Source organism: Crocodylus siamensis, chromosome 7 (assembly GCF_052110815.1).
Source record: "Crocodylus siamensis isolate JL-2025a chromosome 7, ASM5211081v1, whole genome shotgun sequence".
In the NCBI taxonomy this organism is placed as follows: domain Eukaryota; kingdom Metazoa; phylum Chordata; order Crocodylia; family Crocodylidae; genus Crocodylus; species Crocodylus siamensis.
This window is the reverse complement of record NC_143401.1, coordinates 63,713,171-63,776,643: the sequence shown is the minus strand read 5'-3', so window position 1 is coordinate 63,776,643 and position 63,473 is coordinate 63,713,171. Positions and strand designations below refer to the sequence as shown.

The window sequence follows — 63,473 nt, the reverse complement described above, 5'->3', positions numbered from 1 at the left end:
TTTCCTGCCATGCCTTGGTATTCTTACTAAATTTGGAAAGGGAGGCTGCGCTAGGGCCTAAGTGTGAGCCTCAGCCTGTCTTCTGGCCTGCATATCCCTCTCAGATCTGACTGATCCCTATTTATCCCTGTGTGAGGTGGGTTCTCCTATCCCAAGGGGCATGTAGGGGACACCAGATGCCTTATAGACTATTCATGACCTCTGAGCTCCCCTACAGCCATGCCCATGCCTCACAGATGCTACCAGTCAGTCACTCATCAATGAGTATTCAGCCCTAATTGCTGTTTCAGTATATTCAGGCCTCTGCCTTCTCTATCTCGGCCCCTCCTTGGGCTCAGGCCTCTTTTTTTTCCCCCACATCTGCTCCTCCTAGACTATGGACTGTTGACTCTAGTTCTCGCTTCTTGGGCTGTGGGTTTCTTGGCCCTGTTTATTCTTGCCCTACTTAGATTATGGGCCCCTGGCCCTGGTTCTTGCCTCTTTCTGGATCTAATTCTTCCCCTCTGGACTATTGGCCCCTGGGCCTGGTTCACACTCTACTCAGGCTGTGATTTCACCCCTTGGGGTATTGTGATCCAGTCTTTCTGTCTTCAAGGCTTACTTCCCCTGGCAGGAATCTATTCTGTGTCTTGAGCCCTGGCCCCTGGTGGGGCTCCCCAAAACAGCTGTGTGCCACCCAGGCACCACTGGGACCTCCATTTTCCCTAACTAGTCCCAAACCTGATCCACCACTTATAACTGTAATTGAAACAGAAGCACACTGGCTACCACTCAAACTGTAAGCCTATTGGCTGTATAAAGAACCTACCCGTGTAAGCCTTGAATCCCTTATTTGTGGTCATTACAGAAAATCTCTAGGTAACCTGTTCCTGTGCTTCACTACCCTCCTAGTGAGAGAGCTTTTTCCTGAATATCCAACCTAAACTTCCCTTGCTTCAACTTGAGACCACTGCTCCTTGTTCTGTCAGCTGCCGCTGCTGAGAATGGTCCAGCTCCACCCTCTTTGGAGCTGCCTGTCAGGTCGTTAAAAGCTGCTATCAGCCCCCCCTCAGTCTTCTCTTCTACAGACTAAATAAGCCAAACTCCCTCAGTCTCTCCTCAGAAATCATGTGTCCCAACTCCCAAACCATTTTCATTGCCATCTGCTGGACTCTTCAACATGTCCATATCCTTTCTGTATTTGAGGGCCCAAAATATGGCAGACAAGCAGAATCAAATTAAGATTCATTGGGAATTGCAGACAGGCAGCAGCTGCAGCAGGATGCGCTGCCCCCAGGCCTGGAGCAGGAGCTGCGGCCACCTCTGCCTGCAGTTTTGCTGGCGCTGAAGCAGAGACCCATGAGCCTGGACCCAGCTGGCCCATGTGTTAATCCACCTATCCAGACAAGTTCTAGTAATTCTCTCAGATATGGTTCCTTGAGAGCAGGGCTTTCCCTGGATAGTTGGCCATCCTCAGGGCAAGCAGCATCTAAGCTAATCAGCCCTGTAGAGGAGTCCTTTCAGAGCAGAACTTCTTCCCTGGCCACTTACAGGGCTGGACTCAACCCCTAGCTCAAGCCCTGGACTTTTGTACTCCCTAAGTACTGCCCCTGTAGGTCAGGTGACTCTTCCCCACCACCTGCAGGGATTGCTCATGAGGACCTGCTATCTCATTTCCAAGGGAGCTGACAATTACTGCTACTGTTGCTTTCTCATTGCCCTTCACTGAGTGGTCCTAGCCTTTGGCCTCTAATTGCCTGCCTTCTTGCAGCCAACCTCTGAGCAATATTTCCTTGGCTGGCTGCAAGTGTTTGCCTTCACCTTAATGTGCCACTCTCTACCTGGAAAAGTGCTCCCAGCTGCCTACTCCTTTATAGCTGAGCTTTTATGCTGCTGCCTGCCTTCTGTTTGCCACAATTTTTTTCTCTTAAAGTAATAGGAGCGTTAGTCTCCCTGTTACAGATAGAGTGTACTCTTTTGTAAATGTGGTTTTAATGATGGATGCCAAGTACTCTGTAATCTGGCCTTTGGTGACTTTCCCACACACTTGAACTTCTTATCAGCTACAAATCCATCATTTTAAATAGGAAGCAGGGATTTTTTTTTCCTACAAGGGTATGGGCACAGTGATCACTTTAGAAATAGACATTGCATTTTGCCTAGGAAAAAACTTTTGGCCTGGGATCCTACAGAGGAATCCCATGTGAAATACTGGTGGAGTATGCAATATAACATATGCTAATTTTGTTCCAGGGCAACACTTTAGTTGCAGCTAATTTAGGTTAATTGCCAAAGGCATTTGGTGGGGGGGCTCCTCTTTTGTCCCAAGTTTTTATCAATTAAACAACCTCAAATGAGGCATTTTGCACATCTTTAAATTCCGGGTTGCAGATTACTCCAATGAATTGCAGTTTTGAGATGCTGTGCTTTATGATGTTCCTGTAGCTGCCAGGCATTCTGGTTTGGTTGAAGGTAGCTACCTGCAGATGGACAGTTCAGACCAGAGGTATATGTCAGTATTTATTGGTGACTTAAACTCTCACGCATTTATGACTAACACTTTGTGCCACCCCAGGTTACCCAAGACGCACTGTTCTGTTTTGGTTGCTGATAACCTGGTCTCAAGTATTTGAGTCCTCATCTCTCCTGGGGAAATACATGCTATAGTTTTCTCTAGCTAGCATCTTCCCAGCCATGGGCCACAACAAGTACATCAAACTTAAATGGCTCTTTACATGATCTTGTCTCACAAAATAGAATTAAATCTAAGATCTTGGTCCTTACCGTCAAGGAACTCAGTAGCCAGTATCTGGATAGCCAAAAGAGCTTAGACTTCCAAGAAAAGGAATGAAAGTTTTGTTTCTCTTACCTGATGGATTCTATAATAGAGGTAAAGCTAACCTGTACAAGAGCCAAGCACTTCTTAAAGTTTAGACCTAGAGAATGAAATTAACTTAGACAAGTACTATGAATTGCTAAAACAGACTATACCACTTTCTCAGTGCAAGGTACACTACTTCAACCTGCTGCCTATGACACAAAGCATTATGCATGACAGGGATGGCTGCTCTGTAGCAGAGGCGGGAGGAAGCAGGCAGCCAAGCAGCATAAAGCAGTTGGGGAGGGACGAGTATCACAGTAGCACTTGGGGAGGGCATAGGGCTTAATTCTATGGCACTTCTGCCAAAAAGATTGGCTCTCTTGGTGCACAGGAAAATTTAAAGTATTAAAATACACTTCCATGGCACTACACTGGACACAAAATTCTCTGAGGAGAGAAGATGAGAAAATGTTAGCTAAATGATTTTGCTGTGCTACAGGAAGGCACTCAAATAATACAGATGAGTGTGGTATTAAAACCTGAATAAAGTGTAATCCAAGGGACCTTATTCACTTACCCTAATGGTGGTAGAAGTCAAAATCCTCCTTTCTCCTGAAGCACTCATTTCAAGAGGCAGATAATTGTTTTTACTGTTTCACTTTGTTTTTCCCTGCCAGATATGAGCACCTTTCCCTGAGCTATCAGGTAACAGGGGTTAGGGGTTAAGATCTGGCTGAATCAAATATTCTCATTTCTTTAACATCCTTTTTTGGAGTTATGGGGGGCTTTTTTTCTTAAGATGTTGACTTTTACATGGTCCGTGCGTGACTGACTTTCAGATGCAGAGGCAGAAACTTTGTTTTTACTTGAGCATGCCGTAAAGCAGCATTGAGAAGTCACAGGTGGTTCAGGTAGTAACAAGTCAGTAGGGTTTATCACTGGTATTGAGCCTGTAGGGTTTATCACTGTTTCAGTGGCTAGGTTCCTAGGTTTACTAAACCCCCATAAGCAGAAGGGAATAACAATGCTGATGGTGAGAACTGCAGGCACAAATACATGTCAAAAAGCCCCTGATCCGTCTCCCCTCTGAGCTTTCTTATTTTTTAAAGAAATTCCAAAAGTCCATGAAGTGACAAACAGGAAAGTAGGGTTGGGGTCATTTACTTGAGATGCCTGCTCAATGTAGGATCATCCCTGACTAACCATCCCAGTCAAGTGTCTGTCTAATCTGCATTTGAAAATCTTCAGGGAAAGGAGATCCCACAATTTTTCTAGGTAGTTTGTTCCATGGTTTGACTACCACATAGAAAGTTCCTCCTAATCTCCAACCTAAATTTCCTGTGCTGCTGTTTGAGGCTATTGCTTCTACTTCTGTCTCCTACAGACATGGGGAAAATCCCATCTCTATTCTTGCTACATAACCTCTATCTCCAGTCTTATCTTCTCCAGACTAAGTAACCCTAGTTCTTTCAGCTGTACCAGATAAGTCTTGCTCCCAAGCCCTTAATCATGTGTGTTGCTCTCTGCTGCACTCCTTTCAATCTGTCCACATCCATTTTGAAGTGTGGGGCCTAAACTGGACACAGGTGATGCTTTACCAGTGCTGAATTGAGTGGAAGAACTAGTTACCTTGATTTACAAGAGACACACCGGCACTGCACCTCCACCTCACCCCACAGTGCCATGAGATCACCAGTCTCCTCCATGGTTCATTTGGGGCCCCAAGTAGAGGGTGTGGGTGTGGGCAAAGGCATGGGCACAGGCCTGGGTGAGGAGGACCAGGCCATCATGGGTCCTGCATCAGCTCTGTGGGCCCCCGTGCAGCTGTCCCTGTCCTGCTAGGCCTGGGCAGCTGCCTGCAGCATCCAGCGCAGGGGCATGGCCTGGGACTGTCAGCTGTGCAACAGAGGCAATGCTCCACAGCATGTGCAGGCACAGGGCAGGCTGCCGGGGGTGAGCTGTGGGTAGCTGACCCTGCTGGCCAGAATCTGCTTGCAGCTGGGCCTGGAGGCTGACAGGCCTGGCTGGAGGCTGCAGCAGCTCACAGTGTCTTGCTGGCCTGGACGGCGCTGTCCAGGCAGCCATGTGGCACTGCAGTGCCGGCAGCAGTGCTGGGGTGCAAGCCAGCTGGCAGAGGTAGGCTGTGACCTTCCCAGAGGGACTTGGTGCCCTGTATGTGTGCCTCAGGGCTTAAAATGCTTGCAGGCTTTTAAAGCCTGAGGCAGGGGCTGCTATAGCCCAGCCCTGGGGCAGGAGAGGCTCCCAGCCCAGAGGCCAGCCCCCTAGTGGCAGGGCACATCCACACACCTACAAGTTCGTTACTGGGCAGCAGTTCATCCTGCAGTATTAAGGATTTTTACTGTGCACTGAGTATGCATATATGTAGACATACACACTTACTGTGCAGTAAACTAGGATACTGTGCACTTAGGTGTCTAGTGTATACATGCCCAGTATGCTGTTGGCTCATATTCAGCTTATGATCCCAGATCCTTCACTGCAGTGCTGCTGCCTAGCCAACCATTCCCCAGTCTATTTGTGCATGCAATCTTCTTTCATAAAACCAGTACTCAGCACTTGTCCACGCTGAATTTCATCAGATTGATTCTAGACCATGTTTCCAGTTTCTCCAGGTCAGTCTGGATCCTAGTCCTACTATCCAGTGTCTGCAATTTGCCCCAACATGGTGTCGCCCCCAAATTTGCTAAGAGTGCATTCCCATTTTCCAAACCATTAATGACTCATTAATTACTTATACATAAAAATATTTATTCATACTAAAATTGAGTGTTTAATATTAGAGTACCAAATTCAGAATATATTAAATCATGAGATGCATCAGTTAAGGCACAAATTCCAGTCTGATGTCTTTAATAAATACACTATACAATACTAGTACTGAATGTACTCTATTTTAATCAGAGGTAATCAGTTATTCTACTCATTTTAAGGGGATAATAAACATACATGTTTTGCTGTAACCATTAGGATTTACTGCATTTTCATTGGCTTGTTTGAATTCAGATTAAATGCAAAAGCATTATTTAAAATGTGAAATATTAAAATTAAAAATTGGAGTATTAATTTGTCTTTTAGGTCCCTGCCAGAGGGCCTGAATATAAAAAGCACTATTGTTAATATACTTTCAGCTACTAATGTTGCATTTGTAGTATTTATTTTCTTGAGGTATGATACAGTTTTTGGTTCCTTATTATAGATTTTTAAAAGCATAAACTACTGGAAATAATTAACTAAAAGACTTTAAGATAACATTTCCAATTTCTCCTGTAGTTTTTTTTGTACATTGCACAATGGCCACAGCAAAACAATTTCACTTAAAATACATGTTACTAAACTAAATTAGAAGCAGAAGCACATGTGTTTTCCTGTATATAGATCCATCTGTACTTAAAACTGCAATACAGAAGAGAAGCAAGCTCTTCCAAGTTCATTGATAACAACACATTGTTGTCCAGTTTTTAGATACCCATTAAGCCATTTTGACAAAGTTGTATAAATCTGCAAGGCTGATGACCAAAACAATTTACAATAGTTGGTGCAGTAGTGTGTATACTTCCCCTAGAAACTTAAAAGTACAATGTCATCGTTATAGAGGTAGTAAACTTCCAGTGAATGCTAACTAGTCTTTTATGATGCTTCTTTCTGCCTGGAAGCCCAGGGAAGTCGATGGCTTCAGGCCTTGTTTTAATAGTCAACAGATTTGGGCAAATTGGAGACAGAAGTAGAGAGTTCCAAAGACTAAGGTTTTTCATAAGAAAATCCTTCCAGTGGGTCTCTCTCCTAAACTAAGGGGGAGTACCTTTGCTGACTGAAAATATAGCAGTATAGAGCAGGGAATAGATGTTTTCTCATCTGGAAAGGTTCCAAGCTTCCCAGAGCTTTTTAGATCTAAGCCAACACCTTAAATTATCAAGAAACACACTGGCAGTTAATGCAGATAGGAGGACTTATAATGTACTCAGGAAACTCTGTTTCACCAGCAAAGGAGCAGCAGTCTACACCAGCTTCAGTTTCCAGGTGGATTTATTGTGTAGCCCTTGCTAGAGTTAATGGCAGTAATTATAAGGCAGCAAAAAAGTACTTGTCATGGTGGCAAAGTCTATGTCCAAAAGATGCTGGCTCATCTTTCTGACAAATCTGGATGGAGAACCTCCAAATCTCAGTCTAGTGGCACCTGAGGATCCTAACCACTATTCTTCAAGTAACAGAAACCAATGTATACTTCCATCATTTTAAGAAACACAGGCATTTTACCAATCTGCCATCCTCATGGTCTGTCCTCTCTAGATACAACCTCTTCCAGCTTCTCCTCACCTGTTCCCCAGTCCATTGGACCTAAAGTGTTTTTGCTGCTGTAGGGTGTGCCTAAATAAACAATTAATCCATCATTTATGTGTATGTTGAGCATGGAACTGAAAGGAATGTAACTATGACAATATCCTAACTACGTGCACCCTGAAGCAGTTAACTATGGTTAGAGCGTATCTGAGAAAAATGGTTTAAAATGTTAAAAATGTATCTGTCCTGACCTGAGCTGAGGAGAGCTGCTCAATCTTCCCCTATGGAAACTACTTCATGGTGGAAGGGAGAAAGCAAGGGAAAGGATAATAAACACCACCTTATGTTAACTGTTTTTACAGTTAACATAAGATGGCAAAGTCATTTTTCTAGAATTCTCTGGTATTCAGCTAGCATGATATCTGGTCTCCAGGGAACCCAAATGCCCTTTCAGATACACTTGATAACCCAAGTTTCAGTTTCCATTTTCTATTAGAATCTGGAAATAATATATATGCCCAAATTAGTTTTTCTGCTAGTTAAAAGTGGCTACAAAGAAGAACTAGCTTCACACACTGAGGAGGGTAAAGAGACAATTTAAAGCTATCCTGACTCTGGATATCCAGTATATTGAACAGGAATTGGATTCACAAATCTGAAATGTGAGAATTTCAAAATCAGATTCTCAAAATGATGCCAGTGTAAATTGAGAATAATGGCACTCACGTCAGAGGAAACAGTGGTGTAAACCAGTTTCATCAGAGGTATTTAGGTCAGATACAGACATTACAGTTTTACTGGTATAAGGGATTGGAAACCAGTCTATACCTGTAACAGAACAGAAGTTCAGCATGCAAAGGTTGGTTTAAAAATAGCAAAATCTGGTTTAAGATTTGGCCTCCCCCCCGGCCCCCCCACAAACAAAGGGCGAATGTGTGCTCTGTTTGCTACTGAACTAACCCACCATTTACAGAAAACAGTGTAAAGACTGTTTCTCCCTCAGGCTTTTTGAATGTCTGTACCTAGCCCTAAAATCTATATGCCCTTTCTAGTGCAGCTTGCTACAGTGAAAGCATGTTTCAGCATTTTCAGTTCTGGGCTGGGAGGAGAAATGCCAATGGAAGTTCTCAAACAAAACATCAAAGCTGAAGCACCACTTCTCCCTTCAACCTTCTTATGCCCTTCAGCTGTGGAGTTCAGATTGTATCCTTCTGTTCAAAGCTCAAATTAGAGCTGCAGTAGACAACAGTCAATTTCTAGACTGAAGAGACCATGTGGAGAAAAAATAGAAGGAACTAAAAAATAACAGAAAGATATCAGAGTAGGAAGTGGTAAAGAAGAGCAATAGGAGGCATATTAAAAACAACAACAACCTTAAATTGCCTGCATCTTGACTAAGCACTCTTGGAGTTGGGTGCACCACTGTTACCTGACCAGAAAGTTCCAACTAGCCAATCTGAATGTGGGATTGGACAATCATCAATTAGAGCCATGTTTTCCCTTTGAAGTGAAAATTTACAGTAGCTTCAGAGGGAGGAGGATTAGGCCCAAAATACTTCTAATTAGCAAAAATAATTTGACCCAGTTACAAATTGCAAAGTAACTGGTCTATAATGTAGTAAATCAACAAGACAGTGCTCACGCTTAATAGCAGTATTTTTGATGTAAAGAAGAATTATTTTTTTTCAAGTGATCTGTAGTATTCAGTCAAGACTTTCCAAGCTTTTGGAGCCATGAATCCATCAGGTGGATTTTCACCTTCCCGAGCAAGCTTTCTCATGCGTGTTCCAGAGATGAAATCAAATTCGTTGTTCCTAGCACAAAACAGACATGCATAAAATCAGTATGAATTTTATCAGCCCCCTGTACATTAAAGCCAAATTGTTCCAAGTTCACTTTATCTTCTATGCCAAAATATTTATTTGAAAATTGCTGGCACTATCTGTACACTAAGCCTGTAGGCATTGAAGGCATAAAACTTTGTTTCTATTTAAAAGCATCAGGAAGTAGCAATGGATCCCTTAAAAAGGATCTCAATTTCCAGTACTACTTTGTATCATCAAATATAGTTTCCTCAAAATTAGGGAGTGTACTTCTGTCATTTTTCCTCTGACAGATAATTTTTTTGCTAACTGTAACGTTAGTTTCAGATGTAATAAATCCTTTGTCTGGGTCCCTCGTGAGCAAATGAATGGGCTTGAGGAATGGGTCAACTGATCTCTAATTTCTATGGTTTCATCTGCCCCTTAGCAGAAATACAAAAAAGTCTTTTTCCTTTCTTTTGGCAAACCGGCAACCATAAGAAGTAATTAAATATATTAACTATGTATAGGTTAGTTTAAGTAATTAATATTGATATGCAAGGTGTTACCTTTCTGGGTCATAGAAAACCATGGCCTTTTTTACTTTATTGTATGCTGCAACTCTGAAGGGAATGATCTCCACAGATGTCAGGCCTGGTGCCATGCTAAGGACCTTTCCTCCTTGTGTCGGCTCATACAGGTCTTTCTTGGTCTCTGGATGAGGCATGCCTGCAGGGTCACGACCCACAATGTAGAAATTGGCTCCAGCAATCATTCGAGCCCTGCAGTGCCACTGAACCTGCAAAAGTTAAACACAAATAGTGCTATTTAAATGCAAACTGATGCATATAGATTTTTTTTTCTAGCTTTAATAAAAAACTAAATCGAAAGTCAGGCACCCTCTGTAGTTGGGCAAACAAGAATGACATGAATGAAATGGAAGACACTCATGAAAAGGCTATTTGTTGTTTCTGATTACTGATTTATTACCATCAACTACCAGTCTTTCCACATCCTCTGCTTAAATTAAATGAAACTTGTGGAAACTAACAGTTCTGCAAAGGATACATCTAATGGAAACTCTGAGAAGGAAACTGATTTTGTTCTATTTTTAGGGCTGTAAAAATAACAGTGCGATAGCTTGTTTTCTGTTTGTCATAACTATGTCACTGAAAAATATCTGAAAATCAAGAGACCCATACTGCAGAAAGCTGAAGAGTGAGCATTTCACCAATGCCTCTAGTTTCTAGTAGTTGAATACATGACACAGTAATGTATGCATGGTTGGCTGGACTGTCTGGGGGCTTTAGTGAATCAGGGAAGCCCAAGGTAATCTCAATCAACTTAACTTAATTTCTGTCTTTACTTGGACTTCCCAAACAAAGTGCCATACTTTTGATTCTGTATAAACCAAAGGAGTTGCCTGTATTTCTGCAGTAGGCCAGCAGCCTACTCGAGCCATCTTTGCACATCATGTCCTGATGTCCTGTGCCTCTGTGCTGTACTCGGTTTAAATTGCCTCTGCCCAGCTAGACCCCTTTCATCTTGTGTTTGTCACAACGTTGCTCACACTACAAATGTTGAAACTGCTCATTAAAAAGTACAACTCCACCTGAGCTCATCTAGTTATGTTATAGTTATGTTATATTCCTCTGTTATAATATTTATATAGGGTTGTATTTAGGTCAGAGTTATTGAATAATCATAATAAGGGAAGTGCAAACTTTTTAAAAGGCTCATAAGAAGGGAAGATACTAAATGCCCATAATGCAACCAAGTAACTCCCAGGTGGGCACTGAAGAAGCAGATGAAGCCATGAGGAAACTGAGGAATATTCTGAGCAGAAAATTATTGGGAAAAACTGAACAATTAAAGGCCCATCTCCAGGAGCCTCCACAGGGGTAGAAATTAATCAAGAATCAAAATCTGAGTCTCCAATGGGGCTCCTCCCTCATGTGCACAGGCCACTGAACACTTACTATCAATAGGGACCACCTAGCAGATAGTTTTAACTGCAGCAGCTTTGAATGAAGCATCAGGCCCAAAAGAAGTGGCAAGGGAAGGTAAAAGGAAGACAGCCTCTGCCATTTCCCTCTGCTGATGGTGCCTGAAAGTATCATAGTGACTAGGAAGCAATAAAAGACAAAAGCCAAGCAGCCTCAGACAAAAGCCAAGGTGGCACTGCAGGCTGAGGAATTTACACTAAGTGAGCAGAGAAAGCTTGAGGAAGAGTTCAAGAAGTTCAGATGGCCCAGGATTGGAGGAAAGAAAACTCTGAGTAAACTTAGAAAGATGTCAGACCCAGAATGACAAACCTTGGTAAGTCCTGTGAGATTTTGCCTTTTTAAATTTGAACCTGACTAATGTGAGGACACAACAGTTATATCCCCTGTTGAAGGGAATATGGAACAGGCTATAGAGCCCTCATTCTTTGATGCAATTTTCTTTGGAATAAGTCCCAATTAAGCTGTGTGGTTGGGCACTAGTTGGTAGTTCAGGCCCAAGCCAAGATAGCCCTGACCTTTCCTCTGAGATCTTTTTGCAGTTTTTTGCCCAGAAGAGCTGGGATTAGGATTAGCGATTTTGGCATGCAGTATGATGACAAAAACTGCAGTTAACCCCTCCAAGCCACCATGCAGAAGTGGAGGTCGGCGCTGTACCACATCTCCAGAAGCAACAGAGCCCCTTGCAGTGCAGAAGAACCCACAATCTTGAGCAGCTTCCCAGTGCAGTAAATCCAAGGAGCAGCTCATAGGACTTTCCAGTATGGGCCCCCCTCTCCAGCCCATTGCTGAAGGGCAGGTATAGGGGTGAAGGCCCCTAGAACTACCCTTTGGGGAGCCCCAAGTTTCAGACTGCCTGGGCATGGGTGAAGCCTCCCCAAGAGGGTGCCACCTATAGACTTCGCCTTGCAGTTAATAGTGTTTTAAAATTATATTTAGCGTTTTCTTTTGGGCTTTTTTTGCCTTTATTGTCTGTAATTTTTTTTTGTGTGTTTACACTGCTTGCGAGGAGGGGATTTTGTTTATGCATGACACCCCAGCAAATTAGTGTTCCCAGATTTCTGGGTGAGGGCTCAAGCCACTGGTATAATTTATGGAATACCCTGAAATAGAAACCTGGCCCTCCTTCCCGCCGACTGATGCCCAGCAGAAGGGTTACAGTTGTATTTTTAATTCCACAGAATGCAGCTAGTGTTTATATTATGAACGTGGGAAAAATGTAAGTAACTGAATAAAAAACAGTGACTTTCTGAAATACAGCTTGAGAAAATGGCTCTTTTGGGCTCTGTTTCTTGGTCACCTATATTTTTTTCAGTTACCTGTACCTGTTATATTCAGGACCAAGACTACAAAGTGCAAAATCACTATAGGAATAAAGCGCTGCCTTGCACATTCTCAACTAAACTGCTAGCTAAATTCTGATTCTCTCACATAGTTATCATTAGTGTCAGGTTTTATGCTTGACATCTGGGTATCAAATTTTGTTTTTAATCTATCAACTAGAAAATCTTGTAATGCAAGCAGAACTGATAGAGAAGCTATTGATGGAACGTGGATAGGAGTCTCACAATGGTGGGACAGTGTCTACAGTGTCTCTTCTATAATTAGAACCACACTTTATGGATTTGGGATTGGTTGTTACTCGGGAAATGCATTACCTCTGTTGGACCAGCATATAGCATGGGTGAAGGGAAGATTGCAACCACAGTTCCCTTTGGATCTAAGACATTTTCCTCAAGCACTGCTGCATGCTGCTTCATTCGCCACTCTAGTGGCACATCATCATCTTTGGTCCACCCTCCAAGAGGATGCAGGAGAAGCACAGGATGTTTGTAGCCTCTTTCTAGCAGATGGCGTTTGGTATCCTGCATGAGCAAAGCATGTCCATTGTGAACAGGGTTGCGCAGCTGAAATGCAAATATTGCATCTAAAAAGGAAAGATTCAGAAGTGTCATAAATCTGTTGAGGTGCAACTTCAAAGAAAACAAGCAATAATTAGATGTGGACATTGCATTGTTATAAGGATGAAAGTCTGTCATAAGACATCTTATAAATTGTTTGCAAAACCTATTCCACCTATTAGGTGCCAAAATGCAATCTTATTCCATTCTGTTCAAATCCATGAAACAGCTGCCAATGAAAAAGTTGAGTGGGTTCTCCTCTTTGCTACATTTTGTGACCTGGTCACAAAGCTAAAGTAATGGTGTGTTACAAAAGTAGGTGTGTTTAATGGCTTCTCAGGGGCTTGATCAGGATGGAACAGGATCATGTTTGATGTCTAATATATCTAGTATGTGACCTTTTCTCTTCACATGGAATAGACCTTAAATTATTTATATCAGTTTATAACATAATACACTCAAATATTTTCCTTTTCTCTAGTAACTGCTCTTTGAAATCTGCTTTATTTGCATATATTTCCTCTGAATATGATCTTGGCTCTATTTTCCCCTTCTGGCCAAAATTATTTTTCAGGTGTCAAGTGTACATATTTCCAATCCATGCCAAATATCACAATTGCAGTTCTAAAGTTTCTAAGTTCAACAAGATGTATAGGGAGGCTAGAAAATCTAACTAAATGAACACTGTTTAAAAAAAAAACCAAGCTGAGAGAGCATTGGAGATGGTGGGGAAGGCATGGAACATGTCCCTGGTATGGACATGTTTTGCTGAATCTTTCCAGGCATCAGCAAAATAAGATCTCATTATAAGAGCACTGTATCTGCCCAGAAGGTTCTCTTTAGTGAGTGCCAAATGTTTTGATTTCTCAATCTTTTTGTATGGAAATTTTAAAGACACAAGAACAAGGCCTTCAATTCTGTTTCCAATCTCCCATCTCATAGGTGCAGGTGGGCACTTTACCTATTGTCCAATTCCAACTGTATGTGACCTAGACAGTTCATGATTAATTCAGATAGGACAGAGATCATATACGTAGGTTTCAGGAAGCAGTTGGAGAAGGAAGACTATATTAATTACTTTTTTGCCCTTTGTTCCTCAGATTTGTAAAGTAAGCTTGTTTTGACTAACAGCTACTGATAAAGTAACATCTAGATAATGCTACTGGGAAGAGAAATGCACTATATCACAATTTGTATTCTGAAAGCTATGTCAAAGTGAGGATATTACAGTAGGGAGATAAAACATAATTAGGTTTTTACCCAGCTGAGATTAGGCAGGGTGCTTAACATAACAAATATAGCAGCTCACCAGCATTCATTTCTTTAAACTTCTGTTTCAGCTCCAAAGGTGTCAGGCGGTATTGATCCAGTCCATCATTCCACTTTATTCTCTCTAGCACAAGAAGATCTCCACCAACCAACCAATCCCCACTTTCCATCACCATCTATAAGTTACACACACACACACACATTGGTCATATGACAGCCATTAAGTGCGCAAATAACTTCACTCATTTAATCTTTAATTCCCCTACAACTCCATAATCCAACTAAAAATGACTTAACAGTGAGGGTATACACACATACACATTCAAAGAAGCACTTCCAAAATGACCCTCAAAAGGTGAGGTGCATCTTTGAAGCACTTTTTTTGAAATATTCATAGAGTGGACTCTTCTGTGCCCTCCACTGTCCTCAGGAGCCTGCAGGGACTGTATGTGGAGAGGAATGCTGCAAATTCAGCTCTCCAGTGGAGGGGAGGAGAGACCATGCTGTAGCGTGACAGATTTCGAGCAGTCTAGGATTTGCAGTGTCTGATCATGGCCTGGCTGGTTTCTTCTAATCTAATGGAAGTGATTCTCTCTTTAAATACTAACTGACCCTTCAAAAAGATTGTTTAGGCAAGATTTTTTGCATATATATTCACTTCCCTTTTTATTAGCAATAGTTATACTGATACTGCTTTTGGAATAGTTAGGATGTAAATAGTTATGATGTAAAATCTATTGTGTATAAATAAAAGAGATAAGTGCCACTCCTGGCTACATGCATGATATAGCTGCATGCATGCATGTGGCATTTATCAGTGACATTATTGGGCTATACCAGCCAAAAAAGCAGATTGCCAAAAATGTCAATTTTCCTTTTATTGCTGCCAATCCAATATGGACTGATATATCAGTGCACCTCTACCGTTCCCCACTTTGGCCCTTCTCCTCCACCAAAATCCAAATTGTTCATCGCACTAGTTGAGAAGGGATATCACTAGGGTGACCCAAAATGCTATGACTAGTATGTGGAACCTTAAGGAGAAGTACAAACTCAGCTCAGAAAACATAATATAAAATGGATGTAGTGTGTGTGTATATATATAGACATATGTTTAAATGTTGTTTCAATTATAAATGTATATTTGTGTATACGTATGTAAAGAACATCTATATAAAACTCTCCAGCTCTGTTCTGTGGTATCTTATTTTTCTTCTCATTCATTTGATTTTGAGTTCTTTATCTCACTGATGAAATAAACTGCTCCCTCGGTAAGTAATAAACATGCTGTTAATTGATTGCTTAGAATCTGCGAAACCAATGTATTCATTCTAATGAGATCATTTTTGGGTAGTGGTTCTCTGTATTTTGCTGTGAGAATGGATAGAAAATGCCATGTACTTTCCTAATATGAAATGAGCCATTCCCCACTTCCCCACTCCAAAGAGGATACATTAATTTTTAGTCCTTTGAGATATATTATTGGAAACATGGACTTCACAACCCCCCTTACTTTGACATGTGGGTGTTTTGCGCAGGTCGTTCCCCAGACACGTGCACAGCGCTCCTCTTTCCTATGTTCGTAGAACTCTGGGTTTTTGAGGATAGCCACCTTCTGCCCATTGTACTCAAGTGTGAATTCAGTGCATCCTTCCAGCCGTTTCTTATTTTCCGTTGAAATGGGCAGCACAATGGGAATGCTCAGATTAATTACACCATCTGTAAAGAAAGAACCATCTATTTTAATGTATTTTAAGATTAAAGTTTGTAAGGGGAGGGGGGAAGAAAAAGGAACATGAAAATGTTCTGAAACAGGATATCCTATTTTTGCATTATTAGGATACTTGGAAGAAGAGGGAAAGATGGCTGACTGCATGGAGAACAGCATGTAACTAACAATATTAAACAATTTTAGAAGCAGCTGCCACTAAACAAAGGGTATGTTTAATCAGGGGTTCTTGCATGCATGTAGCTACTCCAGTGAAGGCATCAAACATAGATGCACTGCACCAATGTAAGACAGGGCTTTGAACTGGTACAACCTGGTTTATATACCAACCCTGGGAACTCAATAAAAACAAAATGGTGATTCTACATGGCAGCATCTTTAAATTCTTCCTCTGAAAACAGTTCAAATACCCTCAGTATCATCAGTATGAGGGTATGCAAAAGGTATTCATAACAGGCAAATATTTAGGTATTTATTTATAAACTATATTTATTCTTTGCCCATTTTATTCCCAGATAAATAATTAATAATAAATGATGAATAATAAAGATCCTTTTACCAGTTCCAGATATACTTCATTATTAAAATGTCTTCTGAACTCTTTAGTTTCTATTATTTAACCTCCAAAAATATTTTACATATTTCCCAGAGCTAGTTTTAATTCTTTTAAAATAGTCCCTGATAAGAAGCCTTATTAAGAGTTGTTTGAAATTCTGGTAAATTAGATGGACCAAGCCAGGCCACCTTTATCTAGTATTTAATTACTATATTGACAGATTACAAATACACATTGCTCCTACAAAAATGAAAACATCCAAAAACAAAATAACAAAACCAAAACTAAAAAAACCCTTCTGGTTTGGCATTAAAGTGCAAAAGATGGAGCAGGCTCACCTCTGCTCTTACTGTCTTCAGCAGGAGCAGGAATCAGCCTGGAGAATCTAATTCAGCTCTTGCTGAATCAATGGAAGTACTTTCAATGATTTCAATAGGAGTTGGACTGGATGTATCCCTGACCATACTTCTGTTACTGAAGTGCTTCCTGCATACTCTCAGACTCAATGCAATTAGATTACAATGGGCATCTATACATGTGCTCTGGGGCGGGGCAGGGTGGGGAGGGGGGACACGATGCTTTAATTAGAGTGGCTCTGAACTGCTCTAATTAAAGTGCTCACAGTGTCATGTGTATTCAGCATCCCACGCTTCAAAATGCCAGTGGGGGTTATTTAACTAAAGCTTGTTAGATAAGCTTTAGTTAAAGCGCCCCTACTGCCATTTTGCAATGCAGGGATGCTGAATACATGTGATGTAGAGGCTGCTGAAGCCTGCTAATTAGCACACTCCAGCAGACTCAATTAATTAGCAAGCACTGGAGTAGAGCTCTGTCTTGTATAGGAGCGCAATGATTGAATACACTTCAGCTTTCTCAGGTTGCTTAGATGTCCTAACAAACTTCTATCTAATATCAATTTTCATGCACAAAATGTCCTGTTGTAGAAATTTACTAATAACATCCCATTTCCAATAATTTCTACCTTAACAAGCAATATAAAAATCTCACTGAATGTTACCACATCACCATCATTTGAATTGCCCCTTTTACTTCCCAATGCTTAAAAAAGTAGTTACACATCATTTTTTTTCCTTCTTGATATCTTTACACACTTATTCCATACCTTACCTTGAAACAGTTTGCAGATCAGTCCATTTTTTAGGTTAGTGTACAAGCAAGAATTTGATCTTTAATATTTTTTCCAGAGGTTTAATTATGTTATTCACAGTATTAATTAAAGATGTTTAATGTTCCTGTTTTTAGCCTGAGGTTAGGGTTTTCCTATTTTTGCTGGGATATATGAATATGCACTACCAATAAATAATAATATATCCCTCCTAATGGCTTACATTCATAAAAAAGAAACATTGAACAAATCAGCAAATGTGATAATAGATGTGATAGGCTGACTATGAGACACTAACGATTTTAGTCTGATTTTTACTCATGGTATTTAAAATCCTCCAGAATTTTATATTTATCTCTAATACACTAAATGTCTACCATTCATCAAAATGAATAACAAATTTAAATTCATGCATGATCAGATGCTTAAAAATGTGGTCACGTGTGATCCAATCAGGTAAGTTTTCCTTCCTTTAAATCTTCCTGTCTGATGGATTTTTATCATAATTTTGAAAATAATTTTAAAAAAATGCAATCCACATCAAATCTACTCATTAAATAGAAACATTTAATGTGTAATAGTTGGTTTGAAAAGCCAATATGGAAAAAAAATTAACATATTAAACAAATACTTTGGGGCTTAGGGATTTCCATTTTCACTTTCAACTTTCAAATACAATAAAGAAAATAGCAATAAGTTATGATATTACCATGTACAACTTACATAAGTTATACAATTAGCATTCTCACAAACCCAGTCAATATTGGGGCTTGGGGTTACTGTATAACTGGTTGGATCAACAAACTAGTGCTTATACCAGTCTTCTAATTTGGATTTCATTTTGACAGAGTATTTAACCATTTTATGATAAAATCTCTAACTATAGTAATTTCCATGCCATCTGGAAAATAATTAAATACATACCAACTACAGACATACCGCATGTACCCTTTCCTGGAGGAATACAAATACGATTAACATGCATATATAACTCTCCCCTCCCCCTGCAAAGCAACAAACCAAAACAAAAACCAAAAAAACCCAGCAACTGTATTGTTACAGTGTTAGGAATCAAATAATTAATTTTAAATCCCACACAGGTATGGCATAATTTTATTGTAGGTGTTTTCTTTTTTAACCTCTTTTTCTTTCAATGCAAATATTAAATGTACAACTGATGGTCAATATTTTCATTTGCTCTTTTAGGAACATGTACTGCATTCAGTCCAAACAAACTGAATATTCAAGAATCCATAGCAGGCAAAGTGTTGAAAGCACTATGTGCCTATTGCATATTGTGGTCTCTCACCTTCCCTGGGTCTCCACAGCCCTGACTCAAGGAGCTAGCATCCAGTTCTGCTCCTGAGAGATGGACTTTACCTCTGGTCAGACAATCTAGTGCAACCCACAGTTCGAAGCAGCAGAGTAGGCAGTATCTTCAGTGAAGGCATTTGTTGGGCAAAGACCACCCAGCAAAAGGTTGTCTGTTCTACCCTCCCTCTGAAGAGGTTAAGCAGTACCTCCATTCTCAATCCAGCTCACATAGCCCTGAGCACCCACAAAAATGCTCAGCTGTTCCCCTTCCAGTCCCTCCATCTCCCCAAAGTTCCTCTACTTCTCTCAGTCTCTAGACTCTTCTGGCCAAGAGCTGACAGGTTACTTCCTCCAACCTATTCTCCCATTACCATGTTTATCACATTTGGGGGGGGGCATAGGAAAGATGGGGAGGGAGAGAGGCATCTCACTTTCATTGCTATGTCAACAAAGCTATTCAAGGCTGTTGGTGCTTAAAGTCCATTTGGTCTTGTCCTGTACCTAGCTAGACCTGGCACTTAATCCTTCATTCTCTGCGCACAAGCGAGTGAGGTAAACTGAGTCACACAAGCCTCTGGCTGCACAGAATAGAAAGGCAGCTGGATGTATCTGTCAGAGGAGGTGTCTCTTCCAAGAGACAAGTCAAGACTTAAGTGGCCCTACAGCTGCTGCTGCCAAATTAAGGGCTTTGGATCCTCATTTGCCATATATATAAAACTGGAGTGGTTGCACAGCCAGAGAAGGATTAACCTGGCTCTTGGCAATGACACCTCATCTCTGAGCAGCACCCTGCCAGGTGCTCTGTTACATGTGGCTAGAGACTTGAGCTTCCCTGCCTCCATTCTGGCACCCTAGGTTGCAAACACTATCAGGTACACTTCTGGGGAATATAAATCAGAGTGGCAGTAGAGAAAAGGGGAGCTTAACCTGTGGCAGCCCTGCCAAAAATGTAGGCCACCACTGTTTTCAGGTTGTTTTCAAGTGTAATCATAAACAGTACATCACAGTAAAACCAGCCAGGAGGTAACAGAGGTATGGGTTATAGTGAAGACATTTGCTCTGAGGGGAAAAGTTACAGCTAGAAGGTCAGTCAAAAAGGTACTCAGGTTTATTAAGGCCACCTGGAAATCTAGAAACAAGGATTAAGACCACATGACCATTAGACTACAAAAACTATGCTTGCCATGTCCCAACCTTACATACTTAATGCTAAATTATTTTAGTCTTGTCAGTATTTACTAGACACTGAGCAGATCTACATGTGCAAATGCTGCAGGGTAGATTTTACTTTAGAGTAAATTACTCTACAGTACAGTAAACCTACCCAGGGCAGGCATCTACAGATGTAGAGATGCTGTAGAAGATCTGCTGCTCCTGGTAGCAGGCTGCTCCCTCCCTCTCTGGCCCTGCACTGAGCCCCTGCAGCCCCCCCCCTCGGTGCTAGCCCAGGGGCTGGCAGGGAGCAGAGGGCCAGGAGACAGCTGTCTCTTGGCAGGGCCTGGGAGATTGCTCTGTACTTCCAGGGGGCTGCCTGCTGCAAGGAGGCACCAGGCAGCATCTGCCTCTGGCTCCCCAGTAGGGGGCAGGGGGTGTAGAAAGTGCTGTAGGGGAGAGGCAGGCTCCACAGTGCCTGCTCTGCGATTGTGATCAGGGAGTGGAGAATGGGAGCTCTCTGCTGCCGGGGCACAGTCTCCACCTAGGCACTGGTACCCTGGCAGCAGGCAGCTCCCAGGGGCAGGGAACAATCTCCTGCCCCCTGCTGCCTGGCTGGCCAGGAGCAAAGTTGCTTCTGGTTGAGCATCCACATATGCCATAAAGTGCAGTAGGTAATCGAGAGTAAAGATGCTGCATATATTTACAGGTAGCAAATTTATACGTGATTACAGCCAATTACTGCACAGTAAGCATCAGCATGTGTAGACAGTGACACTTACTGCAAAGTAATTAGCTGTAATCTCGAGTAAAGCATCTCATATAGACGTGCCCACTGGGGACAGAAACACGATCATTATGAGTCTGATGAGCGGGATGTGTAGTTCTGAGTGGAAGCTACATACTGGTGATGCTGTAGTTCAAATGTTGACAGTCCAAACACATTGAAAAGGAATGGTACCAGCACTGAACTCATGGAAACTTTTACAGTCAAGATATACTTATCCTGTACAAGCTCTCATCACCTGATTTTACCTCTCTCACTTACTGTCAGTATCATTTTATTATGTGAGTAGACACAATCAACGAAACTGAGTTATTATTCAACTTTGAAAAATATAAAAAGCAAGAAATCATACCATTCAGCAGAGTCCCAAAATGGATCACTTGCAAGTATTCAATCTCACGCATAAATCCCTTCAGTGGTGTGGCCCAACCTTCACTCAGAACTTGGACCCACTGTAGGTCTAACTGAAAAGCAAATTCAGTTATATAATCAGACAACACCATCAAGGATGGCTTTCATCAGGCAGGGGAAAGCCTGAGCCTCTGCTTATCTGCTTATCTCCTCACACCTTGTCGCACCCTTCAAAGGATCTGGCATCACTGCAGGGCACTCTGGTTGAGAATCACTGGACAGGTTACACGAGATACTTACTGCACATCAGCCTAATAACACTGCGCAGTAGCATGTCACGGCAAAAACTATGCTAATAGCCTACTGTGCAGTATTAGGCTAATGCGCAGTAAGTGTCACTAAATAACCATGCGCTCCTGCTACTGAGCAGTAAATCTAGGTACTGAACCTTTAATTAGTACTTTATTAAGGAAGTACTAAACTAAATGTGCAGTATCTAAAGGTGCATTAATGAATGTGCAGATGGGCCCAGTGTCTTAAACACATCTTTCATCCAGATGGATTTTCAAAGTCTTTTTAAGACTGTGGATCAAAAACTGTCCTCAGTTACATTCATGCAACCTTATTTGCTTCCATGATATTGCTAACAATTGCACCTATAATTTGCTTACAATAAGAAAGGGCACAGAGGCAATTTTACAGGGAGAAAAAGCACCCATAATAAAAAGGTGGGGCTGATACCCAACTAAAATTTTTGGTCAAATTATTGAAGCTTAGTGATACTTATAAGCCTTAGCATAAGCAAAATAGGCTGTAACATACTAGAAGCTATACAAAAAATTCTGTCCATTTAGATAAGTTCTTCAGAATAAATCTTTCAACTATATCTCAGCATGAAAAGTTTTAATCACAAAGATTATTTTTCAATTATCTTTGTGAGACTCTAGTACTGGCAACAAATACTATTAAGTTGTCACTAGTCAAACTTAAGGGATGCTGTTCTTTGAAAGATTTATGTTGTAAATTTTGATCAACTTTATTTTAATCTGATTATATCATGGTAGAGAATTCTATTTTTGGATATAATGAATGCTTCTTTGGTAGATAAAATCAAGGTGGAAACAGAGGTAGTAAAACATTGTTTCTATGATGCTAATCAGAACTGATAGACTAAATCTGAATTTCAAAGTCCTGGGTTTGTAGCATTTGAAAAAGGAGTTCCACAGTTAGGAATCAGGCATCCCAAAACTAATGATATAACTGTAATAGTACAGTATCTACTAATACTAAAGAGAAACATAACACATAGAAAAAGTTATGCAAAAAATATTTTTTCCTATTTGTTTTGATTCATATCCTGTTGCTGTCATGTTACTACTTTTTTAATCAAATGCTAATCCTTTAACTGATCATATTCATATAGTACTAAAATTTATAACAACCAGAAATCAAAGGGATTATACACATATATTTGGTACTGCAACTTGTGCAGTAATTTCTTAACCTCTAAACCTAAGAGGTACAATAAATTTTAAAAATGTCATTGCAGTCACAATGCCCACCTTGGTAATCTCCAAAGCAGGCAGTGCATTAGCTTCTGCACGAGCCATGTCAATCTTATTTTCAGGTACAAACAGTTCAAGAACATCCCTAATTGCAGTATTGGGAACAATGTTCTAAAAAGAAAAAAAAAATCAGTTAACGCCTTATTTTTAAGCAGAAATTATACCAGAAAGGCAACAACTGAAAACAGACTTTAGAATCAGCCAGTAGGCAGGGTGAGTAAAACATCACCTACTTGTGCTTGTAGCAACTCTACAACCTGCTGAATACAGTCATTCACTGTAGAAATATTTGTTTTCAATACTAGATCAGGATGTTCTGGTTTCTCATATTCTGAGTCAATCCCAGTGAATCCTATGGACAAGTAAACCAAAACTAAATTGACTGATACAACACTCAGTATACTAAGTGTCAATAAAACTGTAGAAATGGCAAGGAAATAGACTGTCATGCAAGGTTTGCATGCTCAAGAATGGTCTTGACACTTCTTCTCATTCTATAAATAAAGCACTTGATAAAACCGGAGAATTATGATCTTCCATGCTACAGAAGAAACTTGTATTTGCTTACCTCTGGAGATCTGTTGAGTTCAGTACTGAAAAGACCATTTATTATATTGTCTGGAAAGCCAGAAACAAAAAAGAGGTATTTTTGAAGACAGAAGCAAGGGGTAAAGAAGTCTATTAGGGATCTGCAGGATTTAGAAGGTAGAAATTAGCTTATTTCTATTCTCCTCTTTTCCTTCATCTTCCACAGGTGGCTGACTTTCTTCCTTTAACTTGAAGAGGTAGCAACTCTGATTTTCTTTATCTTTGTCCACTATTGATGAGAAGAGAAGGGAGAGAATAAAAAGAAGATATTTTGATAGCATTAAAAATAACTAATTGATTATCGTACCTTTGATTTCTCCAGCCCTTGCTTTTTTGTAAAGACCTTTCACATCCCTGCTTTCACAGATATTTAGAGGAGCATCTATAAAGATTTCAAAGAAGGGAAGTCCAGCAATTTCATGAATTTTCCTTGCATTTCGACGATCCTGTTATTAGCAAGAGGGGAGATCATAAGTCAATTCTCACTGAAATGTTGCTAACAGTTCTATTTGGCAAATAGCATCTGCCTGGAGTTGAATTTACCTATTAAAGGTAAGGCCAAATTCATCCTCTTTATAATTTTATTTCATATGTAAAAATATATTCCAATTAAAAAAAATGTATCTTTTGAATGTTTAATAAAAATCATTAGTTTGATCTCAATTCTGTTTTTCATAGGTAATTTGGTATAGCCGAATCTTTAAATCTGAACAATTATTTGTTAAGTAACCTTTTAAAGAAAGAATGCTATAATTGGCTGCATTGACCTGACATTAGAAGACATTTGGTGTTATTATGACACATAATTAATTTTAAGTATAATAGAAATGAATTAGAATTATATCAATGTGATGTTAATATAAAAACCTAGAGTCTTTATTCCAGTTTTCCTTCTTTACAGAAACTTTTGATTATGAGTCTCTTCAGTGAGATTTTATACTTTTTTCACCTTAATAGAATCCAAGTTTTCTGTATATTTTTAAACATGAATATGTCATGCTAAATTGCTTTCTAGCAATTTGGACCTAGGAAATTTACTTTTGCATTCTTGTGAGTTTTTTTTTTTAAAGGACAGGAGGGAAAAATTAAAAGGCGTGTCTGCAACAATGTAAATTACTCTGTTTAGAATTTTTCCTTTCTTCAAAATTACAGGAATATACCAGAATATATTTCAATACATTTACCTTTGTAAAAGGGGAAATGAAACTAGTAATGCACACAAGACCAGCATCTGCAAAAAGCCTGGCAACCTCAGCAACACGGCGGATATTTTCTTCTCGGTCATCAGTTGAGAAACCCAAATTTTTATTTAGGCCATGCCGAATATTATCTCCATCCAGAGAGTAGCAAGGAATGCCATGGGACACCAGATACTCTTCCAGAGCAAAGCCAATGGTTGTCTTACCAGCACCAGAAAGACCTATTAGAGAGGACAGGCAAAGCAATATGGAGGTTCATCTTCAGCATTAAAAAGACAGAAAGCCAAAACTGTAGTCTAATCAACTTAATCAATTATGAGTAATTCAACAACAGCTTCTATACAACTATGCCTAGAGAAAACAGACTAGATGCCTGAAACAGACTGGAAAATAAGGACAGACATTAGCCAACATAAGATCATTCCTTCTCATTATAAAACCAAAAGAGGGGACTTTTTAAGGCACATTAACTCCATGAAGATTACTTCACAGAGATTCACAGCATCATCCTGTTGGGGCTAATGCAGGTTTGGCACTCTACTTACCCCATGAGTGAGATTCACTCAGACCTCTTATATCTCAAGTGCTCTGCATGATGCCAAGACAATTGGGACAGGAAATCTGTACCCACACAGAGATGTACCATGGTGAGGTGCAGAACCTAATAGTTCAATATTTTATGACACTCAAAGGTCCTATATCAGGTCCAATGCCAACCACTTCTTGTACCAAATCCATCTCTCTATACATACTTTAGACAGCACGTGAGCAGTCCCTAGTATCTGTGTTGGAGAAAGAAAGGCTGGCTTGAGACAATATGGTCCATTTGATTTTCATTAGATGGTCAACTAACAGACAAGGACTAAGTACAGAGAGTCAAAAATCCCAAGGCTGAACGGATTCAACCCTCACAGGTTGGTCTAAGCTGCATAGACTAAACTGATAAGCAAGTGACCAGACATTTACTTTTGATTCCAGAAATGTAGCCACATGCCTGCAGTGGCCCAAGGTAGAAGCTGGAGGGTGCTAGAGCGAGCCCCCACTTCCCTTCTGTAGCAGCTGCAAGGCTGGCAGGAAGCTAAGCTGGGGCAGGAGGTGTGGCAAGGCCCTGACAAGCTGCTGAGTATGACTGGGGATGGGTTTAAACCCCCACCCTGGCTGACAGAGACCCCAGCTGGGATATGCCTGGAGGGAAAAGGGGGAAGCAGCCCTTGCCAGGTTTGTCCCCAAGGGAAGGGGGCATGGCCAGACACTGGCCAGAGCAGCAGCTCAGGCAAAGAAAGGGAGAGATGGGGTTTAAACCTCCCACCTCCCTTGTCTGCTACTGGCATGGGGACTCCAGCCAGGGTTTGCCCAGCTTTTTGCCCCACTGACCGTTCATTTGTTGGGGGGCATGGCCAGAACTGGCCTGGGCAGTGCCTTAGATGAAGGGAGGAGCAGAGAGGAGGATTAAACTCCCCTGTCTCCCCTCTCTCCCACCAGCATGAGGACCCCAGGAGAGTTTAATTCCCCTGCCTGTCCTCCCTCCACCTGAGGTACTGCCCAAGCTGGCTCCAGCCATGCTTTCCACCATGTGAGTGGCCAGCAGGGTGGAAAGTCAAGAAGACCCCAGCTGGGGTCCTTGTGCCAGTAGGATAGAGGGGAAACAGGCCAGAGCCAGCCTGAGGTGCTGCCTGGGCTGGCTCTGGTCATGCCTGAGCCACTAAAGGAGCAAGCAGGGAGAAAAGCTGTGCAGACCTGAGATGGAGTCCCATGTGGGTGGGAGAGTGGAGGTAGGGGGGTTTAATCCTCCTCCCTTCCCCTGAGCCTGCTGGCCCATGCCCCATCCCCTCCACTCTAGCAGGGAAAAGTCTGGCAGGAGCTGCTCTGCCCACACTAGACAGACAGGGTGTGCCAGCTGGGTTTCCCACCCCCAACCCCATGTCAGTCAGCCCTTACTGTTCCAGCTAGGGAGCAGAGAGGTAGGGCTAACCCTGTTCTTCTTGAGCAGACAGCACAGCCCAGCCCAGGGCTGCAGATCATGCTAGGATGCTGGGGCACTGATTTAACTTGAACCAGGAAGGGGTCTGGGACAGAAGTTCCATAAACCAGTTTGACCTAAATCAGTTCAGTCTGATACTACATTCAGTCAGGTTTATCTTAAACCAGTTTTGGCCATTTTGAAACCAGTTTATGTGCACTGAATGTCTGTTCTGTTATAGGTTTAAACCAGTGTCTGATCACTTAAACTGGGTTATGTGTAACGTCTGTCCCTAGCCCTGTTGTGTTACAGGTTTGAACTTGTTTCTGATCACTTATATTAGTTTATGTGTCATTTCTGTCCCTAGCCAAGGCCTATTGTTAATCTAGGAAAGCTGTCTAAAGGGCCTCAGATATACTTACATTTTTTAGCCCATTCTTTTAATATTAAAGTAACAGACAGTCACTATTTCTTTTAGCATAAGCAGTAATCAGTAGTATAACTAGGGTGGGCTGACAGGGAAAACTGTCCCAGCACTGACTTGTGGGGGGAGGTAAAAAAAAAAAGAGCTGTTGCTGGCAGCCACATGATTGCAATTGCTCCAGTCACTTCTGGAAGTAAAATAATTAGCAGTACTAATATAAACACCAACACATGGAGTTTCTAAAATGAAAATATTTTAGAATTTCCAATTCGCTGGACATTTTGGAATTTCCCATAAACTGGAAATTCTGAGCTCCTGACATCTCTGCTTGGTTTATTGACTTGTGTTTATGGGTTTCAAGTTGCAATTATCCACCAGTAATGAGCAATATTTCCACATTCATTTTCAGTCATAATAAGGATTACAATACCTGTTAGCCAAACTGTGCAGCCTCGAAATCCACCTCTCGTACCCACAATTTGTCCTCTCTTACTCCTGCTGACATGATGAGCTTGATAAATCACATTAGTGGATCTTGGGAGAGCCTACAAACACATACACAAACACTTTATTGTTGTGTTTCATATTGTAGAAGAGAAAATTTCAACATGAATTAACATAAAATAAAACATCAAAATTCAATCAAAAACTGTTATCTATAGTAAAGCCCAGAAAAAATGTTTTTTTTCTGTACTGTTTCTGAGTAAATAGTACACAGATTTATAGAGAACTTCAGCAGTTGTACAGTAAGGGGTAAAATAATAAGTAAGATATTCTTGTTTGGTTCTATATAGATGTGGAGTGACACAGAGAGCAGGGACAAGGGCTTAGGAAAGTGGGGACGGGAACTGGGAATGGCAGGGATGAGAAGAATGTGACCGAGAGTAGGGGAAGTGACAAGAAAGACAATAATTAGGATAGAGTCTGGAGGAAATAGACTGGGCCTGAGAGGAAAAGCCTGATGAGAAGAAATGGTATGGAATCCTGAACTGAGGACTGTATTATGCCATACAGACAAGAGGTATGAATTCAAGTTGAACCAGCAATTTTTCTTTTTATATTTTCTAATATTGGAGTGATAGACTTTACAACTACAATTTAAGGGTTTTTTTTGTTTATGGAAACTACACATATATAATTTTAAAGTAACTAGGCCTTCAGACTTCTGAATAAGTGTCTCCAGTTTAGCAATGTAATATTTTATCTATTGTGGTAAATCAGACACTGTATCATGGCCATTAAAGAAAGGAGGTCATTATTTATAGGCATATATAGGCATCTGCCTGTGTCGCGAGACAACAGATTTGTACCAAATGAGGCATCAGCTCATTAAACATCTGTGTGTATGTGTGGTTGTAGAGCCCAATTCTTGAATGACAGTCCCTTCACTTATCGCATATGAAGCTCATATCTAACAGTCCTGAATGTGATGTGGGTTTCTTCCTGAGGTTTCTTCTTTCCTCAGCCTGCTGGGCTCTTCTTTCATCCAATGCCTTCATTCCATGCTTAACAGACAATTTGCAAGAGCTTCAGTCCTCAACAATCTTCTTTCAGTAATTTGGCTCAGTGTATATTCATATCTGTCTTGCAAACATCTTTGAAATGGAGATAAGAATAACCATGTGGTCTTCTTTTTGTGACGAGTTCTCCATACAAGCAATCACCATACAAGGCCTTTGTTTACCCTCAGTATAAACTTGCATTGGTGCTGTTCTATTAATTGGACCACGGGCCTAAGAAAACAGCTTGTGTTCAAATGCCTTTACCACTGAATGTTGGCTTCTCATTAGGGCTGGGTTTCCTACTGAGCCAAAGAAAAAGCTTCAGGGCTAGGGACAGACATTCAAATAGCTGAAGCCTAAATTGATTCAGTCTTCGTAGGTTAGTCAAACCTGGCTAAGTTGAACCAATTTGCAAGTGAACAGGCATTCAGGATGTGTAGGCACATGCCTGCAGTGGCTCAGGCCAGAAGCCAAGGGGCATTAGAGTGTGTCCTCAGCTGCAGGGAAGCTGTGCTAGGGGAGGGGTTGTGGCCAGCAGTAGTCTCAAGTGAACTGGCCAGGGAGGGGGTTTCATTCAGCGGCAGGGGTGGGGCCATGGCCAGAGACTGGCTGGCATGGCCCTGTTAGGTGAGGAGGCAAGGAAGGTAGTTATTTCCCCCCCTCCCTCCAGCGTCTAGTGGAGGGGCAGGGAAGGAGCTTATTCCACTGCTTGCCCTATGCAGTGATTGATCAGTGACAGCAGAGGTCATAGCGGGTGGACCCCGGCTGTAGTTCCCTGGGGACAGAGTGGGGAATAAACCCCCTCCCCGCCCCCTCTGCCACAGAGGCCATGTTGGCCGGCCTCTGGCCGTGCCCAGGGCCCTGCTGCTGCTGCTGCAGTAAGGGGGGACTGCCAAGTAGACCCCAGGAGCAGGGAATTAAACCCCCTCCCTGGCCAGTTTACTTGAGGCTGCTGCCGGGGCTGGTCCTGCCCTCGCTCCTGGAGCAGTGAGCAGAAAAATGCCTAGCAAGTCTGTACTGGTGCAACACAGGAGGGAAGGAGGGAATAGACCACTTCCCTGCCCCCTTTGCATTGTGGGGGGGGCGGCATCTGGCCATGCCATCACCTTTGCCCACCCTTGCTCCAGCTAGGGAGCAGAGGGCCAGGGCCAGCTCTGCTCTGCTGGAGCAGAGAGCACAGCCCCTCCCCCCTCTTGGTCTGCAGAGCATGCTGGGATGCTGGGGGACTCTGGTTTAACTTAAACCAGGAACGGACCTCGGACAGAAGTTCCATAAAGCAGTTTGAACTCAATCGGTTAAGTCTGATACTACATTCAACCAGGTTTATCTTAAACTGTATTTGGCCATTTTGAAACTGGTTTCTGTGCACTGAGCTTATTTTCTGTTACAGGTTTAAATCAGTTTCTGTGTAACTTCTGTCCCTAGCCCAGGAGTCTGAAGGGAAAAACCATAGAAATATTTTCTCCCAAAGAGATCTGGATGATCATTTACACAACATTTAGTGTACTGCATATGCAACAAGGAGCTCTTAAATTTCACCATAATGTTCCACCTAGTGTTGTAAAAATATTTATACTTCTCCTAGGATTAAAGAAGTAAAGTGTTAACCCAGATTTTGTTTGCCCCAGATAATTTCAGAAAAAAGAAAAAAGGAGTCAGCCACAAGAAAATAAAATGGAAGAAGTATTTTAAACATGTTGGCCAGGCAGACAGTTAATTTTTTCTGCTTCTGAGATCAGTAACAGTCTTAGGATTCAGCAACAGAATACACATCTATTTGGAAAATCAATATGTAGTAATAACAGATGAGTTTGCTCCTCTAAAATTCAGATGAAAAGTGTTTCAGTAACACAGAAGTCATTCCTTTTCCTGCTCCCCATTTACTCTGCCTTTCCTCAGAGAGACCAACCTAACAATTCTGAGAAAAAATAATCAGTTTCTCACTTATTTAAAATGTTTTGGTTGAAAGATTTCAAAAGCCGACTTTCTTTTTTTACACCTGAAAATTCTGGGTGCAATCTTATACTTGCAATTTTTTAGGAGTAAAAGGGACTGATCATCTTGGACTAGCTAGCAAATTTCAGGACAATGTCCCAGTTTCCCCAAGGACTCACTGATCATCTTGAACTGATAATGCTGCTTCCCAAAGCAATATTTCCACATTGCATAGTTGCATTCTTATGGTACTGCACCTTGGCTACTTAGTTATGCTCCTCTCCAGAATTAACAACATGTCTACAGTGATGCATTAGGACAGCAATAATAACCAAAAAGAGAGATATAAACTACTTCAATGGGGGGTTTGTGGAGCATCCAGGATTTTGCTCCCTGAAAGGTGGCTGCTTTATTTATGGCACAACTACTGTTACATTCTTATATCTGACTTACAGGCATTTTTAATATCCAAGTGCCAATAACTGAGTGTACAACAGACAGACACAGAAGTTAGAAGGTGTCACCAATGCTTGCCAGAAGCAGGCTGGAATGGCCTAGCCTGGGTCCAAGGCAGTCCAGTACTGCTTCTCTGCACTGTCTGAGGTGCAGTGCAGGGAAGCTCCCTGCTGCCCCACCACCTGGCCCCAGTGCAGGCAAAGCCTCCCATTGATGAACTCTGTGGAGAACACCCTGCTCTCTGTGGGCCAGATCCAGCCCATGGGCCATTAGTTGCCCATCCCTGAAATAAGGCATTGAGGAAATGAAGTAAGCTGAGTGGAGTGATTTGTGACAAGAAAGTGTCAATTCATCTGAAGGAAAAAAATTCACAAGACAGTGGTGTTATTGTATGGATGGAGTTGCTGGGCAGTGAAGAAACAACATTTATCCATGGAGGTGTTAGAGATGAAGATGTTCAGGTGGATTGGGAAGTCAGCAGCAGAGCCTAACAAGCAGAGTTGGTGCCCAGTGGGGCGCAGGTTCCTAGAGCAGGAGCAGAGGGTAGGGGCATTTTGAGACTGGGGGGTAGTCCAGAGAGCAGAGCAGGGCCAGGCATGGGTCCAAGGGAAGGGAAGGTGTACAGGTTCCAAGAGCAGGGGAGGGGGGCAGCAGTGTTACCCATGCTAGGAACTCCTCAACACGTAAAGATGATATCAATAAAGGAAAAACTGGGCAGACTACAAGTACTTAGAATAGGGGGGGAAATCCTCCCAAACTGCAAGATATGATAAATTCCTATTCTCAGATCCATGATACTGTCTCATGACATGATGGGAAGTCCCCGAAGTAAAAAATTTTGAAAGCTGCTGTTTTAACCAGTGGGAGATCCATTCAGCCCTGATGGGATTCAACAGGCCTCCTGTTCTCACTCTCAGTTCCCATTTTAATTGCCATAGCTCACAGAACAGACGGTTGCTCCTTCACAGATTGCTAGCAACTGATTGCTTCTCCTTCAGCAGTTACTTCATTGGTTAAAACAAACTGTTTTGGAGCCTTTGTGTGGCTATTACTGAGGCTGAGTACATTTGCCTTTTTCTTTTGTTTTAAAATACGTTTTTTACTCCTTGTCCTTGTTGAAGGAAGGAATCAGTAAATGTCACCATCTGATAAACACCAGCACATCAATGCTTCTGACCAATGCTCAGATACAGAATTCTTCGCCAGTATAATTGCTCAATATTAAAAAAATGTAATGCTGGATGTTTTGAGAGATTGGGACCACTGCATTTCAGCAAGTGCTAAATGGACACGGCATCTAAAATTAAATCTGTCATAGTATTAACTATACCTGAGGTCAAAAAGTCACATTTATTTTGAAACACCAAAGTTCGTCACAATTTACAGAACAGCATCAATTGTTGATGACTATTCCTAATTCAACAGAGCACAGAACCACTAAATCCGGGTCCAAATTTACTATTTTCTACAGTTTGGAAGCTACTGTTACTGTTAATTTAGAACTACCAACACTGCAGCACAAAGCTCACCTGATGCTTCATCCTTAAGCCTGCCAGTTCCTAAAGTTTCCCTTCTGCAAAGAAAGTCTACCTCAAATATAAACTTCCTCATGAAAATATATTATACAGCTGTCCCAGAACTAGGCCAGCAGAGAAATATTCCCTACAATATCCTAGTATTAAGAGTACATTAGCTGCATATGCATCCAATGGAACAAAAGAATCAAAGTTGTATGAATATATTGAATGCATGATTGGCACTGGTAGTGCAAGCAACTGTGAAGAAAACTTCCAGAGAGTATATTGACTGTAGCCTGTTTTATAAAGCTGCAAAACTATAATAAAGCCCCAATCTATTGAAGACTTTATATGCATGACTAACTTTATACACTAGAAACAGCCCAAATAATGTATGTAAGATTAATTACAAAGAATGACGTTAGGCAGGTGAGAGAGCTTCTCAAACTGCATACATTTTGCAGGATCTGTGCCTAATTTTAGAAAATATTAAAGAACAAATTGCTAATGCCAAGCCAACATGATAATGCAGAAAAGGCTGACTATAACTCTCAGTAAAGAGGAAACAAACTTCCATTAATTTCAGTGGGTTCTGAATTGGGTGTGTCCTGTGGTTTTTGCACATTTTTAAAACTATCATTTGCCTTTAATGGAATTACAGAAAGTCTACAGATTCAGGGCTAATGTCAATTCTCGCTACCGCATTCTTAGCAATAAACTTTCTGACCATAAAGTGGTTTTCATTTAATCGCTATTTAATAACAAAAACGTAACAGTGTCCTGATTAAGTATTTCACATTTTCTTTATTCCATAATTCAGTTTTATACAGTCCAAAAAGAATTATTTTTAAAAATCTGTGGTAACCAAGAAATGTTTCCTTTTTTAATTATATAAATTATATTTTAGCAAAAACAAGACCAATAAATAAAATGACAATTGTTGTTACTTAGACCTAAATTAAATGTCAGCATGTGAGAAGTATTCTATGGAAGCAAATAAGACTGTTTTGTGCTAGGCATAATTCTGTACAGGACTGAGGCCTGACACTGCAGGCACACTCCTTTCTTTATATTTTTAGATTATCTGTTAAGAATACTGTTTTCAAAACATACAAGATTTCATGTTTTATTCCACAATCTTTTAAAAACAAATAGATTTTGGCCTTAATCCTGCTTCTACTTAAGTTTTAACTCAGCTTTTTGACAGTAGCCAGTGGGAGGCAGTGGCAAGTCGGGCGCTGTAACTAGCCTCAGCCCCCTTCCTTGCCCCCACAGCCAAGTCAAATCTCCCCTCCCTGCAACCAGCTGGCTGCTCCTTGGAAGGACTCAGCCCAGGGCGCTGTGTTGGTACCCGCACTGCTACTGCTTGCAATGGGGCGATTAACCTCCACTTCCCCTCAGGCTATTGGCATCTGGCTACCATGGCCCCAGGTACAGAAGTGGAGCCTGTCTGCCCCCTCTCTGCAATGGGGTGATTAAACTCACACTTCTCCTTAGGTTACTAGGGTTTGGCCGTGGTCCCACTGCTACCACCATCAGTGAGTGAGCAGGGGTGGGAAGCCGGGGACCCCTGACAAGGGCTGCTTCTCCCTTTCCATAAAGGCAGACCCCAGCTGGGGTCCCTGCAGGCTAGGGTGGGGTTTAAACCCCTCCCTGATCATACCCAGGCCTGCCTGGGCCTGGCCATGCCCCTTTCCTCAGCTTATTTTCCTTCCAGCTGAGGGCTCACTCTAGCACCCCCGGCTTCTGGCCTGAGCAACTTGAAGCATGTGCTTGCATTTCCAGAGTCAAAAGTGAATGTCTATTCACTTGTAAATTGGTTCACTTGATCTACACATCTTAGACTAACCTGCAAAGATTGAATCAATTCAAACTCTGACTTTTTGAACATCTGTCTCTAGCAAGAAAGTTTGCAGTAGCTGCTGCTGCTGTGTAATATGCCTGCAGCCACCACTGTACCATCAGTAGCTTTGCCCACACCACCCTTTTTGAAATCCTAGATCCCCCCAAGAGAATGGGGGGTATCCTCTTCCAAAATTCACAGGAAATCCCACTTAGTTTAGGGTACTCACAAAGGTTAGAAGTAACCCTGCAGAACACAAGGTTTCTCCTGCCCACACACTATCCTTTCTCCTTTTTCTTTGCAGTCTGATTTCTCCTAATATTTCTCCCCTACACAGTAACACGTCATTTTTGCTAGTATATAGCACCTCTCATCCCCTCCACTCCCAAAATAAGAGGGGATAATAGGGCCCTAATAGGATTATGAACTGTACTGCTTGTCACACCCATCTCTTCTGAAAGACTTCTTTTAGAGTAGCTGAGCTGCCTGGTGATGTGCCACAGAACATCCTGAGTAAGTACTGAGTAAGTATGTGATTCCATGGGCTCACATAACATTAATCATCAACATTAAGGAAAACTTCTGAACTGGGAATCCATTTTTTATTCAGGGCTGTGAATAAACTGAGTGGAACCACACTTGTTCTCTGGCACAATCTAACTTTTTATGTTTGTTAATTTTGGCAATATTACATCAATCTCTTTCCTTTGCCAAGAACATACCATGGAAGATTTTAAGGAGACTAACAGAGACATCCTAGTTACCTGAAACAAGTAGCCATTCAGCTTGGAGACAGACAGTTGGAAATGCCAAAATTACTCTAGTAATGCACACAGGTTTTTTAAGATTGTGTTAGTTCAAGAATTTCTGATACTTTATTGTGACCCTAATTTTGAGTGCAACAGAAATATAATAAATTCATATCTGCTCATGGAACCACAACTTCTTTATACACTTAAAAGAAAGACTGAAGTACTTGCTCCCATTTCCATTCACAATGCAGATAAAATACACATCATACACTGGTTTCTTAAGCCGCCCCGTGACTTTAAGTTAGCAGTTACCCAGTTCAGATAACTTGTTCTACTGAGACAGTAATATATTATCACTTCTTTCATTAATACTAAAAAAAAATAATAATTAGTTTTTATGTTAGGACTCATAAATTTCACAATGTTTTTTCAAAGCTGAGAAAAATGGGCAAATGTTACTTAAAAAGAACTCTCTATCTTCTTTCCAAAGTATAACAGGCAGCTCTGTGAAGGAAATTTATAGATTTCTCCAGTGTCTCTTTTGCTGAACCCAGAGCTACTTCAGTAGCTGACAAATTTAACAGTACCTACTGATAGGGCCAATATTTTTCCTGTTCTTTAAAAAAAACATTTTTAAATTACTTCTGTAAATGACTGTACTTTGACAAATCTCCATGCCATTATGCCAATTATAAGCCAGTGGTGCTCAATTTATGGCCTGTGGGCTGCATTTGGCTTGTGGAGCTGTATAATCTGGCCCATGGGACTCCCCCTAGGTCTGGAAATCTGGTGGTGGAAAAGTGGTAGCTGCATTAATGGTTCCCAGAGCTGTATCATAGTTGTCCCAGGCAGAGCTACTCTACTACATGCCTGGGGAGTCCTGTGGGCCAGATGACATGCTCCTGTGCTCCAGCTCAAGCTATCTTTTATTAGACCAGCGCAAAATAGTTGAAAAAATTCTTAGCAAGCTTTTGGGCACAAACACCCTTTGTCAGTCTGAGGAAGCATCTGCAAATGGTCTTCTTCCTCAGACTGACAAAGGATGTTTGTGCCCAAAAACTTGATAAGAAGAATTTTCCCAACTATTTGAGTTGGTCTGATAAAAGATATTGGATTTACACAAAGAACCTTGTCTGTCTATATCCTTAGACCAACACAGCTACAACCTAAACCCCAGATCAAGCTGGCATTCCGGCTTGATCTATGGTGGACAGGGTCGGTCTGTGGCCTGATTCAGTGTACGAGATCAGACCGTGAATCAACCACACATGCTGGCCTGATCTGGCCTGTGGACTAGCCCCATGCCACTCGTCCAGCCTGTGATGCCAGATGGGTTGAGCACTATTGGTATAAACCATAGGCATTTTGGTAGGCAACTATGAATTTTGGTAGGCAACACCTACTTTGTCAGATGTTATAAATGGACAGCAGAAAGGGAGAGTTTTATACCAAAAGGAAAGGGATGGTGAAAGAGCAACTGCTGAGGCAAGGGAAAAAGAGTAGAGTAGGTCAATATGGATAAACAGGGCATTTCACACACTGGAGGAAATCTAGTCTCTGGATTAGGTATGTGAAAGGTTAAATGATTAATTTAACCAATAAGTGTAGTGATAACTGGTTAGCTTCCCTACTCTGGATAATTTCTTGTTTCACAATTTCCTATTCAAACTGGTTTTTAAAGTTTTGTTGTTTAAAGATAGCAACTTAGACTGATTTATGTTAAACATGGGGTTGTTCACTTTTTTCTGCAGCAAAGATGATAGATTCATATTTTATTACCTGGACTAGCTGTTAACTCCAATGTGCCTCAAGGTGTTAACTGCCTAGTTTATCCTAATTGATCTAATTTACCCATATTTTGAGTTATTGAGAATTGTTTTGCTTTTTAAATAAAGTAATTTGGAAAAAGAATAAGTAGCACCTGCATAATAATATCTAAGAACCTGTTGGTGGATCATTAGACATGCTGCCAGAAATATCAGAAATCCAAAAGAAAACAAACTAGATTGCATCTCAAGGATTCTAGGGATGAGGTTAATTTATTGATATATTTTATGCTTTAAGTATAAATTTAGCTTTTCTTCTAATACTTAAAATACTAAAATCCTCAGCTCAATACTCTCTCATCATGTGCAGGCAAGGACTGTTTTTTAGAGTAGGTAGCATAGCATAATAAGATATCAGAAATTCTTGAAAATTTAAAATGTAATGTTGATAAACCCACCTATGTTAGCGTAAACAAAAAAATGTTCTCTCACATCATCTGCAGTCAAGCATTTTTTTTGATTAGATAGGGCAGGATAATGACCTAGACTTTGAAATATCTGTCCCATTCCTAAGTATCATTCAAAAATCAACCTGCAATATGTCAAAATAAGGTAAATAAAGTGAAATTTTGTTTAAATATTAGATGAAGCGAGTGGAATACTATTCTCCTGCTTTATTTTTAACCATAGGGTTAACTTTGACTTTTCAAATTGAACATGAATACCTAAACAAACTTGAATTTCATATATGTTGCTTTATATTTACCAAAGAGTTGAATTACAGCCGCTAGAATTTTCACAGTTTCAAGTTATTTCCCATGTTGTAACCCCATATGCCTATTAAGCTACACACCTGAATTTGAACAGTGTCCACAATCGTTAAAAGCCTTCTATTTATGGACCATGAAAAATATACTAATTTTGATCACTTCAAGTTATATACTTGGGGTTGTTCACTTTTTTTCTGTGAAAAAACCTATTGTTCTTACTTTGGTCGGAGAGACAAGATTTCAGCCTGCTCTGGTATTCAAAGCCGCCGGACTGAAACACTTCCTTCTGCTCTGACATTAGCCTAGGTAAAAGTATGAGGAAATGTGCACTCCACAATAACATTTATTTATTCACAAAAAAAGAAAAGATGAATGTAATTAAGAACAAATGACACCAGAAGCTTAATACAGATGTCAAATATTAGGAAACTTTAAAAGGCAGCCACAGCAGGTATAGCCAAACACACAGTTTTAAAAGGTACAGCTGTTTCATCTTACTAAATAAAAGTTGTCCTGACAATACTGTCATCACCCTGACACAAAACCTGATGAGTCAAATTCAGCTGTAGTAGGTCTCTAATAACTTTACTGATTTTACACTACACAGTAGTTGGCACAAAGTTTAAAAAAAAATCTGTGTTGGTGAAAACTATGCAGGTAAGATAACACCTTGACTTCTGCTAAATAGGAAGCCTGGACTGGTTCCAAAGCCAACAGAGGCTGGCTTCAAAGTCCCGTGGAAGTAGCTGCACTGCCTTGTTAGCAAGTACAGAAAGTAGCCTTGTCAACAGTTCTGGAGGACAGCCACTCATCTGGTCTCATCATTGGCAATATGATTCTACGCTAGGAAAGGATGGCTGAATTAAAAAAAGAAAGAAAAAGAGAGATAAAAGAGTTTACAAAAGAAGAAAGAGTAATATATCTCAAAAAGGTAATGATATGGCTGGGCACCCAGGGCAGCTGCCATATTTAATTTTCTTCTCTGTCTGGCAAGTTCTTTATCCAGCTCTCTCAGGACTCATGAAAGTACTCAAACCTACCTGAGAAAAACTAATTGTTTTCATTTTGGTTTAGCCTGAACCAATTTTTTCTTGAATAAGTGGATAAACAAAAAACTGAATGATTCGCTCAGCTCAGTGTTGAATGGATCATTAACTGCAAATTCAAAACAATGATTATTTTGACTTTTCTAATACTTTCAGTTGTATCAAATTATTCTTAAAATTCTCCCCCCCCCAAATAAACAAAAGCATGCAACTAAGGCCCATTTATTTAAATGGAAATATATAAGGCATTGTCCTCCAAAATGCCAATTTTGCTGATTTCAGTTGTAGGTGAGAGTTCAGCATACCATTGAAGTTTTCTGGAAAAAAATGGCACTGTGACAAAGTAAACTGTTATTTAAGGACTTTGACAGTTTGGCAACCTATTAATGGTTAAACAATTAACTTCTGATTGTAATCTGTATAAGAACTCAAAGAAAAATTACTATCAGCAAAAGGTGAAAAGATGACATTGGTTAACTAAACTAACAGCACAGGATCTCATCTGGCAAAGCGACAGACACCAACATCCATCTGTCAATCTGATCAAGCTGTCACAGCAGCTTTCTGAAGATAAGTTATATCTTACTTTCCTTATGTGAGCTCTCTAACTGTGCTGATCACTTTCAGGACAAGGTCCATGTGCATAAATTTACATGCAACACTACATGTTATATTTATAACTGTACATATGTTTTTTCTCAATTTAAGACAATTATTGTTAAAAACATAACAGATTCAACATAGATGCCTCTGGCATTGATGAGATTATTACATTTCTTTCTATGTGTATTTTTGAAATGTGATTATAAGCATAGCTATAGAACACAAAATTACCTCCCACCATAACTTCCTGGAAAGGTCTGATTCTGCAGAGCTCACACTGAGGAGAAATACAGATTTCAATTAAACTATTCATGGAGTAAGATACTAACTAGATCTAAGATTAGTGGAATCAGGCCCTAGGCAGGAGTATTTTTATGTATTTGGTATAGGACCAAATTCTGCTTTCAGTTATTTCATGGCAACAAAAACAATGATTAAAAGACAGTAATTTCCTTCCCTGGAGTTGATCTAAACTGGGTTGCATTGGCATAACTTGAAGGAAGAATTAGCCCCTTTTATTTAAAAAACAAGTCTTGCACCAAACACAGCTGAAGTCTGTTCACCATCTGTGCACTGTATTCAACTCCTATTTTACATGCAGAATGCTCAATGAAGTCAATGGGCATTCTTCCAAAAATTAAACAATTCAAGATTAAAAAAAATTAGTCATATCCTTGTCTTTATGAGCTCGGGCTTTCTACTAATTTTAATAGAGCAGTATCTGTACATTACATGAAATTTTCTACAAAACTGCAGAGGTCAGCTAGTAAATTAGCCCTGAAAAAAATTGTTGCATACCACACACGGATTACCTCAGACTGACATAATCTAAGAAGAACAAACAAAAACAGACTTCTGACTTTGGATCTGTTTTCAGAAGCACAGACAAATGTCTTCCTCAGTTGCATACAGTGTAAGTTAGTGAAACAGCAATCCTTTAAAGACTAATTGTAATCAAGCAGAGAACAAAAGCTGAGCCCATTGGTAAGCACCTAAGCCTTGCCCTCATATGATAGGAAGCTCTAAAACCTTCTTCCTGGAAGTGCTGAGATGGAGTTCTCATCCCATTTCATTGTCATTGAAGATTCTGCCTCCTCAAACTAGTTACAGTCTGAGTGTTGACTGTGTTTTATCTGGGAATGTAGGAAGCTGTTTAGATGGATGCAGAAACTGGGTCTGCTGGAAATAATCAAGTTCCTTTTTTTCCTCAGAAAAGGAATGTTTAAAAAGATCTTTAATCACAAAGAACTTAGTGTTATGGAATATTTGTACAGAACTGGAAAACAGGTTCATTTTTCCTCTTTTTGGATAACTGTTCTTTCAAGGTCAGTATTTCCTATGAGGAATTGGTTTTGGTGGTTTGTTGAGGTAATGTAGTTCTGATGGATCATGAAAAATGTGAGTGGCAAGGATTTTGGGGGGTGATAACTTTTCTTGGACAACTACATAGTTGAGATGAACACAGACAAGCTTTTGGGCACTACAGTACCCTTCCTCAGGTCTCTTAGGGTTTGGCTGTTTGATATATCAGTACTATAACACCATTAAACTATATTTGAAATTTTAGAATTTTTTTTGGATGTAACTCTGTTATGTACACTCTTTTTTGCTTCAGACAATTACAGGGATTCACGCTTTTAAAATGAATCTGTAAGCAGGTTTACATCTGCTCTTCTAGTTTATACTCAAAAGGATGAAGATGAACAGGGGTGAACATGACTAAATAACTACCTTAAAACATTTCTAGTGTTTAATGGATGACTTGTGTAAAGCATAAGTTCATTTCAATACTACTTTGGTCCAGAAGTAAGCAAATCTGGGTTGTAGGCTTTAGCTTTAGATTGGAAATTCAGTGGGGGTTGGGTGCCTGACAATGTGAAGTTTCTTTGAAAAATCTCAGTCTTAGTAAACAGGATGGTTAGCACAAGTTTATCTCTTGACCTTTCATGTGATATCATTAAGTACCCTTCACTGGAGGCCCAGTGGTTAAAAGCAGCACACCAGTCCTGAGAAGTGCTCAAAACGATGGGATTTGTAGAAGGTGAAATTATTTTACAAAAAACACATATGCCCTCTTTTCATCAGAAAATTTTTAAATGAATTTTTAACTGTTGTTGCTAATATCATGCCTACTAGCTGCAGCAAGGTGTATGCTGGCAATATTAGCAAAATAAACATGTTTCTTCATGCACAATTATCTAGGAAAGGATTTAGGAAAGACTAATCATGAAAAATACTATTTGTTTTTCAAAGTAAACAAGAAACAAAACCAGATGAAGACATTTCTGAACAGTAGTTATCGTTCTTTGAATCTGAACAAAATGACATTGAGACAAAAATGCATCTAGGAGGGTCAGATAACCATATAGTGACGCCATAAATACTTTTTAATTCTTGTTCTGCTACCAGTATACTGCATTACATAAAAATATGTTAAAAGAGCATTATTAAGGTTATTAAGTCAACCACACAAAAACACCAACAGGAAATTATCTTCTAGGTTTTGATAAAAGGAAACTGAAAAAAATTAGTTGTGTAATGCAGCAGCACACCAACCACTACATTGGCTTGTAGTAGAGCTGGGACTGTCAAAACCTGCGTACAAGACCTCTACCATTTAAAGTAACAGAGATAATGACAGTATATTGTTAGTCTCTACAGCTACATAAAGACATTGCATTTGTCCTGGAAGAAACCATTTTGTTCTGGGACAAAGCGCAATCATTCAAATGTCTATGTCCGTTGCTCTGAAACAGACCTTAAAGAAGTTCAAAGGAAAGAAGAGCTAACAGTTGCCTTGGGACATCACAAAAGGCATTGGAACAGTTGTCACAGGACTGCATTATTGAATCAATGGCAGAAAAGCAGCAACGCATTTAGCTTATTACTAAACCCTGATTGGAAGGGAAATGTACATACACATTGCTATATGACTGGTAACTGCGTGACTTTTCTGCCCCAGGACAAATGCACTATCCATTCCTAGCCTAAGTGAAACAACAGTGCAGGGGGATGACAAATTTTCAAGGATATGGACTATCTGGAGAATAGTTAGAGTAAGGGGATAGACACAAGTCGCCATAGCCAGTTTAAAATCAGCAGTGGCTTGCTGCTCAAGAGTGCACATCAACTGTTACCCTGTAACTGATAGGTCTGCATGATACAAATTAGTTATTACCCTACTCTCGGCCTTGAATAAAGAGGAGTTAAAATTGGAGAGTTTTTGCCACGCGTCAATACATAATGAGAAACCTTGCAGAATCCAGCTGTTGTAATCTTGGACTGCAAATCCAAGATAGATCTGCAAAGACTGAATTGATTCAGCCTTGGGCTTTCTGACCGTCTGTACTTAGCCTTAATGGCATTCAGGAGTCTGATCCCCAATTCCATCAATTGACTCCTGTCATGGAACACATACAAGGTAGGGGCCATGATTCTGGGACTGGGTATCAGATCCCATCATGCTATTACTATGTGCCAGGGCTGCCAGGTACAGGATTTGCTGTGGAAGCCCTTTTCCTCCCAGCTCAGGCTGGGGCTGACAACCAGACTGAGCTGGGAGGAAAAGGCTACAAGTTAAATTTAAGGCACTATACAAATAAGGCACAAAAATGTTCTACATTGTACACAGAACATTTTTAAGGTTAATTTCCCATTTTATGCCACCTTAAATTGGGTGCACGTGTAGCACCCTGCCCATCCATACAGCAATTAACAGATTCCTTGCTTCATGAATGTAATATATAGAGGGGACCTACAGTGAATCTGTTGCTGGACTGTGCAGGTCAGGGTAGTCTAGACACAAGGGCAGACTTTTTACCATGATGCTGTAGCACACACTGCTAGTGGATACAAGCATCCAGTCACACCCCAAAACGAATTCCCTTACATTCTCGATGCGGAGCAGAACATGAACTGCCTTATGGTAGTTTATGGAACAGCTCCACTAATGCTATTCTATATGGACCATATGGACAGTAGATGGTGCATCACTATTCCATCTGACACTGGCAACATGAGACCTTGTCAACAGTATCAGCTGCTGCATGGCCAGGTAAGTGAGCAAGGTTGGGCAAAGATTGGTGCCAGGTCCACATTATGCTACATCCAGGAAAACCAAATCCACTGAAATCTGCTCTCCTTTATCTTAAGCAATATTAGATTTTAAAATAATAGTCTTCACATCATCATCATACCTACTTTGTAACTTTAGCGACTGCTCAAGAACTAGTAGTTTCAGAAACCTATGCTTGAATCAGTTTCTGGTATAGATTTGTTACTGAACAATAATTATCATCATCATCATTAGTGACCCAACATCTGAAACATATTCCTTCTATGTTAGTCCACGATTTAAGAAAGATACAGAATTGACAGTCTAGAAACTGATGGCAAGTCTGAACTAGAATTTTTTCCAGTAGTTGCTTAGTGAGGTGACCTATCTCCATTCCTATACTGACAAAAGCCCTAATGCTGACTCCACTTACATGCCAGAAAACAAGTACTTTTGCCATTACAGCTCATTTAATTAGGATGCTGATATAAATTATATTAGCAAAAGTCTGCCAATGTAATTTGCATCTGCATTAGGAGGTCTTGCTGGTATAGCTACATCTCTAGAGCCATAGTAGCAACTGTTTTCTATTATAGATTAGTCCTGAATCCTACTGTTCATCTATAGATCTAAGAGAACACAAGGAACTGAAGAACAAGTTTCCCCACCCTGACAGCTCAGTCAGTTTCAGCTCTTATCTGGGTCACTCATGGGTGAGAGCGTACTTCAGCTTACATGGCCATTTAATCTTTGCCTTTCTGCCAAAATGCTAACAAGGGTGCCAATTATCATCAGTTGTTGCAGTTTGAGTACATCAGTGATTGTGCACAAGCAGTTCTAGGATTTTGTAATGGTGAAGGCAAGATCAGTGACAGTGCTGCAGTCGTGGCTGAACCTCTGTTCCCAGCCTCCCCACCAACATCATCAAGCAGACCACATCTGAGTGCAGCAACTGGAGACTTTATATCTCTGAAGCAGGTAAGAACACCTCCATCCCAATTTTCAGCACCTCCTTCCATCCCCTCCATGCTCAGTGGCACCTCTTGTTCCCTCTCATTCCCTCTGCTCGCTGCTGCCCCTAGGTCAGCTAGGGAAAGTGGGGACAGCAACATCAGCAGACAGGGGAGAAGGGAATCAGGGGACAGGATGTGCCACTGAGCACAGAGTAGTGGACAGCATGCTGAAGAGGGGGCAGGATTCTTACCTGCTCGGGAACTTTAAAAAAGCCCTGACTGCTGCTCCTGTGGTGTGGTCCAAGAGAGGTGTGACTATGCCACTGCACCTACCCTGGATTGTAGATGATAGTAGGTCTTAAACTGGTTAATGACAGTTTAGGACAGGATGGAGTTACTTGTATTTGCTTGACTATAGTTTGGGTAAAAGAAGAAGAGGCAAAATAAATGTCACAACATGTGAACCATTAAAAAAAAAAATCAAGGAATATGGATTGAAAATAAATAGGGTAAAAGTTGTAAAGTTGCCTCAAGTATATCTGAGCTAGGGACAGAAATTACACATAAACTGGTATAAGTGATCAGAAACCCATTCAAATCTGTAACACAACAGAAGTTCAGTGCATATAAACCACTTTCAAAATGGTTGAAGCTTGTTTAAGATAAACCCGGATGGATGTAGTATCAGACTTAAGTGATTTAGGTTAAATCAGTTTATTGAACTTCCATGTCACATCACCTCCAGATTCAAGTTAACTCATAGTCCCCCAGCATCCCAGGATGTTTTGCATCTCCCACATAAAACTCCCCTCACAGGGTGGGTGGGTGAGCTTTGGCCCAAGCTGTCTGCTCCAGATGAGCTTTAGCACACCCCGGCTTCTGGCCCGGGGCCACTGCAGGTATACGGCTGCATTTCCAGAATCAACAGTGAATATCTGTTCAGCTGCTTATTGGTTCAATCTATGAAGTTTAGACAAACCTGCAAAGATTGAATCGATTCATCCTCAGGCTTTTTGACTGTCTGTACTTAGCCTTAGTTATCTGACGACAGACAAGGCTAATTTTAGAATTAATTGGTCCGGGATACGGCGGAGGGCGGCTGCCAGGGCCGCGGCAGGCGTGCGGGGCCCCGCGGGAGGGGGCGGATGGCCCGGGCCGAGGCGGCGGGGGCCCGGGCAGCCCTCTGCGAGTAGGTGTCTCCCCGGGGCTCTGCATGGGACCACGCCGGCAGCGAGGCCGGGCGGGAGTTCCAGGAGCCCGGGCACGATTCCGGGCTCGCCCCGGTGACCCGTGCGGAGGCGCGGCCGGCCGCTTTTCCGGCTGAAGGGCCGCGGAGTGAGAACCGGGTTGACCTGCTGTCCGACCCGGGACTTAGAAAAATTTCGAGGCGGCGGGCGCCCGGAAGTCCGTATGAGGTCGTTAATGAATATTAATTAGAGTGGCACCTATTAGGAACAATTTTTTTTTATATATCTTTTACTTTATTTAATAAGCTTTTTGATATTTTAGCCAAGCACTAGAGTATAAAACTAGGTCCACTTTGGGATTTTTGCTTTTTAGTCCTGAACTAGTTCTTGCTGAATTTCCCATTTGCAAGTGTACCTGGGTAGTGCTATTTAGGGATTAGTTTTTGAAACCTATATAAAAAGGTCCTTTCCCTAATACGCTGGACACATGTTAGAGGCTTTTTAAGACTGTAGGAATTATAAATTTTAAGATGAAATTGTTTTCAAATATTGATGAGATTGCAACATGGAACCAATACTTAGTTTAAGTCTATAGGTAAGAGAAAAGTGTCTACTTGATGTTCTTCATGTAAGAATGAAGAACTAAGGCCATGTATACTTCCTTTAAGGTGGCTAATACTTTCTAAAAGCTAATGAACATCTAAGAACAGAACACGTTTAAAAAACAAGATAGTAATCTTTTGAAATAAAAAGACAAGACTAAGAACTTATACAATAAGGAAAAACAATACTAAAAAAGTTAATATTTTAATAATAAGGGGTTTTAGGAGGCATGCAAAAAGAAAAGGTAAATAGTCCCAAAGGTGACAGAGCACTTGCTGTAATTTCAAATTACACTACAGCTTTACAAAGTTATTTCTGACAACCTCAATTTGTTCTTCAAAACAAAGAGATAAAAAATTATATGTGATCCTACCCTATTATTTACTTCCTGCAAAAAGGCCTAACTTATTATAATATCCTCTATTTAGATGTATTTATTGGGAGACCATTAGGAAGTCCTCAAAATTAGGAGTTCCTATGCTGTAGGGAGAAAAAGATATGAATGGATTATTCTGGATACTCCTTCCATTAGAATCTGCTTCTAGCCACTGTAGACACATCCACATATGCAACCATGTTTGCTTGCAGCAGCTCAAACAGAAGCAGTCCAAACTGGAGACAGGGCTTTTTTCCCGGACATGTGCTTTGTGGAACAAATTATGCCACTTGGGACAAAATAACCCTGTCTGGTTCCTCCTGGATCTGCAGCCAGGGGGAGCTAGAGCCCAGGGCCATCACCTGTGCTGGCCCCAGCAGTAGAAAAAGCTGCACTGTCAAGTAGCTCAGGGCTACTCATTCTCAGCAGCTTCTGGGGCCAAGCCAATTGGTACCTGGGGACACTACCCTTTGTGCCAGCTGGACTGCTGAAGCAGCCCTGAGAGTTCCCTGCACCCTCTACCCACTGCAGCAGCAGCAGTCTGGCAGTGGGGGCTGCTGCCTGGCTGTGACCTGCTGTGCACCTGCCAGACCTGGATGGGGACTGCACAGCCAGTAGAAGCATCTGCCCTTCTGGGTGAGCTGCCAATGGGCTGTGGCTGCAGGGTTGGCCTTTGTGCAGCACTACTGCCATGTGTGCCCCCTGCCTGGCCATCTGGACAGCTATCATCTGGAAGATGTTCCCAGTGTGGTGGCCTGCTTTGAACTGTCAAAGCATGTCCTCCTGGCTCCAACTGGCCAGGAGGTCAGCCACCTCCAGCTGGGTCCAAGGTGCCAGCTCTGATCAGGCTCCTCTGCCTGGGTCCTGCCACTTGCTTCCTTAGCAGGAATTCTGAGAGATAGATATATATAGAAGAGAGAGAGAGAGCGTGATCAGTTGGGCAATGTTTTATTGATATATTTACAATGTTAAAGCAATTTGGAAGCCTACTGTGTCTCTATCATCATAATAAAATGAATTCTAAATACCTATATGTTTTGCTGTTTGCCTTTGGTTTTCTTACCATAGAGTAGTTAGAGCTCCCCCTAACCCCTTCACTAACTAAGATGTGGGGACAGCTTCCCCTGCAGCCACAGTTCCTGCCAGCAGGTCTCATCCTGTCTAGCAGCTGGGCATGCATGGTGTGTGCTGGGGAGATGTGGGGTTTGCAGGAGAGGGGTGGGAAGTGGGGTAGGGGGTTGTGGGTGGCTGTAGAGAGATGTGGGGGACTGTGTGGGGGGGCTCCTCAAAAGGGGTGGGTCCCCTCTCCCCCAAAGGGCGCAGGCCCCCTGCACAGCTCATGGACTCCCCCCCACAGGGCTACCAGCCTCCCCACAGGGCCCACATGCCCGACCCCTGCTAGCTCCCCCAGCCCCTTGGAATGCTGCCCTGCCTAGCCCTGTCCCCATCCCCTGTCAGCTCCTGCAGCCCCCTGATGGCTGCCCCTCTAGCTCCACCCCTCACTTGCACCCGCAGCCCCACAATGGCTGTCCCGCCCAGCCCCATCCTCTGCTTGCACCCCCAGTCTCCTGGCACTTAAAAGCCTTGCACTCACCAGCACTAGCAGGGGCTGTGGGGGCTTGGGGGCTACATGGCAAAGCTCCCCCACACAGCACAGGGCAGCAGGGCTCTCCAATTGCCCCCACACACCTGGCCCCACCCCCGATGCCCCCTCCGCCCATCCCCAGCAGTCTGGGACTCAAAAAAAAAAAAAAAAGTCCCATACTCAAAAGCAGTAGCAGCTGCCATCGGAGTCACTGGGGCCTTGTGGCAGACCCCCCCATCCCTGCAGCACAGGGCAATGGGGTCCAGCCCTGGCCGCCTGGCACCCACACTGCCACTGCCCCATCACGTGGGTGCACCTGGAGTTGGCAGGGAGCTGCATGATTTTGCACACTGTCGGGCAGTTGGGGCTGTCACCAAGGCCCTGTGCTGCATAGGGGGGCTCTGTTTCAAGGCCCCAGTGACTCTGATGGCAGCTGCTACTTTCAGTGAGTGCGGGGCTTTTTTTTTTAATTGCTGGGATGCTGGGGTCAGGTAGGGCAGCGATCAGGGGGGCCGAGGGTCAGGCGGGGGCTGGGGCTGGACAGGGCAGTTATGGGGGGCTGGGGGAGCGGGCAGGGGATAGGCCTGGGTGAGACAACCATCAGGGGGTAGACAGGGGATGGGGCCAGGCAGAGCAGCCATTGGGGGGGCTCAGAGAATGGGGGGGGAGGGGGCCAGGCAGAGCAGCCTTCAGGGGGATTCCAGGGGCAGGTAGGAGATGGGGCCGGGTGGGGTGGGGCAGCCATCAGGAGGTTTGGGGGATAGGCGGGGGTGGGGCTGGGTGGGCCAGCGATCGGGGGGGCTCAGGGAGTGGGTGGGGGATGGAGCAGGATGGAGCAGCAATCCAGGTGCCTGGGGGAGTGGGCAAGGGATGGGGCCAGGCAGGGCATCAATCCAGGGGGCTGGGGAAGCAGGTGTGGCCAGCAAGGGTCCCCTCATGGTCCCCTTTTCCAGGCCCCACAACCCTCTACTTACTGGCAGGAGCCAGGGTCCGGCTCCCTATGGCGGGCATGCTGCCTGCTCTGCATGGGCAGGCAGATGCTTCAGCACTGGGGCAAGGGCCAGCCATAGAGATGCTCTGGCTGGCTACCAGAGCATTTCTGTGGAGGACCGAGCTTCTGGTTGCCTCTAGGGACAGTCTGGAACCGTGCCCTGCCCTGCTTTTTTCCCCCATGGTTTTTTTTTTACCTCTGGATATTCAGGGGTCTAATTTTGCCCCTGCATTGCAATTTTGCAGTGTGGAGAATGTTTCTTCATTCCTGCACGTGCCTCTTGCAGCGTCTCAAAGGGCTTTGAGACGTTGCATGTTGCATGTGCGTGCTTGTGTGGACGCGTCCTGAGAGAGAAAAAACAGTGGGCTAGATGAACCTGGTCTGACCCAGAATGGCAATTCTTATGAGAAAAACTGTAACATTATTGTCTTGATATCTGCTGATTTATGTAGAATGTAAATACATATTCATTTTTTGTTGAAAATAGCAAGTATGCAACTAGCAAATAAAGCAAAGAGAGGACAACATCTTACACAGCTGTTAAGTAATGAAATCTAAACTATGACTTTTGAATACATGAGATAAAACATAAGAAAATGGTTTTTGAGCAATCTGGCTAATAGGACTGTCACTGCACCATTTATGATGATCTTGGATGTCAAAATTCCAATGAAGTAAGGTAGCTATGTTGAAATTAAGCAGCTGTAAAGCTGTTTTAATTTTCCTTTTTTCATACAAATATATTATAAAAAAGAATATGAAAGACATTTAATGGGATGTATTGCACACAATTTTTATAAACTTAGTTTACTTTTTAGTCCTATCTTGTCTTTCAATTAAAGAAGCATAAAACTTTACACACATGCTGCAGGATACCGGTAACTTTATGTCGTATGTGGACTTCATTCTTGGGTGCTTATATTTTAAAATCAGAAGGCATTGTAAGTATGTAGTCTAATTATATAGAATTTACAAATTTGGAAATCAAGTCTCTCTAGATTTTTCTGTTGTTACTCAGTTGATTTTTTGTATTCTTTTTATAAATTATGCAAATGAATTCAGCAATTTTTTGTAAAATCTACCAGTAAATTTTTCGTATTTTAATTAGGTTCGGTGGTTTTGGTGGGGTTTTTTAGAGGAAAATAAATGCGATACACAATGCATTACTGAAATGTAACTGAAAGAAAATAAGATAGAATTAGTGAAGTCATTTACTGTCTCCAAGATTTCACTTCTTGTGGACGTGAGCAGGGCTGGTCAGAAAGCTAGGATCTTGCATCACAAAAAACTGAAAAGTTTCAGCATTTAGTTTCATTTTGCATCAGAATAAAACTGAAGCCTCTAAAATTTTTTTGAGATCACTGTCCTAGAATAGCCAGTACCCTGGTTAGGGCACTTGTGTGAGAGACCCCTGACTAAGGCTTTGGGAAGCAAGAACATAAACCTCCTATGCCTCTAACTATTGCGTTGTTGGGTATACTGGGATGTGTCCCTCCTGTCTCCTTTCTGTCTCATACCCTGCATTCATCCAACTAAGTTTTAATGTTTCTACAAAAGGTTTTGACCAATTGGCATTTTCCTGTTTAAAAAGTGTTTTCCAAAAAACAAACACCTTGAACTGTAAGCGATTCTCTCAGTTTCCAGACAGTATTCTAATCAGCCAAGTCAATGACATAAAGATTGTCCCATATCTATATATTTATGTATAATCAAAACCAGTTTCTCAATAAGATACTGTACTATACATATTCTTCTGTTTGTTATAAAAAGATTACTTGATTTTGTAAAATAACTTTTGTAATGGATTAAGAAAATACCACTGAAACCTTGGGTGCACAAAGAACAAGCCTGTAGTTTGTGGGTGTTAAAAGAACTGCTCAGCCATGAATGCTCTACTGTGCAAAAACTCACATAATAAACAAGGTTAGGTCTATAGTTACATGTTACTCACGGCAATTATTTCAAAGTATACTTATTCTTGAGAGTGAGTTCATTCAATAAGGACACAGAAGTTTTGTGTGCAGAATGTGAAATGTTAAGCTTATTACTGAAGACCACTGTTCTTTAAAATCAGTTTAGAACCTCATCAAAACTAATATTTTTTTTCTTTCAAAAAGATTTTAGGAAATCAATGCCCTCATTTTAAAATTCAGTAAAACAGATTATGCAATGACCCTTTTTCTTACAATTACAAATAGAATTCAATACTGCCTCAAATTCAACAGTCAGAACCAGAGAAAACAATTCTAGACTACCAAAAAAGACTATTATAGTAAAGTATTTTGTTCTTAACTAGACTAATATAGATTATTAATTGGTAATTGCAATTTGCACAGATTGCTAAAAGGCTATACATTAAGGCTTTGTGTTTCTAAACGCATAATTTTTGCTTACATTGCTACAGTGAAAATACTGCTGAACTAAAAATTTATAGAAAATTTAGTCTCCTTCATCTTTAGAGCACCTCAATTTGTGCTCTGTTGGTAAAGGGTTAACCGCATTCTAGCTGCATTTTGGTTTTCTTCTGTCTTTCATATATAGCTCTCTGTTCAGTTTCCAAAACACGAGCAAATATCTAAATACATTATTCAACAGATTACAAACTAGATAGTGTCACACTGCCTTTCAAAAGATTTATAAATCTCAACTAATTAATCTCACATGCATACTCTTTTTTCTGAAACGCCCTCAAACTTTTAATACTCATGAGAACATCTAGTCTCCTTCATCTTTAGAGCACCTCAATTTGTGCTCTGTTGGTAAAGGGTTAACTGCATTCTTGCTCATAAAGAGTTCCTTTCTGGAAGACCTGTGAGAAACCAGGATGTCATTAATAGACACAAGAAAATTAATGTTTATTCAAACTTCTGGAATGGTAGAGAAAGGCATAAAGTAAGAGTTAAAGGAAGAGAACTACCACAGGAAAAGGAAGACACGGAACTGGTTAGTACTGAGCCCTGAGCAGTGATACACAGAGATTCACTACTGCTAGGGGAAATGTCACCTCCTTTTTTAGCTGCAGACACATGAGTCTAGTAGCAAAAAAATACCATTTTTCAGTGGCAAAAGGAGGTGACATCTCCTCCCTGCAGCAGCAGACCACTAACCATGCACACTCTGCTTCTCTGACCTCTTCTTTGCCAGACACAGAGAGGAAGGCAGGGGGAGGGGATGAAGGATAGGAGGGTGAGGCCCCACTCTATCTCTGCTCCTTTCTGGTATTCCCTTTAGGCTGCACCCAGGGCTCATGCCCTGCTCACACATCCATTGTTACATTAATAGTAAAAGAGATTTTAAGTTAGACATGCAGAAAATAATTTTTCTCTTCTCATGGGTCCACCAGTTTTTGCAGCTTTCATTTCAAGCTACCACAAATTATTCTTTATAGTGTCAAATTTTCTCTCTTCCAGAGCTTTTCTGAGCGACAGTAATTTGGCCATTATTCACCTGACCAAAATTAACCCCTGGTCTGCTTCACTAGGCAAAGTCACTTTTGTAAACCATAGAAAAAATCTCAGTTGAGTCATGCCTGGTAATTTAACTGAAACCAAACCCAATGTGTTAAACACATATAAAATTGCTTGGACTGGGTTATACTGTCTCTTAACTGGGACATTTATAGTATCACATTGTTTACCTCTTTCCCTGAAAAAGGAACAAGTGAACAATAAAGTCTTAGCCAACCAACCTGATGCTCTTGAAACCTGTAAGTCACTCAGATCACTGTTTGTATAAGATAGTTCTGGGGTAAGATTGAGGAAGTACCTGCCTCATGGGGCTCCCACCCAGCTGCTGCAGCAGCTGTGGGTTTGGGGCTCCCCTTCCCTCCTCTAGCTTGTGCTGCATGCCCCCATCCCAAAAGGTGGAGCAGCACATCTTACAATGACGGGGAAGCTGGCAGACTGGAACACCCACGCTGCATGGTGCCAGAAGGGTAGCCTGCAGGGAGCTGAAGATGAAGTGTGGTGTTGCGCTGCATCATGTGCAGCACCTGTCTGTGCATGCAGTGCTGCAGGGAGGAAGTGCCTCTCCACATGTGCATGAAGCTTGCGAGGCCCCCATGTTGTGTGACCTGTTGGGTATGTGGCTCCCAGCACAGCTCTGCGATCTATCTCCTGGATTAGTCTGTCTTTTCTGTCAAAGATAAAGCTACTCATGAGAATGAATCAGTGAACATATGCTTTGACATGGGTTGGGGAGTTTCAGGTTGTACTGGGTGGTAAGGCATGTAAAGCTTTTTTTACATTTGGGTTTAGCTATTGGCTGGTGAAAACTCTTCAAAACAACACAGTTGTCATTTGTGCTGGGGGCACCAACAGTTTGCTGAACTGCTGCCACAATCTGAAGTAAACTGAGATATGAATTACAGAATGAAGGAGGAGCCTCTCTCTAATGCCTATCCTTGTATCCAAGTAATTTTCCTAGTGATTTGCTCAAATGCATTAGTCTGACCACTACCCCGGGGTTGAAGATGATGACATACATCAGGGCAGAGATTACCCAACCTCCAAGTTCATCAGAAACTGATTTGGTAGATTTTATACAGTCACTTAGAATTTTAAAAAAATAGTTTTAAAAAAGCCATAATGCTAATCATTACTTACTAAAATACCAGCCCCTTGCCCTAATGGCCAGTAACCGTACCTTCCCTCAGTCGCATAACTCGCTGGCAGGTAGAGCAGGGCCCTGAGGGGCGCACGGGCCCCCGCCGCCCGGAGTCTCCGCCGCGCCTGGCCAGGTGCCTGGCTACAGGCCCCAGCAGGGGCTCAGTCTGTGGGGGTGGAAGGGCGCTCCCGCTCTCCAAGAGACTTCGCGCAGGAGGCCGCAGGGGAGCCCACACCAGGCGGCTGCTGAAGGCTGCCCCCGCAAGAGCAGCACCAGCTGCCTGCAGAGCACGGGGAGGTGGGCAAGAGGACTCCGCTTCCCCCCCTTCCCTCTCCAGCAGTTGACACCGGCAGGTTTCCTCCCGCGCCCCGCACGGGGCTCGCCCCGCCCCGGCTCTCGTGCCGGATCCCGCCGCAGAAACTGCAGCCCCAGCCCGCACCTGCGCGCGCTTCCACCGGCGCGGCCCGGCTGCCCCTCTGCGCGCCGAGCCCCTCGCTGCCCCCTCCCGGAGTCGCCTGCAAGCGACAAGCGGCGGCGGCGGCGCCCCGAGCCCCGCGGCTGCTCCCAGCCTCTGCCCAGAGCCGGCGCAAGGCGTCGCTCACAGGCCACGGTCCCGCCCGTGCCCCGGCAGCGCTGCCCCGGCCCGGCCAGGAGCCCGCGGGGCGCCGAGTCCCGCCCGGTCCTACCGTGTGCTGCCGGCCGCTGTTGGACATGGCGCGGGCTGCGGGCGGCGGCGCTGGTGCCCGGGGTGCTGGGCAGGCAGCGGTATAAAGGCTGGGGAGACACGTAGCACTTCCCTGGACCGGCCCCTCGGCTCTCAGCCCTCCTCCGTCTCCTCCTCCTGCCCCCCCCCGCCCGCTGGGCTCCGGCCCGGGGCGCCGGCTGCCTCCTGCCGCGCCGCGGGGGGGGATGCCCCTGCGGGGCCCCCGTCACACTCCTCGCCGGTGCCAGGCCGTGCCCGCCCCAGGCAACCCCTGCCCTCCAGAGCAGGCATCAGGCTGGCTTGGGGCTGCCCAGTTCTTTGCAGCCCAAAGCAGCTCAGATTTTTCCCTAATCGCAGGGCAACGGAAAAGCAAGAGCTGACATGTCCCGAGGGTGCCTTGACTCTGCAGAAGGGCAAAACGTGCTAACCTAAATCCAACCTTGAGGTGCCAACCGCAGCCACTTGACCCTGAATGCACCCACATTCCCACTGGTAAAGTCTTTTAAGGACAGGCGTCCTCCAAGGACCTGAGGGCAGAGTAGCTTAGCACCTCACTTGGGTCCTGGAGTAAGATAAGAGACCTGATCTGATGGTTGCAAAGCAAAACACAGGGGCCCTGTCCATGAGAGATGAGAGACCTGTCTTCAAACACCTTCCTCTGCCTGGCTTGAAGGAAGGACAGGGCAATGGGTCTTCCGTTTCTCAGCCAAGTGTCCCAAGTACTGGGCTGCAGGGTATCCCAGAGTAAGTGTCTTTCTGTCCCTCCTATTAGAGGCTTTTATATCCCATTTTGTATAGGATACTTAAATACTGGCCAGGAAGGAGTATAAGTACAACTCTGTGGCTTGGCAGATTTGTCAGGCAAATTACACCCATGTTGCACATCTGGCTCAGTGAATATTTCATTAGTTTACTCAAAGTGGAATAACTGCAGCTCAGGAGAAAAGGCACCTTCGCCCCAGTGATCAATAGGCCTCACCTAGCCAGTGTCACTCAGCACTCTGGCATCTATAAATCCCATCCTCTAAGGGCCTCAATCTCCCCCAGCCCTGTAGAGGCACCTGACTCGAGACTGCAGATTCCACCTACTCGCCGTGACCCTCTGCTGTCCACGGTGGGCAGAGGGGGCACGTCCTACATGGCAGAACACTGCCCTGATGGCAGCTGCAGAAAGACATGTGGGCCTGTGGCAAAACATTGTAACCTCCCTGGATACTCCATTGCTGACCTAAGGGTCACTGTTCTCAGACAGCACACTTTTAAAAACAGATTTGAATGGCAAATTGCAGAACAAGAAATCATCCACAGACTGGATTGTGTTAAGTATGGTTTAAACAGGAACTATGCTACCTTCTGGATTAGTTTCTCTGACTCCTTTGCGTGAGTTTACTGCTTGTTTGCTTGCTTCTCCCAGAACTGTCCCTGCCCTCCTCTCCCTTGTCTTTTGTATTCTTATTTCTCTCTCCTTCTCATACTCTCCTTTCTATGTGTCCTTTCACAGCACCTGATGAAGTGAACCTCACCTCACAAAAGCTTGTGCTTTATACCTACTCTGGTCAGTCTATAAGGTGCACATGCACCCTGAATTCCACTAGGTGGCAGGATGCCTAAAAGCCAGTTATTAAAATGCTCAGACTTCTAATGCTAAAATCCCGCTTGTGAATCTAGACCGGGATAGGCAATTATTTTGGCTGGACGGCCACTTCATGAGTTTTGGTGCCCTCTTGAGGGCCACCCTTAACTCTCTCTCTCTACCCCCCTCCAATCCCCATGCCACCTGTAACTACAACATATCCTGACCCCCACCCCATCTGGTAGCTGCCCGCTGCACCTGAAGCTTATGCCAGCACCCACCTGGCTTGTTGGAAGCAGACCTGGGCAGGTGCTGGCACCAGCTGTGGATGTGGTTATCAGGTTCCTAGTGGGGATCAGGGTGTCCCCACCCTATCCCACCCCGAACCACCCTGATGCCAGCATAGAGGAAGCAGCCCCAGGTTGGCACCAGCATCAGCTGCTGACATCAGAGTAGGTTCTGGGTGGGAATCAGGGTGTCTGCCTAGTCCACAGCTGATGCTGCCACTTCAGCACTATGTATAAGCAGTCCTGCCTGTCCACTTGATATGGTAGAAACAGCCCAACTCACTTGACACCACACAGTAGCCGGAGCCAGAGTTATCGGCTGCCTGTGGGCTGAATCCTATGGGTTCACGGCCACTCATCTGTGGGCTAGATACAATCAGCTGGTGGGCTGGATCCAGCCCATGAGCCAAGTTTTGCCCAGATGTCCTAAATTTGTAAATGGAACTGCATTTCTACAGCTCCCTCCATTGGCATTGAGCCAGGATTTCAAAGCATTTTACAAACACTCATAAAAGGCCTCCCATAATCCCTAGTCTCCTTTTTAAAGTTTGCAGAATAAGGCTGTATGCCTCTTTATAGCTCTGTTGCATGGGCAAGTATTCTACAAGCATATCAGAACAACAGACAAGGAAGAAAGAACTCACCTGTATTTTCACAGGGTCACAATCAGTACCAAGCTAAGAACTGTCCTAAGGACTCTTAATTCCCAGTCTTGGCTCTAGTTCTTAGACTTGACTAGTTCAGCAGCCTGGCATGTTTGTGAAAGGACTGGGAAGAAAGAGCACTGAGATCTGGTTTGTTCACTTCATACACCCAGAGATCCCATTTTGGGTCATTCAAGGAAGTCTCTTTTTACATGGGTTCAGTACACTCCTCCAGTTTGCCTTTTGCCTACAATGAGGAAGAAAAGTGCTGTTTCATTAGCCACATGCAATTTACTATGCTTTACATTATAGTAAGCCTCAGGGCAGGGAAGGGAATGGATAAGGTCATTATGAAAGAAAAAAAGATCACAGACAACTCTTTAGGGCAGAAAAGACTATTGTATACTATAGCAAGTTTAAACTGGGCAAGTTGCTAACTTCAGTCGCTCAAACTGAACAAATCAGTTGAAAATTATGAGGACTGATTTCCAGGTGCCCGTATGAAAAAAAATGATGATTTTCACTAACATTGATAATTGGATGACATGGCCTTCTACCTTCTGCTTTCATAATTTTGACAAAAGCCATGTGACTAAGGTGATTAAAATAACCATTTGACCCAGAGCCCTGCCGCCTTCTTCACATGAGAAAACCTTTGATGCTAGATTTTAATTACACTGTGTTTCCTCTGTGCGTTATCTGCAAGAAGGCACTAAAGTAAAATCATTAGATACAGATATACTGTTGAGCAAATGCACTTTATTTAGAAGTAAGCAATAAATCAACTCCATATCTTGTGTGTCAGTAGAGTGAGTCATGATATAGGAAGGGAATACTTCAGACTCTTTCAATAATCTGTGCATGGATAATAAAAATTGCATGTGGCAATAGCATTTTAATTCAACTTTTTTCTTTTTAACTATTTTGAGTTGTACTTTGCCATCGTAGACCTGGGTCTGAATTGCAACTATAAACTTCCCAAACATTAAATTATTCATAAATTTGTGTCTACTGTTTGAATATCTACACATGTGCTCCAGCATGGAAGCTTGTTCAATGACTCTTAGTTAAAATGCCGCTGCTGCCATTTTGAAATGGCAAGATGCTGAATATATGTGACAGCGAGGCTGCTGGAGCATTTTAATTAGAATGTTCCAGCAGACTCGATTAATAGAGCCTGCTCCAATGCATTCTAGTTAGACCGCGTCAGAGCAGGCATCCCACACATGTATAGGCCCCCTTTGTGACTATCTCGATCAGTTTTGGCCCACTCAAGCGGACCTATGCAGTTATAAGTTCTGCGAATATTTACTTTTGGTTTCTATTTCCACTTTTCCAAGATCTCTGTACAGATGCACTTCTCAGCCCATCAGTCGCAACAATATATGAAAGGGTCACAAACAAACTTAAAAAATGGATCATATTTTGCATACATTTTTGAAAAAATAAATGCTGCTTCTACTTCACCATATGTTAATGCTGTGCATACTACTAAACAGGGATCCGAATTTTCCATTTGCCATGTAAAAAAGAAGATTTTCTCTTTTAAAGGGCAATTTAACTTTTTTCTTAACGATTTCATAATATTCCAGTTGTCACAGTTATATCTCAAATTTGCAGTTTCTAGAATGATTTATTTAAAGGTGAATTCTTCAAGAAAGGTGATTAAAAACTGTTATTAATTAGGAAAAAATACCTTCCAATTGCAAAAAGTTGGGGCTTCATTGCCATAGCAGTTATGAAACAAAAAACTGTGGGTTTCTCCTTGTAGGCTGGCAAGGTGTGGCGGAAAGGGGTGGGGTGGCAAGACTCATTGCTGCTGCCATCAGGACCCTCACGCCAGCTGTGCCATCAGCAATACGAGGAGTAATGGGTGGGGTGGAGGCTGCACTGCCCTCACCTCCACCTGCTGCCAGCCACTCATGTCCCGTCCCCCCCCCTCCAGATTTGTGCACCTACAGTGGACACAAGGCCACAGCCTGGCTGGACCAGCAAGTGGGACCGGGTGTAGGAGGGCAGACCAGGAAGGAAAGACTCGTTGCTGCTGCTGCCACCACTGGGACCCCTGTGCCAGGTGTGCCTCCAGCAGCATGAAGAGTAATGGATAGTGGGGAGAGGAGGCATGTTGTCATCACCTCCTCCCACTGCCAGCCACTTGTGTATCAGGCCACGGCTCCACTCTGACACTGTGGTCCAGCTGCTGCTGTCACTCCTCTCAGGCCATGGCTCTACCCTGAAAGGGAGGTGGGGTGGCAGGCAGCACAGGTGGCCTGAGAGGAGCAGTGGTGGCACCAGGGGTTCCCATGGACCTCCTTCTCTACGGGTGACATGTAGGAGGTGCTGGGGGGGCAAGTGTCCCCCCTAACTCAGGAGGCACCAGTTGCTCATGTCCTTCTCCCATGGACTTGCATATGTCCAGCTTTTTTAAATAGTCCCTAACCTTACACCACAGCTGGCTGCACACCTTTTCCCAAAACTGTGCCTCCAGATGCAGTAGTCTGGGAGCTGACCTTGCTTGTGAAGGTTGAGGTAAAAAAGGCATTGCGTTCTTCAGCCTTTTCTGCGTCATCTGTCACTAAGTTGCCTCCCTTATTCAATAAGGGACCCACACTTTCCTTGATCTTCTTTTTGTTTCTGACATACTTATAGAAACACTTCCTGTTACCCTTCACCTCCCTTGCTAGCTGCAACTCCAATTGTGCTTTGGCCTTCCTGATTTCATCCCTGGATGTCTGAACAATACTCTTATACTCCTCCCTACTAGTTTCTCTAAATTTCCACTTTTTGCAACCTTCCTTTTTGCATTTTAGCTCACTGAAGAGTTCCTTACTAAGCCAATCTTGTCTTCTGCCATACTTGCTAGTCCTCCCATGCATCCAGAGGACTCATTCCTGTGCCCTTAGTAAGGCATCTCTAAAATACAAGCAGGTCTCCTTGACTCCTTTCTCTGTCAGACTGGCTTGCCAGGGGATCCTCCTGCCCATCAGTTCCCTGAGGAGTCTTCTTTTCTGAAGTCCAGGGTCCTTATTCTGCTGTTCTCCTTCCTTCAGGATCCTGAACTCAGTTCTCATGGATGCTCTTGCCCAAGTTTCCATCCACTATTATATTCCCCACCACTTCTTCCCTGTTTGTGAGCTGCAGGTCAAGAAGAATATGGCCCCTAGTTGGCCTCTCCAGCACTTGCACCAGGATGTTGTCCCCAACACACTCCAAAAATTTCCTGGATTGCCTGTGCACTACTGTATTGCCCTTCCAGCAGATGTCAGGGTGATTGTAGTCCCCCAGGAGAACCAAGGGCTGTTATCAGGAAACTTCCACTAGGTGTTTGAAGAAAGCCTCATCAACCTCATCCTCCTGGTCTGGTAGTTTATAGCAGACCCCAACCACAACATCATCCTTGTTGCTTTCCTCTCTGACCCTCACCCAGAGACTTTGAACAGGCCTATCTCCAGTTTCATACTGGAGCTTTAAGCAATCATATGGCTATTTTGCATAAAGCACAACTCCTCCTCTTCTCCCCCATCTTTCCTGAACAGTTTATACCTATTCCTGACAGTGCTCTAGTCACATGAGCTATCTCACCAAGTCTCTCTTATTCCAATCACATGATAGTTTTGGGGCTATGCAAGGACTTCTAAGTCTTTCTGCTTGTTTCCAGGGTCCATGTGTTTGTGTACAACATCCTATGTAACTAGCTGACTGCCCTTTCTCGGGAAGAATGAGAAGGTACCCTCCTGCTTGTGCTTCTTCCAGGTTATCCACTTCCCTGCTTATCTCAGGGCTTTGGCTCCCAGTGAACCTAGTTTAAAGTTCTCCTCACCAAGTTAGAGAACCTGTCTGAGAAGATGCTCTTCCTTCTTATAGTCAAGTGAATCCTGTCTATTCCTAACAACCCTTCTTCTTGGAACAAAATCCTACAGTCAAAGAAGCCAAAGCCCTGCTGGCAACACCATCTGTACAGCCATGCATTGATCTGCAGTATGCGTCCACTCCTGCCTGGCCCCGTTCCCTTGACTTCAAGAACATCACTTGAGTCCCTGACCCCTTCACCCTTTCACCCAGAGCCCTGTGGTCACTTTTGATCTGCTCAGGCTCACCCTGGCAGTATATCACTGGTGCCCACATCGATGAGTTGAATGGGGTAGTAGTTAGAGGGCCGGATGAGTTTCGGTAATTCCTCTGTGACATCTTGGATCCAGGCTGTGGGAAAGTAGCAGACCTCCTAAGACAACAGGTGAGGCCAGCAGGTGGATGCCTCCATTCCCTGCAGAAGGGAGTATTCAACCACCACCACCTGTCGTTTCTTCTCAGTGTCAGTGATCTCCATCTTTCCAACCTTGGGGATCCTCCCAACTTGGCCTGGCCTTCTCCACCCATAGAATATGCCCTTCCTTCTCTGTTGCTAAGGCTCCATATCTGTTCTCCAGACAAACTGCTGCAGGTGGAAATGAAGACTTCTGCTTCTTGCCAGAGATCACAAGCTTCCAGCTTCCGCCTTTCTGGGAGTCCATATGTCCATATTCTCTTCCTCCTCTAGCAGTCCTTCCTCCACAGTCCTAGAGGTCTCCTTCAGTGTTGAATAAATGAAGCCCCCATGGGGGAGGATGCTTCAGAGCCTTGCCACCTTCTCCTGTAGCTCTCTTGCCTGCTCCCTGAGGGACACCTGAACTCAACTTGACAGCATTTCTCTGGAATTCTACATCCCATCTGTTCCAAAGTTTCAAGGAATGTTTTAGACTAACATACAAAAATCTCATTGATTTTGGAGAAAATCAGAAAATGGGAAGAGAGAAATGGAAGATATAGGTAGCCTTTGGCACTGAGTAGCACACGTACATCTGTAATTGTTTACAGGTCAATGAAGTGGTTGGTTACTCCCTATGTCAGCTCTGTCCATCCTCTCAGTGGAACTTAACAGGTTCACATTCTGAATTAATATTCACTAGAACAGATAGAAAATAAATTAGACTGGTGGGGAAGAATGGGAGGGACACACAGAACCCTGATAAACAATAAATAGAGGAGTGAAAGGAGTGCAAGTGAAAGGAGGCATGAGATGAGGAGACAATGATGAAGGGCACAAAAGGCCCCTGCCATCATGTAAAGAGAATGTAAGAACCACAGTGCATGGGAGAAGAGAGAAGTGGGAGATGCACAGAATCCTTGGCTTAGGGATTGGTGAATGGGAATGGTAAATGGGAAGGGGAGCGTGGAGAGGGAGAATGGGGGCTGCCCATCATCATCATTGTGCAGTGACAGCCTACAGAAGCAAAGAAGTGCATGACCATTTAAACTACATTGTGGGCCAAATTCAGCCCTGAACTGCTGAACTGCCACAAAAAACATGTGTCACATTAGAGATGAATTTGGCCCCACATTTTTCAGGGTCAGTGTACATTGTATTTCATATTTCATGCATTCAATTTTCTGTCAATTGTCTGATAGTGAATCCTGCTTGTAAAGAAAAAAACAGCTGGAAATGTATACTAAAAATTATTCTTTCCTCAGATCAACAAGTGTCTAGATAAAATATGAGATTCTGATTTCTCTTTCTGTGCTGGATATTAGCAGAAGACTACTATGAATGATTTTATGACAAATTTACCACTGCTCAACAATATTCTTAATATTACAAAGTGTTCCTTAGAAGCATTGCCAAATCCAATATTAACCAGCCCACCTATAGCTCTTGGGCTACATATACACAAAAACTTTGATGTGCTACTATTAACTAGAACACTTGTATTTAGAATTGAATACTTTTATTGACATATGGGTCAAATAAAGTTAATTTGCTAATTTGATAGGTTTACAATGGAATAAATTAAAACTGACCTGGCAGCCAAACCAAGGAAAATTTACAGACTGAAGAGATACAAAATTAACACAGATCAACTGTGATTATTATTCTATTTCTGGTTCTGATGTGCAAAAACACAAAAAGCCTTTGTTATACTGTCAGAAAAGTTATTTCTATGTAGTCACAAAGGATTAGCTATCTGAGTTAATATCCTTTTCCTAGCTAGTAAAAAAATAATCCCTTTGAAGGAGAATATTACGTACTTGACATTTAATGTAGAAACACTTACTGAAGATTTTCAAACCTTGAATGTTAACACAAAAACAGAATCAAAATCTTATTATTACCTTTTCTTTTGCTTACTTGTCTTCAGTAAAGAAAGAGAGTTCAAAGTCCGTACCAGGAATAAGATTCCTTGCAGCAAACATGTCCAAAGCCAACATGGCGGTTTATTTACACAGAGAACAAAAGAAATGACAGAGGTTGTGCATGGGACCGAGATCACCAGAATCAAGGAGATTTAGGGAAAAGGATAGCTTCAGAGGCAGACGGTATTATACATGTCGCCTTGGAATTTTTCTTGAGGTAGTATAGACAGTCATGACATGAAACTCTACAAAATGGTTTGTGGGATTATCTCGGTTTTTCTGGCTGTTTTCTCAAATGTGAAAAACTATTGGATACATATTTTTGGCCTGTAATCCAAATAATCTTTTTATCCTTTTTGATAAGATTAATAATTAAATTAAATATTTAAACTGAATATTGCAATAAAATTATCTCATAGAAAAGAAAAGGTAATTATCTACAAATGTCTGTCCATCATTTTCTTTCCTATTTTATGTAGTAGTTGCATTTCCAATTTACTTTACATGTCTTAACTCTTGTTCTCACATACCAGCGAGGCTTCTTGCTCTATAAGCAACGAGCACTTACTGAGGATGCTTAGAAGTTATTAAATTCATCAATGTTTTTACATTTTTTGCCAAGTTTTGTGAAGCTCCCATGTGAATTACTTTCAAAACACACAGAACAGTTAATTCAATAATTTTGTATTTTCAAGTAATAGGTATATGATCGTTAACTTCAGCTTGTGA

General features: G+C 42.4%; 1 protein-coding gene across 1 annotated transcript; it reads right to left on the bottom strand.

Annotated features, from left to right (window-relative positions):
* Positions 1 to 5,548: 5,548 nt before the first annotated feature.
* PAPSS2 (3'-phosphoadenosine 5'-phosphosulfate synthase 2) lies at positions 5,549 to 54,203 on the bottom strand. Its single transcript, XM_090056529.1, has 12 exons — positions 54,056 to 54,203; positions 27,256 to 27,370; positions 24,427 to 24,662; positions 23,550 to 23,688; positions 22,888 to 23,006; positions 22,652 to 22,765; positions 21,091 to 21,202; positions 15,588 to 15,793; positions 14,115 to 14,250; positions 12,563 to 12,831; positions 9,471 to 9,700; positions 5,549 to 8,913 (listed from the first exon to the last, which is right to left on the bottom strand). Exons 1-12 carry the CDS (start codon positions 54,080 to 54,082, stop codon positions 8,775 to 8,777), a joined length of 1,842 nt encoding a protein of 613 aa, XP_089912655.1. The 5' UTR covers positions 54,083 to 54,203; the 3' UTR covers positions 5,549 to 8,774.
* Positions 54,204 to 63,473: the final 9,270 nt, after the last annotated feature.

Excerpts from the sequence above, each read along its gene's own strand:
- PAPSS2 (XM_090056529.1), bottom strand. The coding sequence starts at position 54,082 with ATGTCCAACAGCGGCCGGCAGCACACG. Across the intron at positions 21,203-22,651 it reads CTGCTTTGGAGATTACCAAG|TTAGACCTACAGTGGGTCCA; the intron begins GTGGGCATTGTG and ends TTTGCTTTTCAG. Across the intron at positions 15,794-21,090 it reads TTTTGGGACTCTGCTGAATG|ATGGTGTAATTAATCTGAGC; the intron begins GTATGATTTCTT and ends CTTTCTTTACAG.